Source organism: Patella vulgata, chromosome 6, assembly GCF_932274485.2.
Source record: "Patella vulgata chromosome 6, xgPatVulg1.2, whole genome shotgun sequence".
NCBI lineage: Eukaryota > Metazoa > Mollusca > Gastropoda > Patellidae > Patella > Patella vulgata.
Window position 1 is genome coordinate 56,770,228 of NC_065884.2, and position 72,089 is coordinate 56,842,316.

The 72,089-nt window shown below is 36.2% G+C and overlaps 1 protein-coding gene, 1 long non-coding RNA gene and 6 other non-coding genes across 9 annotated transcripts; 3 read left to right on the forward strand and 5 right to left on the reverse strand.

Annotated features, from left to right (window-relative positions):
* The first annotated feature begins 5,994 nt into the window (after nt 1-5,994).
* On the forward strand, nt 5,995-13,129 carry LOC126823814 (uncharacterized). Its single transcript, XR_007681324.2, has 4 exons — nt 5,995-6,126; nt 7,932-8,053; nt 11,370-11,408; nt 11,859-13,129. It is a non-coding gene; the product is annotated as an uncharacterized LOC126823814 (long non-coding RNA).
* A 4,620-nt stretch (nt 13,130-17,749) lies between these two features.
* On the forward strand, nt 17,750-17,821 carry Trnaw-cca (transfer RNA tryptophan (anticodon CCA)). Its single transcript has one exon. It is a non-coding gene; the product is annotated as a tRNA-Trp (tRNA).
* Nucleotides 17,822-18,088: 267 nt separating this feature from the next.
* Nucleotides 18,089-18,161, reverse strand: Trnar-ucg (transfer RNA arginine (anticodon UCG)). Its single transcript has one exon. It is a non-coding gene; the product is annotated as a tRNA-Arg (tRNA).
* A 1,336-nt stretch (nt 18,162-19,497) lies between these two features.
* Nucleotides 19,498-19,570, forward strand: Trnak-uuu (transfer RNA lysine (anticodon UUU)). Its single transcript has one exon. It is a non-coding gene; the product is annotated as a tRNA-Lys (tRNA).
* Nucleotides 19,571-21,407: 1,837 nt separating this feature from the next.
* Trnae-cuc (transfer RNA glutamic acid (anticodon CUC)) lies at nt 21,408-21,479 on the reverse strand. Its single transcript has one exon. It is a non-coding gene; the product is annotated as a tRNA-Glu (tRNA).
* Nucleotides 21,480-21,676: 197 nt separating this feature from the next.
* Trnan-guu (transfer RNA asparagine (anticodon GUU)) lies at nt 21,677-21,750 on the reverse strand. The gene has a single exon. It is a non-coding gene; the product is annotated as a tRNA-Asn (tRNA).
* Nucleotides 21,751-22,152: 402 nt separating this feature from the next.
* On the reverse strand, nt 22,153-22,225 carry Trnak-uuu (transfer RNA lysine (anticodon UUU)). Its single transcript has one exon. It is a non-coding gene; the product is annotated as a tRNA-Lys (tRNA).
* A 688-nt stretch (nt 22,226-22,913) lies between these two features.
* Nucleotides 22,914-32,220, reverse strand: LOC126823797 (MYG1 exonuclease). Of its 2 annotated transcripts, none has more exons than XM_050552803.2 (8): nt 32,132-32,220; nt 27,774-27,974; nt 27,239-27,334; nt 26,576-26,806; nt 25,605-25,683; nt 25,054-25,176; nt 23,691-23,872; nt 22,914-23,252 (listed from the first exon to the last, which is right to left on the reverse strand). In XM_050552803.2, the coding sequence occupies exons 2-8, from the start codon at nt 27,932-27,934 to the stop codon at nt 23,072-23,074; spliced, it is 1,053 nt and encodes a 350-aa protein (XP_050408760.1). In that variant the 5' UTR covers nt 27,935-27,974; nt 32,132-32,220; the 3' UTR covers nt 22,914-23,071. The 2 variants fall into 2 exon arrangements, with proteins under 2 accessions (XP_050408760.1, XP_050408759.1); XM_050552802.2 differs by lacking the exon at nt 32,132-32,220 and adding an exon at nt 28,086-28,218.
* Nucleotides 32,221-72,089: the final 39,869 nt, after the last annotated feature.

Sequence of the window (72,089 nt, forward strand, 5' to 3'; positions counted from 1 at the left end):
GTGTACACCAATGTATACACGATACCTCGGTTTTCGGTTCTATACGAACGGCTAGAAAGCTGTCCTACAAATTTTTCATAGCTAACAATTTAATCTTTGTGAAACCTCTGTATAATTAGAAAAATCCTCTATTCAATCAGGCCAATAATACCGTACTACTGTATATACAGCCGGGTTGCAATAAAGAATATCAATATCTGAATTACGGGCTATTGGAGAAAATGTCAACCAGTATAGTCAACTTACCTGATGACAAGTGGAACACAACTTTGAGATTGGTCAAATCCATTTTATAAACTAGACAAATTAGTAATATCTCAGGTTTAAGGAACCTATGACAGTTGTGTATTGCATAATATTTATACGAAAAATCAATTCTACTATAGATTATCCCAGCAAGTTGATTACCCTATAGTAAACTATTTTATTGTATATCATGTAGATTGATTATTGTTACTTTCCTATTTCTATTAGCTATTTATTACAGTTATGGAATACTTTTTAAAGATTGGTATATATAATGTGATATGTATTTATTTAAGAAATGATCACTTGTTAACAAATCATACATGATTATGTGGTGTATCAGTTGGACTACACGATGTAATAGTTCTCGGATACATTACAGCCTAAGGAAGCCAAGGGGGCTCAGTGAGTAAGGCACTGTTGTCGCTAACCTGGACGTCCAGGGTTCGATTCCCGTACTGGCCACGAAGGTCCCTCGGAATTTTCCGGTGCGGTTCCCCCCTGTCAGTAAACAGGACAGATGGACTGGCAAATGTATGGCGTATACCCGTTTTCTTCATTAGTTCATTAGCCAAGTACAAGCAGAAAGTATGGCCTTAAACTTATTTCGTTCATTCATGAAATCCTAGAAATCATTAAACGCGGGTATTTTATTTTTGTTTGACTTAGTGCGAAGAACAATGTTAACCCATGCACCTCAAACCCTACATGACGTTGTACTTTAATAATAGTTTATGTCAATATACAGGACTATTCGAGACATATCTGCTCATATTTCCATATTATTATCATGACACACCTCGATGTCGCAATATTATGTTGCAATCACGGTCTAGGAAATAACTGACACTTCAAGGTTACTAGCACCTTTCTTTCCATTTCAACAGTTTAGGACGTATCACAGGAGAGGTTGGGTTCTTGAAACTTAAATCTATTACTAATTTGTCTAGTTTATAAAATGGATTTGATCAATCTCAAAGTTGTGTTCTACTTGTCATCAGGTAAGCTGACCAGTATTAAAGTTCCTGCACTGGTTGTCTATAGAGGCTAGATTTCAGTTGTCTATAGAATTCAGTATAAATTGGTTGTCTATAAAATTCAGTATAAATTGGATGGCTATAGAAGCTATAATTCAGTATAAAATTGTGTCATTAGTCTACCAATGTCAAAATAATCTTGCTCCACTATATTTATCTGAACTTTTGGAGAAAAGTAAACTAAGTATTCCGTACGACCATACAATATGAAATTTCTCTTGATATACCTGGAATGACACTTGATCGCTTTTGTGATAGAACTTTCTGTGTCTTCGCTCCTCGGCTCAGGAATCGACTACCGCCTAGAATCTGAGAATTGGAAAGTTTCACTATTTTCAAATCACAGCTAGATTTATATATTCAAACTATCTTATTAATAGTAGTAACTCTGTTGCGCGTTGAGCATGCATTTATGAATGGAGTTTAGCGCATTATATAATATACATATTAGTGGTGGAATGGACCATATACCATAATTGATGGACTGGGCCACAGACCATCAGTGGTGGAATGGGCCAAAAGCCACCAGTGATGGAATGTGTCACAGACCACCAGGAGTAGACTGAAACTTATGTGGTGAAATTTAAGTCTGCTCCTACTCTCCTCTCCTTTTCTTTGTTCCTTTCAAACGTGGCATCTCGACGTGTGGTTGAATGCTGATCAAAAGTCGCCGAAGAATGCTTACAACCTGCGTTGGGGTATTTTATAATTAGTTCGTAAAGAAAATGCCGTCTGGAAAAAAAAACCTAACCCATGACCCAGCAAGAGTGTCCCACAATTTTTATGAGTGGCCTAGTCTGACCCATGACCCACCTACCGTGCTCCACGAGTCTCATGCATGATCTATTTATATAAAATTATTCCCGCAAGCTTTAGAACTGATACCAAATTTCATTGTTGTTTATGTTACTATTTAAGTTATGACATTCACCATGTTAATATGTCAACATGTCATGTATTTCAGTGTTATTCATTGTATTACCATGTGATGGTTGCTACACCAATTACAACAATTGTATGCAACTGTATTATGCTGCACACAATGACTCCAGTACTACATTGCTAGATTTATATTCAATCTGTTCGTAAGTATTTCTATTTTGGCGAATAGCTGTAGATGTTAACATCAGGGCTCATGGGCGGAGTTAACTGGTTGGCTAATTATCGGGCCATACTATATACCGGAAAACACCGGAAAACAACCGGAAACACCGGAAAACACCGGAAAACAACCGGAAAACACCATTTTATACTGAATACCGGAAAACACCGGAAAAACACTAAATACCGGAAAACATCCTAAATACCGGAAAACACCCTAAATAGGTAACCCGGAGCCCGGTCCTCTGTGTGCGGTTTTGGACCAAGTGAGCGCCAATGAAGGAAGGTCAAGGTCATTACGATGTTCGTTTTACAAATGGCTTCCCCCCCCCCCCCCTAAGAAAAAAAATTTCCGATTTTTTTTCTCCAAAATTTTGTTGATGCCTATTATGTTTTGAATGTTTTAAAAGACGCAATCAGTCTACTCCATCATTGACCATATTTTATTTTGTATTTTAGTTTTAGTTTTCAGTAAATTTCAGTGTTTCAGTACTTCAGTATATGTAGACCTTTCCTACATCCATGAGAAAACTACATATTCTATCTTACTGCATTGACGGAAGTGGTAAGAAGTGGTAAGCTGGGCGTCTGTGAAAAGGGTTGATCGATAAATTTTCAAGGAAGCAATTGTTGCTTTTGCTTGTGAAATAGAGGACTCTAGCCGATGAGGCTACTTTCCTCCCGAGAACCTCAGGCAACCAATTTGTTTTATGTACTACTATCGTAATAAAACATTACTATGTTAACCACTTCCTGGTGGCTGAAGACTTACACTGAATGCGTATTCGGAAAAAAATGTCCCCTAGAAAATGTTTTTTCCGACAATCGATATTCGAGATGTCTTCTGTTGCACAAATTATGCTGCACTGTGTAAGAACTTGCATCCTTTGATCTGAAGATTGTAGATGGAAAAATATCATTTGCACTATTTCAAAGTAAACCTGCATTGTCGTATATCATCCTGTAATTTGTGATTAATGACAATGACTGTGGAAATAATATGGTTTGAGGAACGGAAGATTTATGTTCGTCACGTGACTGGACAATTAATCCCCGTCCCACCCTGACGATGATCCCTTCCGGAGCGGCGCGGCGCGGCGGGCTCTGTAAAAAAATCGCGGGCACAGTTTACTCTTCTAAGTTTTCCGGTAGCTATTTAGTAACCCGGAGTTTGGTCCTCGTGTGTGGTTTTGGACCAGGTGAGCGCTGATGAAATAAGTTCATTAACATACAAGCGAGCGATCGCCTACGGTCAAAGAAAAATTTCTTTTCAGATTTTTTTAAACAATTTCTTCTCCCAAATTTCTCTCAAAAAATTTTTTTTTTCCAGTATTTTTCTCTGTAAAGTTATTTTCTATCGAATGTTTTTTTGTAAAACCAATTTTTCGGAAAAATTCGATTTTTTTTTTTGTGACAGAAAATTTTTTTCGTCAAAAAAATTTTGGAGAAAAAAAAATCGGAAATTTTTTTTGTGGGGTGGGAGGGGCTATTTGTAAAATGAACATCGTAATGAGCTTGACCTTCCTTCATCGGCGCTCACTTGGTCCAAAACCGCACACAGAGGACCAGGCTCCGGGTTACCTATTTAGGGTGTTTCCGGTATTTAGGGTGTTTTCCGGTATTTAGGGTGTTTTCCGGTATTTAGGGTTTTTCCGGTGTTTTCCGGTATTCAGTATAAAATGGTGTTTTCCGATTGTTTTCCGGTGTTTTCCGGTTGTTTTCCGGTGTTTTCCGGTATATAGTATTGCCGCTAATTATCTAGTTAAAAAAATTAACTATTTAAAATTTTTGTAACTAGTTAAATTAAAGTCAAAATTATAATAGGGAAATCTACCTTTGTGAGTTCAGTACAATTTTTTACTTATGGACTCATCATAAAATATGAAATGAAATGGGGTTTAACGTCATACCTTTCTGCTCCGACTAGGCTAATGAAGACAGGCATGCGCCATACAGTGTGCTATGAGCCAAATTTTGCCCGCACAGTGGTGCTACGGCCCTCTCTTATATCGAATTCCACGGCCCTCTCTTCTATCGAATTCCAACTGCCAAGTGATCTTTTAAGTGCACGCCAATGTGTACACGGGACCTCGGTTTTTCGCCCCATCCGAGCGACTAGACAGCCATCCTTGTTAGACCCTCCGTCCTGGACCACTAACAAGGGGAAACCACGCCATAAATTCCTGATGAACTTTCCCGGCCAACACCGGGATCGAACCCACGACTTCAAGGCTAGGAGCCAGCGTCTGACTCACTTAGCCACCGTGATTCCGGCTCCTATATAAACAGATGAATGGCTTTATATGGAAATAGTAAAGATGCTTAAAAATATTGGACAATCCTGTAATGTTGGATAAACATGAATATCTTTCACTTGTAGACGTATTTGCCATGTGTTTTTGTTCTATTGTAATTTTGACTTTTTTAAAATTAGTTACCTCGTTAATTTTTAACTAGTTAAGCCAAAATGTTGACTCCGCCCAGCCCTGGTTAAAATATATTGAATTGTGCGTAGGGCAGATCCCTTTCAAAAAAAGATTGGGGACGGGGGGGGGGGGGGGGGCTAACTAAAGAGATTCTTCCGTAAAGCCCTCTTTAATTGCGGTATTTATCAAAATTCAACATTTATAATAATTTCGGAATGTGCGATTGAAGAAAACCAATTAACTATTAAGAGATTTCTTACAAATAACAGCGTTCTTCATTTTATGTTTATTAAATTTGTGTACAATATAATTATTTTTGTAGGCTATTAAACACAACCAAGATTTGTCTGGAAAATGACGCAGCTGATTGTGTTGAGGGCACTGCTGAGCCTCTTTCATATGCGATGAATAAAGTTTCTGTGGATAATTTATATAATTTGACTTGCTTTGAACATGGTGAAATACTTTTTGTTTACTTATTTCTTTACTTCGATATTTATGGTAAATTGTACATGCGGAAATTTTTCCCTCCAAACAATGAAGTCACTTGACAAACAAGGCTGCATAGAATAGATATTTACCGCTTAGTGTAGTTTTTCTTCCGATTAAAATGTTTTTGATTTGAAGCAACTGTTTGATAAATTAATTAGTGTGGATATATTTTTAGTCCAAACATGGCATCAAATCACACAGTTTCTATGTGGGGAGGCATCTTTAACGGTGACACTCGATGTACAATACTTTGATAAGCACAAGACCAGTAGACATGATATTATAGTAATAAAATGAGTTTTTATGGTAAAATTAAAGGGCTTCTAAAGAAATAAAAACAAACATGAGATTTCTTAGTGACGTTTTCTTAGATTTTTATTCTCACGTTTATTAGAATTTTTTGCATAATTTCCAGGAGGAGGCGAGACTACCAGTGATAATTCGGCTTTACCAGGTAATTCGCTACATATCAAGGTATATCAAGGTATTTTATTTAACGATGAACACCATAGAGATCTGATTTTTTTTGAAGGCATAAAGGATAAGCAAATAAGAAACCTCATCTCACCTGGAAGCTCTAAATTCTTTAATAGTCTGTCGAACAAACCAAAATCACCGAATGATGCCCTGTTTTCACCAATGACATTTTATTGCCGATAGTTCGTCAGACAATATTCATCCATATATTTTATTTTTACATTTTAAGGTTGTGCACAGAAAGTAATAGAATGCGGTGAGCTTGCACCTGGAATCGGGACAATTATTAGACCTCAAGATATTACGGATCTGTCAGCTTTACAAGGTCTATCTTCCACTATATGTCCGTAAGTTATTTCAGAAATTGAATATTGGACAAAATATTGAATTTGAAATTGAATAACAGGTTTTAAGACTAGACATAAAATATACAATAAAATCGATCCTAAAGACCCGTAAAATAGTCATCAATACAAATTAGTGTAATACTACGCGGCTTTTACTAAAGGGGCGCGTAAATAATGAATAATCTCTTGTTCAAATTAGGTGTGACGAATTGGAGTCAGCGTTCCTCGCCCTTCCGTTCTGGAGTTACACGCTTTTCTGTAAACTTTGTGAACGCATTGGAGTCTACAGTTTTTACACATTTATTTATCAAATTTCTTGTGAAACTCCGAGGTCAGGAGAGAATGAACCATATCGATATGCAGCGTTGTGCTTTATCCCCCTTTGGTGGAAAGCCGACAGTCTTTAACTGACTGTGCAAGCATTAACCCTATTGATGTCAAAATTTGGTTTGAAGTACTGGGATCTGAGAGGATAAAACCTACGGATTATCAGCATTCTATGACTCTTTGTTGTGGTGCTATATTAATTGTCCGGAAAAGCATATTAACATAATAGTCCGGGTTATAATTGAGGGAGGTGCCACCTGGAGAGGTAGAAATTCTCATGTGGATTTTCTAGGCCAGTTTTTTTTTATTCTGAACAAGAATATATGAAGTAAACAGGCCGTATCCTGAACCTCTTTCAACGAGGGCGCTTTTCAAAATGGCCGCCAAAATCTCATATATATAGTGACTATATGGGTTAAGTAAGTACCAATGATGCATGTTTGACCACTTTTTGCATTAGTTTTTATTAGGGTTATTCCCAAACAAGCTGCGATTGTATACCAGACTCTTGAAAGTGATAAAAAGTGAGGGCGCTCTTCACATGGCCGCCAAAAAACGTAGATAAACTGTATTTATTTTTAATAAGCATTTATTAGGCCACGCTATGGCCACGTTTTGCATTAATTGTTATTAGACTTATTTACAAAGCATCTTCCGTATTATGTACCACACATTTTCTGAAGATATAAAACGATGAGGGCGCTCTTCAAAATGGCTGCTAGCATCCCACGAGAAATGGATATGGGCCTGTGTAGGTTAAGAAAAGATTATTGCGGCGCATTTGACCTCTTTTTGCATTAGTTTTACATAAAGTTATTTGAAAAGAATCTACATGTGTGACAAATAATGTATATGGGGTGAAAACTGGGGGCGCTCTTCAAAATGACCGCTAAAATCCATTCTAAATTAATAGTAATGTCCATTTATATAGCGGTAAATCCACAAATCTTGCTCATAGCGTATACAACAACCATACAAAAGTCTTTTGGCTCTACCTTTTGTGTGTCATTAAGCTTTAAATAAGCATTACAAAGCGTAATATGTTTATATGTCCAGATAGTAAGTTAAAATTTGGTAAGCTGTTTCTATATGATCACTGAAAATATGTTTGACATCTCATTCTTGAGGGAGCTTAAAGGGTAAGGGCTTATACTGAATTGTACTTACAAGGTATCCTGGTATGACAAATCACTCACAATGTTATATCATTAATTTTCAAAGTCGCACACTAGATCACTGCAGGTGGGAGGGAGGGGGTGGATATAATATAAAATACAACACTCAAAGGTCTAAGTAGACCTAGAGATCATGAGTAAGAATACAAAATGTATGTAAAAAGAGGATAACATTGAATCCATACATATTCTACTAAACAACGAGTTAAGATAAAATGTCGGATTTTCTTTCAAATAAGTTAAAAGCTAATTATAATTAAGCAAATGTACGCAATTTTCAAGCTGTAATGTTTTATCTTTCAGTGTCGTACCTAAACTTCAGATATGCTACAGTGAATTGGATGTAATGTGCCCAAATTATATGGCTGAAAATGTCACAAACTTCTTAGATGTTGTCAAAACACAGATTTGTGGGAATGATTCAGGTATAGTTTGAAGACCGTTTATTTAAACATACATCAAGATCGAAATCTTCCTATTGCGGATATTTCTTTAGGCCTCAAGTGTTATATAAACTATTAATTAGACATTTATTAACATGACAAGACCATAATCAACTCTCAATGCCATCTTATGGGTCCGATTTTCGCTGGATTTGAATCAGATCTGCTGTTCAATCACAAAAGTGGATAATTGAGACTTTGTTCATTATCGTATCATCGGGAACAATGACAATCGGGCCTACAATGTTTTTAAAATGAGGTTTTCTCGGCCCACCCTGAAGTAATTTGACTGAAATTTTCACCCTATCCCCCTTACATTATCTTTTTAAAACTATATATTATAGCGAGAACTGTCAGCTCTTTATCTAATATTCCATAATGTACCTTTAACGATTAACACAATAGATTTCACACCAAGTTATTTATAGGGTAGTTTTTCCAGTGAAAGTGTAGTAATAATAAATTTTACACACTGGACCCTTTGTTCTGACTCGGGTGTTCAACTTACTGATCAACCTGTAATGTGTTGTTTTAGCACGTGCACAGGCACAGGTGATCATTTGAGGAAAAGTAGGTGTTCATATAAAGGAACACCCCAACATACTAACCAGGTGATTGTCAAAACAGAAATGAAATGAAATGAAATAGGGTTTAACGTCCTACTGTTCTGCTCCTAACCTGGGCTAATGAAGACGGGCATACGCCATACAGTGTGCTATGAGGGAAATTTTGCCCGGACAGCGGCACTACGGCCTACTCTTATATCGAATTCCAACTGCCAAGGGATCTTTTACGTGCACGCCAATGTGTACACGGGACCTCGGTTTTTCGTCCCATCCGAACGACTAGACAGCTTTCCTTGTCAGCCCCTCCGTCCTGCATCACTGACAAGGGAGAACCACGCCGGAAAATCTGGATGAACTTTCTCGGCCTTGTCAAAACAGACCATGCATTTTCGTGCGTGCACTGTATTATAAATAACAAGAAACACCGTGTTAGTTACAAAATATAAATACATGCAGTTAAAACAATAAATAAATATTTTTTCAATGTAGATTGTGAAATAGTATCATTAGCTAGAAAACGCACCCAATAGTATAAGGAACATATACACAAAACCTAGCGAACTGGGATAAATTTCTGTTTGGCCATGTTTTAGATAATTTGTAATCTTGTAAAATACCTTTCCTACATCATCGCACATGCTATTTTTTTCGCACATGGTTATTTTGTTCTGTGGCTGACAAATCGTGAATGTAAAACGTATTCCAGTCAATGCAGCATACCCCATTCACACCAAATAATTATTATTTTATTCATTGGCCTGTTGTGGATTTTAAAGATAGGTTGCCAGAAAACGAAACATACACCTACAGCAGCTAAGTCGTCCGGGCAGTCAATAAGGGTGTCGCATATTTTTTCTTTTGTGGGGAAGGAGAGAGAAATGGGGTTTAACGTCCACTCGACACAAAAGAGGTAATTTCGGGACTAACATGGTTCAATTTTATTTCAATAATTCGTTTGGGCGTAGGGGTCTTTAGCAGTGGGACCCCGAGAAAACCCACGAGGTTGGACAGGCTACCCTACACCTTGTCACGTACTGCCGGGGAATCGAAACCACGCCAGTTGACTCAATGACAGACGTTAAGATACAACGCGCACGCGCTAACCATTCGGCCATCGACCCCCCCACCCCTTGTCGGTAAGGAAAACATTTATAACACATTAAAATATAAGTACGAATAACAACCCATTAAGTAATTGTCATACTTGTTTGGCTTCTAATTCTGCCCTATACTGACGTTGAGTACTCAAGACATTAAATATCAAGAACCATAAATCTGGAAGTCATTATCGGAAATCATTGAAAATCAATAGGATTCTTCGTCTCATGACCATAATTGTTCAGCCTCCAGGGCGTGGACACCGGACGGGAGCGACATAAATATACGACATGTCGACTATAAAAAGTGCCGAAAACCTGAAATCAGCAAATAGGCTTAAAATACATTTATCCATATTCCAATCCAAATTCCTTAAAGTTTTATTTAAAAAACCTGACATTGGAATGATCTGATTCGTATGCATCGTAAATAAACAGGTATACGCTGGCTATATTCAGGTTATGCCCCCCCCCCCCTCAATCTGCTGAATAAACGACAATACGTGACAGTCAAAATAATATATTGATACCTGTTATAGACGAATTGGTAAAATTATTTTGTGTGATAAAGGGCCTCTGATTTTCGTCTCTCTCGTATCCGTCCATTTTCATTCACTCATTCATCTTCTTACAAAAACAAAGAATCCAGTGTGTAAGTGAGTTATCGACCTTCGACCCTCGGGGTCAAGTTAGATGAACACCCGAACTCGCGCAATTGAACCTTGGACGAGCTCGGGTGTTCATCTAACTTGAACCCCTCTGTCTCAGTCGATAACCCTTACTGGTATTATATGGATAGTCGAGACACCCGATCTTACTACAAAAACAGCAAAACAACCGAATTCCCCTTAAGAGGCCCATGAGATGCGCACAGGGGAAAAATGAACTGACAGAGTGTCCGTTTGTCGTCTGCTTGAATGACGTAAGAGACGCTTGATGTCTTTGATCGAACGGAGGGCGGTTGAGAGAAAACCCAATCTTACTACACAAAATCCTACTGGATTCCCTTTAAAACACCCATGGGGTGCGCACAGGGCATAAATGTAATTGGCAGTGTCCGTTTGTTGTCTGTTTGAATGATGTAAGGAGCACTTGATGTCTTTGATGAATAGCTGGCGGTTGTGAGAAAAGTGGGAGACTTAAACATACTGCGGACTTTGCGATTAAACAGCGGAAGAAGAAACTGGCAGACAATAATCCAAGAATTTACTTTGACTTCGATATTTATGGTAAATTGTACATGCGGAAATTTTTCCCTCCAAACAATGAAGTCACTTGACAAACAAGGCTGCATAGAATAGATATTTACCGCTTAGTGTAGTTTTTCTTCCGATTAAAATGTTTTTGATTTGAAGCAACTGTTTGATAAATTAATTAGTGTGGATATATTTTTAGTCCAAACATGGCATCAAATCACACAGTTTCTATGTGGGGAGGCATCTTTAACGGTGACACTCGATGTACAATACTTTGATAAGCACAAGACCAGTAGACAGGATATTATAGTAATAAAATGAGTTTTTATGGTAAAATTAAAGGGCTTCTAAAGAAATAAAAACAAACATGAGATTTCTTAGTGACGTTTTCTTAGATTTTTATTCTCACGTTTATTAGAATTTTTTGCATAATTTCCAGGAGGAGGCGAGACTACCAGTGATAATTCGGCTTTACCAGGTAATTCGCTACACTAATAGTTCACCATGCAGAATTCTATTGTTATGTAATTTTCATATTGTATGTGTTGTCCCTATAATGTATAGTTGTATGTGGGGGAATTCTACACTCCAGTGAGAGAAATCAGTTACCGTGTGGTTGTCAGAGTGAGAGGATATAGCATTTTGTAGTAATAGTATTGTTGACAGTTAACTGGAATAAACTCTGAGATATCTGATTCATCTGAGTTTGTCATCAAAAATAGCATATAAGCAGTGCCTTTTTCCATCGATGACATTTTGATGTTGATAGCGTGTGGGATATCATCCATGATACTATGCCGATTTTCCAATCCCGATTTGTCGTCGCGTTTCTTTAATATTAACCTTTATACTCTTCATACTTCTGATAACGTAGGTTCAATACTCGTAAACAATTCCATGAATTAAAACATTTTTTCCTATTTTTCAGTGATATTTAGTTCAGTGTTGATATTTGTATCATTAGCTACTATCCTCCTATAAAATAGCCACGTATACAAACAGAAAAGAGTATATTAAAGGTACAGAATAACGTCACAAACACCAATCAATATTACACAATAGAGACAGTAGATAACACACAGTATATTACAAGTGCATAACGTCACAAACACCACATAAATATCACACAATAGAGACAGTAGATCACAAATAAAACAGTATATTAAAAGTAAAAGTCCAGAATAATGTCACAAGCCCCATCGGAAATACCACACAATAGAAACAGTAGACTTGTGGTCGACGTTCCTAGAGAAGATCATGTTCCTGAAGCAACGACCGTGAGTTTTACAACATCTAGACGTTGCTACATTGTTTTGCAATTTCCGAACTTATATCTACGTTATCTCCCTTTACTGCAGACACGTGAACAGTATTATTCAATCAGAGGTTGTGACACACACACACACTCAAATCAAACATGGCGAGCTCCTTGGAAAACCTTAACATTGAACGAACCTTGAACTTTGCAACTCGATTATCACAGGTAGACATTTTAGCTGGAAAGCTTGAGACTTGGTATTTGCGATGATCGAGGAATCTGATAGGCTCTCAAGCTGGGTCAGTACCCAATCGAAATCAGTGCCGCAATATGCAGGGTATTACGTGCAGGGCCTGATTAGATGTACGGTGTTAAAGCCTTTATATAATTGAAGATGAGAGAAGATATTACCATGAGATTATCACTGACCAAACTGTAACGATTATTGTAGAGTTGTAGTACCTTAGTTCTTTGACGTCTGCTTCCACCATAGCGATATTACAGACAAGATCTAGGAGAGCCGAATTGGATTGTCGCACGTGCCTCCATATTAAGACTCCAAACTACCGACGGAACCATCAGTGTAATACCAAGAATTTGATAAACATTTGGCAGAGGAAAAATAGAAACAAGACTTTTATTGGCTAACTTAAGCTGTCAATCAAATCACCACCTGTTTAAACAGGCGTAAATCCAAATAAATTAAAGGGGTCATTTTAGTGTTAAATATGGGTTAATTTAATGCCCCAATTAAAGAAAACGTCTCTAGAATACAGTTTTTATGTCAGATCTGGTATAAAATATTAGAATAGTTCGATAACAAAAAGTAGCACACTTTAAAACTATTGAGGAAAGGGGGATTTTTTATATCATATTTTCTAAAATACTGTCTCTTTGAAATCTAGGCAAAATTGGAATTGGCTTTTTATTTATGCCATAGTTAAATCTCATGCAATACAATTTCTAATATAGATCGTTTAATTCTGTGTTTACTTATCTAAAAGATCAAGACATGTAAATGTTAAATCAAACTTACTCATGCAATTAAAAATAGATTTTTATCTTTGGAAATACATGTAAATGAAAATTTAAATGAATGATAAGAATTTAAAAATCTTTATATTAGAGTTTCTGATCACAGAATCCTCGATAATTTCACTCAACTCCAGATGATTAAAATTATTTAAAAGATGAGATGTATTTACCATTATTTATTTCCTGGAGACGTTCTGTGGGCCCTGGTTCGGCTGAACCATTTGTACCATGGTATATCCGGTACTGAAAACAACTTTGTAATGCAACCACTACCTCGCTTTTTTTTCAAAAAATAAAATGAAATGGGGGTTTAACGTCCTTTTGGTCTGCTCCGACTGGGCTAATGAAGACGGGCATACGCCGTAAGGAAACTTTTGCCCGGGACCTCGGTCTTACGTCCCATCTGAACGACTAGACAGCTGCCCTTGTCAGACCCTCCTTCCTGCACCAGTCACACGGGAAAACCACTTCGCAACATCCCGATGAACTTTCTCGGCCATTGCAGGGATCGAACCACTTTCTTTTCCTTAGTTTGCTTAATGTTTAATCTTTGGTGGAAGATTAGTGAAAAACGGGAAATTTTAAAATAATATACCTATCTGTTGTGCGAAATAGAAAAATTTAATGCTTGTTGTGTGTACAAAAGTTAGTTTTATAAAGAGAGGTAGAGTAGGGGCCTGAAGTCCTTGCTTTCCTTAGAAGGATTTCCATTCCCTCTATGATGTATTTCTAAAGGACTTAAGACGAAAATGGAGAATATATTTTAAGCAAATGAAATGAAATGGGGTTTAACATGCTACTGCTCTGCTCCCACTGGGCTAATGAAGACGAGCATACACCATACAGTGCGCTATGAGGGGAAATTGTGCACGGGTAGCGGCGCTATGGCCTACTTATATCGAATTTCAACTGTCAAAGTGCACGCCAATGTATCCAATGTATACAAGGGTCAACGGGTTTTCGTGGGGTCTTCCCATATCGCCGACTCACCGAGTTTTGGAAAGTCGACCGCGGCACCCTTTGATGGGATTAAAACGGATTAAAAGCGTTAATGAGGCAGGGGCCAGTCATTATTAATATAGTTCACTGAAATTGATTTTTATCAGAAGTCGACTCACTCACATTAATAAAATGAATATAGTTCACTTAAATTACATGAACTTGAATTTTGTCAATTCAACTCCCACATTAATTAATAAAATAGGCTGCAGTTCAACATGAAGCTGACAGGTGATCGAAATTCAGTTCATTGTGATTATTTCTCAATAAGTATAAATACGTAAATCATTCCTACTGCACAGTTACAATCTAAGTTTATTCCTACAGCAAAAGGTAGCAGGTACCTTTGTGTTGGCGGTTTTAAGTATAGACTGAATAAGAGAACGAATAACGAATATTTTTTTGAACTGGTGGCATTTTTGCAAGAAGAGCAAAAGACGATTGAAATTCAGTTACTGCAGTATGCAAGCGGCCAGCGACAACCACCGAAAAAGAAAAAATACACCGATATCAACAGGAAGATTGAAGATTCCAAGCATAGATATGAACAAGGAAGACTGAATTTATTAGAATTTTCGGACTATGTTGGACACTTTATGCGTGCAAAATTTTTAAATTGTGTTATGTTATGTGTTAAAGATTGTTATAAATTAAACAAAATAAAAAATAAATGCTCCCAAAATTATCTGCTTAATGAGATTTATCCTTCAGCTTGGGTCTAATGTTCTTGGCCACTCATTCCCATAACGTCGACCAAAATTTTCCCCTAAAACTCGGTGAGTCGGCGATATGGGAATGAACCGTTTTCGTCCATTCGAAGGACCAGACAGCTTTCCTTTTTAGGCCCTCCGTTCTGCACCACTGACAAGGAGAAACCACGCCGGAAAATCCCAATGAACTTTCTCGGCCAATGCAGGAATCGAACACGCGACCTCTAGACTAGCGTGCCAGCGTCTTTTTTTTTTTGTCTTTTTTTTTCTTGTAGATATATTTATTCAAAAAGTATACAAATACAAAATCCATTTTCATTCTAGAAGAACTGTACTTGAATATACACAACTACGTACACCAGTATATAAATTTAATAAATTAATTCCAAAGTTAAAGTGTTTTAAAATAGTAATATAATAGGAATGAGTTACTCTATCAAATGCCTTAAACATACATTATGCAAGAGCTAAATCTGCCTATTGCCGGTCTTTATTTAGGTCTGAAATGTTATCTAAATTATTAATTAGACATTAATTAAGTTATCCAGATCATAATCAACTCTCGATGTAATTGCTAGCCTGCGATATTTATTGGATTATGATCCGATTTGCTGCTCAACTTTCATTCAAGATTTAATAATGAAATGGATAATCGAGACTTTAGTAATGATGATCGAGGCTAGGTCGAAATTTCAATCGCTGAATTCTCGGTTCGTAGTGGATCAATTCGACTGAAATTTTAACTAGTGTCTAGTTATTATAACTATTATAGTACGTGAGAACTGTCAGCTCTTTATCTAATCTCCCATAATTTATCTTTAAGGGCATCTAATTTTAATAAATAACATGGTATGTTTTCAAAGTCTACAAAATCTAAAACATCTCTGATTGAGAAAATATTAGCAGTCATGTGTTCCAGGTCGTGATAAGTGTACTAATAACTTACCGTTATAGTCTTAGAGCTAAAATTCGTGAATTTATCTTGTAATCAACATTCAACAAGTTAATAAATAAAATGAAATGGGATTTAACGTCCTACTGCTCTGCTCCAACTGGGCTAATGTGCTAATGGAGACGGGCATACGCCATACAGTGTTCTATGGGGGAACTTTTGCTCGAGCAGCGGCACTATTGCCTACTTTTATATCGAATTCCAACTGCCAATTGATCTTTTACGTGCATGCCAATGTTTACACGGAACCTCGGTTGTTCGTACCATACGAACGACTAGACAGCTTTCCTTGGCAGTCCCTCCGTTCTGCGCCACTGACAAGGAAAAACCACGTCGGAAAATCCCGAACACCCGATCTCCAAGCTAGCGACCCAGCGCCGTACCCACTTTCACCGTGGCTCCCAAACAACAGAATTCTTCAGAATTCGCTTGTCGCCTTTCAGTTTATCAAATAAAGAAATAACCCCATATTTCATTGTGCAAGATAAAGATTAAACATTAATTTTATGTTTTAAAATATATGAATAGAGAGGCACAACCCACACGCGTAAATATCAAGTAACGGTTAATCCATCATTACCGGGGACTTGCCTCGTTTCATACCGTCAAGCGCTGTATAAACTTCGTGGGGTGTGATAGAACGGTCACATGATTGGCTATCGACATCATTCAGGCTGCTAGAAGAATGCTTACAAAGTGCCGTCTGCTCACCAGAATCGTCTGCTATATACAAATTTTCATAATATTTAGAACATGTATAAAATATATCACCAGGATCATATATCTTATTTGAAGACACGTGATTAAACACTTCTCTTGATTTTTCTTTTCAAGACTTAAAAAATAAAATAAGATATACATTTAATCATTTATCAGATACTAAAGCGTCTCCGGACTTTGATCTTATAACGGCCCCTCTACCTTTATTTTATTCATACTCTGCTATCTTATTTTCCAAATCTTGAATTAAAATCGAATCTACATAAATAATAAAATACCTTTGGCTATTTTCCCTTGCAAAGTTATCAGTTTATTATTAGTCTGCCAATATTCATTTTTACGCGTTTGCTTATTTTACGTGAAAATAAAGATTCTTTTCTAATGGTATATTTTCAATTATCCCACCAAATTATAGGTTCTGTTTCATAAAGTACAGATATGCACTCGGGATTATTTTAGACCCAGATCCCCGGACCACGTTCAATGTCAAAATTCATATTGCATAACAAAATTATGGTCGCTAAGTCTTGTCGTTCGAATAGACGCATGCACAATGATGAGAGATAATCTAACCTGCTCATTTTCAGTAAATTATTCTGAGTAGCAGTGCGTGTTAGCCAGCGTTTCACCGCCTTAGACACCTGAACAAGCACACATCTATAGTGTAACTAATAAGTGTTAAATAGGGGCCTAATTGTTTTTGGGTTTTTTGTTTTTGTGAAAGGGACAATGAAAGTCGAGGCACAGCAAGTCAAAATCACAGCTAATTTATACATGAATGATCCTTGCAAAAATGAGACATAATTAATTTTCACAATTTGGAGTCATTGACTCATTGTAACAATCATTCAGCATTTTATAGTTTTTCGGGCCTATCTTTTGTTACTTTAGTGCCGATGTAAACCGTTGGTTGCCAATGGTTGAGTTTGTATGAAATGTAAAGCGCCTAGGGCCTATATAGTCTTTGAAAAGGGCAGCACGTTCAATTTGCAAAATATTTTTTCAGGTTTGTTGATGTGAATAATGATGCGGTGGCTTGTTTTGGTTGAAACATAATAATATAGATGGTTAAAAGTATAGCATCTCGGGTCTGTATGACGTCACAACAATAAAATAATTCAAAGCTTTCTCCGTGATAATATGCAGACTCCGTGGCGCAACGGTAGCGCGTCTGACTCCAGATCAGAAGGTTGCGTGTTCAAATCACGTCGGGGTCAATTTTGTAGAAATAGCAATTTTTTTTCCTACAAGATTAAAAGATTTGTGTCACGGAATGTCTAGATTTATAACACAAATTAATATGCTTTGATCATATCAATAATATTAATGACCATATATACAAGTTACAATGACGGTGATTGAAGATGTCCTATATTTTGGTAGACGATTGATAAAAAAAAAATAAAAAAAAATGCTTAATTAATGCTATAAGAAATAATATATTATTTTGTATACAGCCTAAAAAAAAATAAAAAAAAAAAATTCGACCACGACGAGACTCGAACTCGCAATCTTCTGATTCGAAGTCAGACGCCTTATCCATTAGGCCACGCGGCCACTCCCTGTTAACAGCTTTCTCGTTATATGAAGTTAAGTGTAGCTCACTAGGCTATTTGTCCGCTGAAAATCATAGATATCAGATTACTTACTAGTTTTAGTATACTACATGTGTTTACTACTTTTCACCTTATATTTTATATTAGGACAGTTCTATCAGTCTGGAAATAATCTAAATATCGATCTGATAGCCAGAGATCGTACAAATCATATAAGCCGGTGAACACAACAATTACAACACTCAACCGTTCATCACTCAGGGCGGCGTTTCAGGTCACGTGACTTTAGCGTGAAATCGGACAGCCAGCAGCTGAAATATAGCCCACTTCAATCTACGATTCTGAATTACTATTTTATGTAAATGCATTACTAGCAATTGTATTGCAATAGTTTAATATCAATCTCAATATCTGCAAAGATTCAGGCTAAAAAATTATCGAAATGTAAGCGAAATTACCGTTTGTAATACCGCTCTGACGTCACGCGGCCTGAGATTTTCCATTGCTACGACTCACTTCATTGGTGAATCCGCAGCTTAGTTTCCGGGGGATTTTGATATAGAACCAATCAAACGATAGATAACATTTTTGTGGTTATAATGGTTGTTGATACCACGTGATCGGACAAGTAGACCCGTAGAAAATGGGATTTATCTGTTTTGATGACTGAAAATTGTCAAATTTCGACTAAATATAAAAAAACTTTCTTGAGGTATCATCCAGATTATAAATATTTGACATAATCATTCAAATTATTACGATTTTAATAAATTTTAGCTGACAATAACGTGCGGATTTCAGTTTTAAAATTGGTACTAGCGATTCTGAAGGGAAAATACCGCTTATGACGTCACTCAAATATGACTGAAAAGCACTTATTTTGGTGCCAAGCCACGCGTTGACTGGTATAGAGCATTTTGATTACATTATTGACGTCGATCTCGGATTTTAAAATTCCATAACTTTGGATCTAATTAGAATATTTTGATGAAATAAAAAAATTGGGTAGCATTTTATGTATATTTTCACAAAATATTTTTAAAAAATTTTTTTCTGTCATTTGAAACTTTGACCTGAAAGTGAAACCCGTATCAACAGTCACAGAGCTCTTGCTAGAATGTGAACAGTCCATATATTATGATATATATGCTGATTTCACGATTTTGCCTTATTACACTATTTTGCCTCTACCGTTTTTTTAGGACTTCGAATTTTGTCTAATGGTTTGGATTGTTCGTACTTGGTTTTATTTTATTTATTATTTAGCAATTAACGGGACGCGGATGATACCCAATTGTCCATTCATCAGCAAAATTACACACATTATTTCCCAACGGGCCCGGTTAGCTCAGTCGGTAGAGCATCAGACTTTTAATCTGAGGGTCAGGGGTTCGAGTCCCCTATCGGGCTTCGATTTTTTAAAAACAATAAATTGATCCAGCATTAATTCAAACAAAAAACTAGAGCGCGGTGTGCTGTTAACAGTTATGTTTCTAATCTGTTGACTATAATTATAACAATATCATTGTGTTTCCTGTACAGTGTTACGCAAGGGCAAGGATTTACACCGGTACCGGTGTGGCAGTTTCAGATGGTTCCTGGTGTGTGATTACCGTTCGGCGCATGGGCAGTTGTAGGAGTCAACTCACACCGTTACAGGCGCGGTGTGCATTGACTCCTCGTGATAGGATTTCCCCCAAGATTTTCTTACGGTCAAATCAGACTATTATGTACCGATATTTACAGTATTAACACCACGAGAGGATGCAAATTGACGATCTTTATTATTATTATTTAGTATATATACCCGTCCACAATGCGAACATTCTCTCTTGTATTTGGGCTGTCAACATAGGCGTAGGAGCTCAAAGTAATTCAGGGGGGCATAAGAGAAAATTGCCCGAAATCAATACCGTTTTTTCGGGCATACATATCATAAGAGAGCTTCGGGCATATTTTCGGGCATGCAGTGGACAAGAAAAAGACGAGAAAATACTTTTCGGGCAGTGTGGATCTCATAGAAATAAGTTAGTTATACTTTTTCTCTAAACGTTAATAAAAAAGGTCGTCGAATTTTTCATTGCCCGAAAATAAATTTTTGGGGGCCCCGCCCTGCCCCCCCCCCCCGGCTCCTACGCCTATGGCTGTCTACATGCATGTTTGAATGTATGGGATGGTATAATAAATCTATATTTATGTTAAAGAAATCGCAATAAGAAATTCCATACTTTTATATTTGTGATAAATGAAGCCACGAAATATCAAAGGCCTTAATCTTCCCTTGGAGGTGAATTAATTGATAATTTCAAGCCAATCATCAATTTGTATGGTTTCCACTGATCGTACGTGTGTAGAACGACTAATCACTAAAAAAAAACAACGGCAACAAATCACGAACGATAGAAGTATCAATTTCAAGCCAATCAACTTAGATCCGTTGATCGTGTAACTACTCATCACTAAAACAACAGCTAATCACGATAACAAGTATGTTTATTAATGACAAAACTCTAATCAAGTACATGATCTACTTTTTCCTGGACTGTCTGACCAGGAACCAACTCGTACCGCAGGAAGTAGATATAGTTTCGTTATTAAGGCAAACATCAGTTTCGGACATGCGCAAGTGCCCAGGAGAAAACACACACCAGGAGTCAACTCAAACTATCACACCGGAATACATTACAAAATACAATAAATGTTTAGTTTTAAGTGTGTGATATTATTCCAAGCTGTTTCCTTGTCTACAATTGGTTGCTGTCGTCCCCCGGGGTTGCTCAATTTGCCGATATAATATAATGAATAAATGATACTGATGATAGTAAAACTAAGTAAAGTATTGCTTGAACTATCCAATACCTATTCCATTGGTTTTAACATTAACCGTGCAGTCTTCGTATTATTTGTTTGCATAACCAAATTATTATATAGAAAAGACAGATCTAAAAAAAATGAAATTTGTCGTACGTAACGATTTGGATACATTATTTACTTCACGGTACGTAGGATTGAAATTGAAATGCAATGCACTTTTCTGAACCATCCATTATACTATCAATCATCATCATATAGAATAGATTACTAGTTAGTACTATTACTATTATTATTATTAGTACGGGGAAACTGTCAAAATTTAACTACAAATCTTAGGGAAATCTCAACTACAACTTCAATGAGAAACTAGCTGTACGTGCAAAATTATCACTTTCCCTGCATTGCCACAAATTTGTAATAACGAAAAGGTAACTTCCCAAACGGGGAATCGAACCCCGGCCGTCGCGGTGAGAGCGCGAAATCCTAACCACTAGACCACTTGGGAGCACACGTTCATATAAAATTATAACACCACAAAGCCAGTGTGATGCCTATTACGATCTTTAATGTTTACTAAGCGAAAAGCTGTCGCGTGAATAGGCCTAAATAAAAAAAACAATTGCAACAAATTTACTCATACAAATAAATACCGTTTCAAAGATTTAACATTACATCCTTATGTAATAAGGAACCAAAACCAATCGTCCCTGGGTGGGCTCGAACCACCAACCTTTCGGTTAACAGCCGAACGCGCTAACCGATTGCGCCACAGAGACACATGTTAACACACGATTTGTTTCAAAAATAAAACCTTGAGTACGCCTACAATTCCCGCCAACTATTTCTTATGTTCATCAGTAAATCATATTCCTTAGCTCTAATCAAACGGAACACTGCGAGGAGTATGTCAGTAAATAGGTATGTTCGAATTGGTACTCACTCGGAGGTAAATCGTGAATTCCTTCACTTTACTTCAAAATAACATTACTCCTGACCTACATAAAAACAGCACAGAGTCAACAACCTTGTCGGTGAGTGCTCGGCTCGCAAAATGATATTGTTATAATTATATTCAACTCTTTGTCAACAGATTAGAAACATAACTGTTAACAGCACAGAGCGCTCTAGGTTTTTGTTTGAATTAATGCTGGATCAATTTATTGTTTTTAAAAAATCGAAGCCCGATAGGGGACTCGAACCCCTGACCCTCAGATTAAAAGTCTGATGCTCTACCGACTGAGCTAACCGGGCCCGTTACGACATTGGAATTCATTGACTTCATAAACCGATCTTGCATCAAACCGATCTTTTCTAATCAAAACTTTTTCAATCATGAATTAACTTTTCAGACTCGAGTAACTTTAGAACCGATTACTTCATTTAATTAAAGGACATATTATCACAGCACTTTTTATAACCTTGTACAGTTTCATATATACCGGTATCTAATATTGTTTATTTAACAAATCTTCAGGGCCAGTGGACTAGCGTTGAGGTCAATTTCTGAAATCTAATTTAATTAGCTTCAATTTCTGAAATGTAAGTAGTGAAGTACAATGATCAATGATTAGAGACAGGTGTGATGCACGAACCAGGATATGTTTCTCTTTCTCCTCCCATGTAAACAAACTAATTATTATCACTTTCATAAACTGTCACAGATTCACAGTACTTTTTTTGTATATACAGGGATAGGCCTACTTGTTAAATTCTTAAAGAAACATATGAATTCCCATGCTTAGTACTCAATTTTACTGCAAAATAATTTCCCCCAAGTCTAGGAGATGTAATTTCAGGGACTCTAGTTACAAAAATTTCTCCAGGGGACAACCTGAATTTCTCGGCTCATGGCTGCATCACTCGTATTAGGGGCTTGTGCAGCGGTCTGTCTCATTTTTGCTAATTTTCAAAATTACATAAAAACAAAAATTCCACATAATAAAATTTTTAGGTGATATAATTGTTATTTTTTAATGTTTTGTATGAATGAATGACCATAAATTCATAAATGCAGAAATATGTAAATGCACAGGACTACAAAACTTAATTGGGGTTTGTCTCAAAATAACAATGAGTAATTGTAATGTTCATTATAAATCAACTAATTGTTTTCTGTTTGTGTAACTGTAGACTTTTCCTTGCCATTTCTAGAACCCCTTCATATGAGTTTGCCCCTCCAATAAAACCATTGGCATGTACAAAGACACAGCCTGGAATACTAGTCTTTTCACTGAGTTCTTCTCCTCGTAGACCCAACCATTCTTCAGGTAACGTTAATCTAAAATAGACAATAAAATATACTATAATTTTTACTAAAAAGTTTGGATAACAGTAACACCTCCAAGGTACCAAACATAATTACAAGCCGAGTTTATTTTTTTAACCAAAAAATGTTAAAATCTGATAATAAATAATTAAAATTTGTACGCATTCAAGGTATGGCATATCTTTATTATTAATATCATTTTTAAAATGTACTATTTCAAGTTACTGGCTTATCTGTTATGGCAATAGACAAAAAGCAAATTTGGAACCACAATTACTTTATCACAATACTTTTGGTTCTGGCAGTGTCTAATAGTAAGAGCAGGAGGACCGCACGTCCGCACTACATGCAAAAAAAAATCTACAGGATAAACCTGCAGACAAGACAGAAAATAGACATTGCACCAAATAAAAAAAAAAGAACTTCTTATATTTAAATATTTTTAATTACCTGTTGTCAAAAGTACCCAAACGTAGTGGAACACACTGTATACGCCATTGTCCACTCAGGTCGGCAAATAGAACATACTTGATAAGAGGATCAATATTAAGTTCCTCCTCTATAGAGAACAGATGATCCTTCCAGGGAGCACCACCATTCTCAAAACACATTATTTCTCCACTTTCATCAATCTACAGACAATTAGAAATTGGTACACTTTTGCTGGCCTAAACTCTAGAAAGATCTGACTAGTTTGCATGGAAAATTAAGTCATGGGTCACATAGCTGAACCTTGACTGAAGATATTAATTTAACCTATGCCCTCATTGCCCTTTCTCTCATAGTTCAGTGCAGACTGAAGACTTCACTTACTGTTGGAATAAACAGACCTTTTTATTGGCTAATATCTTAGAGAACGCATCCAAATAGGGCTGACAGAAAATATTGTCAATAAAGCTTTTTGAAGATAGATAATCGATACATATTTAAATATCCATAATCGCACAATTATAGGTAGTCACTTGTCAGAAGAAATCCATTAAAGATAATCCTTTTCACAGTGTTCTTTGCAACCCATGCTTAGGCCTAGCTCAGTAAATGTAATTTAACAGAAAAGTCATCGCCAAAGACTAGAAAAAAATGCCAGCACTAAGAATTGTCTGACGCTTATGATGAGAGCGAATAGTTCCTCATAATGTAACATATTGTGGAATATTGAAATTATATAGATCTCATAGTGACCAAGAGTTAAAAACATGAATTAAGCCGTTAAACAAGGCGTTCTCTGTGCATCAGAAATCACTACGAAAAATATACTATTACTGAATCTGTTTCATCAAAGGGAAATAACTACATTTTACACATCATTATTGTTCTGGTGATAACATAAATATGTCGAGCGGTGACAGTTCTGTTTTCCAAACAAAGTTGATTGAGATGACACCTTGGTTTTGGTACGGAATTGTCAAATCAATAAAATATAATTATTCTACATTCAACTTGTATTCATAATGATACTACAGCATAAACTCATATATAATTCGTTTATTTTCGTTATTCATATATATATTCTGAATGTTTTCAAAACAAATTATAAGTAAATATAATATGCTGATATTATTGATCCTTGAAAGCAGTATCGATTGTCAGTCATACTTCCAAATCTGACTCTCATGAAAAATAAAATTTGAATTCTAAAAATCTGAACAAAATGGAATCCCTGTTTTAATTATACTGAATACCCCAGTGTTAATAAACCATTTCATTTCACACCTAATAAGGACACCTTAATTCACGGCATAAAATCTTTCAGCCAGTATCAAAAGAATGTTGTCATTTTGGGCAAGCGCAAAATTTAGGGCCGCCATCTTACCTTATGTCTGTTATTGACTGCTGTTAGAACCACGTCGCGTGCTGGTAGCCAGGAATTTTTATAATGATTAACACGGTCCATAAATTCTAAACCTGTCAATGCTACAGCCTTTTCAAAACATTTCTAAAAATAAAAACACAACATTTTTAAATAATGAAAAGAAATTATATGCAATGGGGTTCATTTTCCTACATCAACTGGGCTAATGCTAGGTTTCCACTATAAGGATTTCTGCTAGACACTGTTCCTTGCAAGGTACTCCATCCTGCACCACTGACATGAGATACAAGACTGGGAGCCTTGTGTACATCACCTGTCAATAACTATAACTAAATGGTACTGGAACTAAATGCTTAAGAAAAGCTACCAAATACTTCTTGTTTTCAAATTATATTTTTTCTGAAGGAATAGGAAGCAATGTTTTAAAAGTAAAAATTTCCTGGAGATCAAAACTGAAAATTGGGGTGGCCTAACTTTCAAACATCATTTCATTATTTTATATGTGCCTTGCACTATGTGCCCTACTTATGGTACTGAAGATAAAATCTTACATCTCTATCGTCTTGTTTTTCATTCCATGCCGGATTCAACCCACCAACTCGTGAACTTAAACCAGTTGTCTGTCGATATCTGTATAATACAAAAGTAAAGTTAAACTGTTAGCTAATTTCTATACCAAATTGTTAGCTTCAAAACTATTGGCTACTTTCTATACAAAACCATAAGGTACATTCTATACAAAACTGTTAGCTACTTTCCATAGAAAATTTCTATACCAAATTGTTAGCTCCAAAACTATTGGCTACTTTCCATACAAAACCATAAGGTACATTCTATACAAAACTGTTAGCTACTTTCTATAGAAAATTTTCTAGGAGAGCCATTATAATCACTGAATGGATGGAAGACATGGAAATAATGATATCTGATGTACTTGTGACCACAGATATAAATTAATGCCAGAAAAAGATTATTGGTACTCAAAGAATACTACCTAGAGAAAACTGAATATACATGCCAAAACAAAAGAATAATTTTAGCCATGTGTGCTGTTGATTCATTATTTTTTTTTTAATTAACCCATGTTGATTTTATTATGAAAAACAAAAATGTTTGTTCAGAAATGCAGGGATCACGGTGGCTAAGTGGGTAAGATGCTGGCTCGCTAGCCTGGAGATCGGGTGTTCGATCCCTGCATTGGCCGAGAAAGTGCATCAAAATTTTCCAGCGTGGTTCCCCCTTGTCAGTGATGCAGGACGGAGACCCTGACAAGGACAGCTGTCTAATCGTTCTGATGGTACGAAAAACCGAGGTCCAGTGTACACATTGGCGTGCACGTAAAAGATCCCATGACAGTTGGAATTCGATAGAAGAGTAGGCCGTAGTGTCGCTGTCCAGGCAAAATTTCCCTCATTGTTCGGAAATGCATTCTTTTTTTTAAAAGGAGTTGATTTCCGTGGAGCTTCTGAAGAAGGCAGCATACTTCTATTATGGACAAATATTCAGACTATGTTTGACCTACCTGGGAGTTTCGTCTGTTGGGTTGATACCATTATCAACAGCGTCAATCTCTTCTACAAAATTCTCATAAACTTTATCATAGATTAATTCTGTTATTGGGTCTTCTTTAGGTTTATTAAGAATATCTGATATTATTTGACGACCAAAATGAAAGTAGACCAACCCAGCACTGCTCAGTTTTGTCACCCACTTTTTGGTTGAATCAAGACTGTTAAAATTTTCTTTAAATGTTCTGGAAAACAAAAATATTTAGACTGTAAAAGATATGGTTATCTTCAAATAAATTCACAGACGGACAAAAAATATCTGACCTTTCGAGTCAAGGAAATTTGACACAAAACATATTCAATAGTGACTTTCGTAATTACCATTTTTTTTTTTTTAAAAAAGTCCCTATTACTATTTCTAAAAAAAATAATTCTACTTTTAAATAGAAATAATTTCATTTTTTTTTTTTTAAATTCTACTATTTTAAAAAAAATCTAATTTTTATTTTTCTAAAAGACAGAAATTTCTATTTTAATAAAAAAAAAATTATTTTAAAAAAATTCCAATTTTCATAAAAAAAAAATTCCAATTTTCATATAACCCAAATTCTTTTCTCTTTTCAAATCTAGATCATTTATGTTAGAATAAACCCAACATGGTAGTTGGTGGGTTTTACCTTTGATGATGATCAAATCGATTTTTTTCTGGATCATAAACACTGCCAACATCTACCACAATATCACACGTATCTAATATCTTCGGTTCTCTAGTTCTAAAATACAACAGTTTAATTAATTTTACATATCTTGGCAATTAAAGACTTCACGTGAAACATGAAATTATGTATGAAATTAACAGATACAAATAATAGAAGACAAAGTGTTAAATATAAATATATTTTATACAGACCGGATGGTAACTTGTCATTTCTATGTGGGCGTATAAAAAGGATCGTAACTGTTTCGGGTTTCACAGTTCTTGAGGAAATAAAATAATAAATACAATAATCGCATTGTAGCGAACACTTAAAAAATCAGGTTTGTGGATAAAGTGGGATTGAATGTTTTGGTAGATTGCAGGGGATGACAAACTATTTCTTTAATGCCATATGTATCATGAATGAATTCACTGATACATGGATCTCAATCTAACTTGTGTTTTTGCAAAGAAATTAATAGATACATGTACATGTATAATTTCCCTAGACTAACCGTATAATTTCAGCACTTTTGTATTCTGGTAACTGTTTTAACAGAAAACATGCCAAAGCTTCATCACAGTGAAAATTACCACCATGAGTTCCAATCTTCTTCTCCATTTCTATTTTCGATTTCTTGCAGGGAGGTTCATCATCTTTACCATTATCAGACATTTTAAGGTTCAATTTCTGTAAAATGCTTGAAAGGAAGGAACTGAAAAATAAACATGATCAAATCTAATAATAATAATACAAATATCTTATAAATATACCATTCTCCCAGTTTGTAGTTTGTTCTATATATAAATACTATCTCTCTTCTCACCTTACAGTATTAGAAGCCATCTTAATATGAAGCCTATGGGGAAAGTAGATATAAATAGATATATTAATACAACAGAAAACAGTCAAACTTATGAAACAAAATTCACTTGATCATATGATGAACTACAAACTACAGCTACTACTAGCTTATTAATGATTCTGTGTATAGTTAAAGCTGATCTTTGTATGTGTAATTTAAGCTTATGTTACATCATGCTAATGGGTATTATTCTAGTGTAACCTCCCACTCTTTTGTCTACAGTAAGCTTATTAACAAACCAAATACTATTATTGTCTGTATATACAACATTCAAACCAAATACTCAATCCAACCTATCAATATAAGATAGTTGATAGACCTAATCAGATGTGTCCATTAAATTGTTAAAACAACTATTTCTTCAGAACCTATTAACTACATTGTTTTGGGGTTTTTTTTAAATCAGACAGCAGCTTATACCTTTATGAAGATGTATTCTTGAGGTGATTCACATAAAGGGGATTAAAGAAGTTAACCCGTTAAGCGTGACATTTTTAAAACGTTAACTACCCCCTACTGTGTAATTAATTTGACGAAGTGACAAAGAACTATGTACTCTATGTTCTAAGAATAGGTTGGGAAAAATACCCCCAAGGCGTTATATTATGCCCTACACACAGTGAGTGGCAGTTGTCCAGGACATAATATAATGTCCTACACATGCTGCGATCGTGGGGGAATTCCCAAGGGATTCCCCCCAAGTAACGAACTATGTTCTAAGAATAGGTTGGGGAAAATACCTCCAAGGCGTTATATTACGCCCTACACACAGTGAGTGGCAGTTGTCTAGGACGTTATATAACGACCTACGCACTTAACGGGTTAATGAAAAGTCCCATAGATACCGTATCTCAAAAGACATGACTGTATAATCTATGAAAGGGGGGGGGGGGGCGACAAATTTCTTTATTTTACTTCATCATCCCTTATTCTGGAAGAACCTCTCAAACACGACTATTAAACCTCCTAAGAAACAGCTGTCTGTGATATCAGCCTACGCCAGAAGTTGGCTTTTAGGTGAATCCTAGTATCGTTCAAAATTGGTTCTCTGACATATCATTCTGATCCCATTCTCAGACTTAAGTTAAGAATTTACTCAACTTTCAATCACTGTTTATGAGAAATGTCTTTGATCCAAAAACACAAAACTTTACAAATAGTTTCTTATTGGTGTATTTGATACATTCAAACAACAAAAGTTTTATAAAGGGCTATATTTTAGTTAAAATAAGGCGAACAATTTTTAGTAAATTCTTAACTTAAGTCTGAGAATGCTTTGTGAACTCGGGGCCTGATGCTTAGAGATGCAGCCTTACTATTGAATTCACCTAACCAAAGAGTACCAATCAAGGCCTTTGTTTAGATTTTAAAAGCTAATAAGTATACATCTTGGTATGCATCAAATCTGTCCCTTTTATCTGTGCATCATATGGTTCATTTCCTTTCCTGAAATGGGTCAAGTTTTTTCTTTATTTTGTGTGTATTAAACTTTAAAGGGTGTACATGGCTCTATTTCTCAATGAAATAGATGAAAATGAGTCTAAAAGCACATATTAAAGCAATATAAAGGTATGTAAAGTGAAATAGGGTTTAACATCCACCCGACATAAACTAGGTCATTTTCAGACTAACATATTGTTCAATTTTATTTCAATAATTCGCTTGCGTGTAGGGGTCTTTAGCAGTGGGAGGAAACCGGAGGACCCGGAGAAAACCCATGAGGATGGACAGGTGACCCTACTTCTTGTCCTGTACAACCGGGGAATCGAAACCACGTAAGTTGTCTCAGTGACATACCTTATGATGCAACTGACACGGCATGCACTAACCATTTGGCCATCTAACCCCCCTTGTACCGCACTGATTATTTTCATGGCAAGATAACAACATCAATATTGATTGAAATGGACCAATATTGAATTTGAAATATTAAGTTAGAGATTTAGCTCCTTTAAGGATCTAGATTTAAAATGTATCAACCATATACATGTAAGCTTATATAAATTTTTGGCGACATTAAACGATAAGGCTTATTTAGTCTTTCACAGGTAGTTTTGCATTGTACAACAACCATTAATCCATCCATTGTGCACATGGCTATTGTTTAAACTGCACTGGGTGCACAACAGCAAGCACCTGATTACCTAAGTGCCATATTGTACCTGATTTTAAATACATTTTGGTCAATTGAACTGGATTGTAGATATAGACTGATCTTAACATAATTTCAATATGTCCATTCAACAATTTGATCAGTGACTAAACATACTGTATGCCAAGGCCCAAATGAACTTGATAATGAACTCTCATGAGTATGCCTATGCCTATCAAAAGAGCCATCGTAGATTGTGTGTATTATTGTGTCTTGTGTGTTAATTATTCAGACTGTGGAAAAAAACTTGTGAAAGTTTCGTGCTAAATTTAACCATTTTTACTGCATCTGTGTAGTATACAATAACTCATGGTACCTTTACGGTAAAAGAATTCAAAGTGTTGATTGGCTGAGGCATGATCGCGATCTACGAAATGCCATCAGAAAATTCCATTCTCCATGGATTTCAAAATGGAGTTATACTTGTGATTAATATATAGTTAATAACTTCATGAGAGTACAATCGTATGGATACATTGCCCTGTGAATTTCAAAATGAAGCTGGGATTTTTGGAAATTAATTGTGTTACCAAGGCACACGATTATAAAATTCTGAACAGTTTTTGCACAACGGAAATAATATTCGAAGAGAAACAGAAAGACATGGAACTATCTGCCGATAATTAAACCGATGTGCGGTATGATTTGTTGATAATAATGTTTGGTATTTATACCTAAATGTAAAATACATCGGCAATTACGGATTTACCTCGGCTACAGCAGATTGAGAGGACTGCTTAACTTCATCAGGAAATATTAAAGATATTCAAAGCTGAGATTCAACGCCGTAAAACGAATGTCATTCTTTTTGTAATGCACCTGTGTTCAAAAGAAATAATCCCACCCAACTCTCTAACCAAATAATTAATACAAGACAGAAACAAAATAACGGACTACGGGCGTATTTATGTTTGTAAACGCCCAAACTCATTACTGGGTCCGAGAGCAATAGCTTATTCATACACAAAATTTGAAATGTCATAAAAGGGCCAAACACCATTACGATAGACAAGCCGAATTGCTGCGACCCCTTATACGAAATGATCTATCCCGCTAAGTGACGTAATTACTGCTTCCATTTTGCATTTCTCGGTGTCAATGTTTGTGATTAGTTCAGTTTTACAAGATAGAACTTTTTTTACAAGATAGTAGTTTTTTCATAATCGAAGAAATCCATTTAATTTTAAAATTTACCACGGTTCAGACAGGAGTAGCCTAACTAGTATCAGTCGTGTCAGCGACGCAAATCATGCATGAGTACCCATATTCACTGAATATCAGTAGGCCTATAGTATGTATCAGTGGGCTGGTTAAAATCTTCATAACATATCATCTTTAATGATATCCTTGCATGTTTATAATGAATTCTATACTTTCCAGCAAGGCTGCAAGGTGTTCTAAACCTAGCATCATACCTACACCGAAAAGGTTTAGTGCTAAACTCACTGGTTGCGAAACTGAAAGTAGAGCCCCAAAACAAAGAAGAAAGCACAGGAATCTGACCTTCTATCCGTATATATATATATAAAGCACAGGAATCTGACCTTCTATCCGTATATATACGGATAGAAGGTCAGATTCCTGTGCTTTCTTCTTTGTTTTGGGGCTCTACTTTCATATATGCATACACCATGTCGTACCAGACAATATATATATAATTATTATACATGTACATTGTCTGGTACGACATGGTGTATGCATCAGCAAATATATACGGATAGAAGGTCAGATTCCTGTGAAGAAAGGGACATATTCTGACACAGATAATAATCATATGACGCTAAATAACAAGTATGAATTTTAAACTGTTAATCAGTATTGAAAAATAAAACTTAAGAATCATAAAAACAGATACCCGTATCGAAAACTGTGACAAATAACTTTCCTTGCAGTTAATAACCCACGACTGAAATCCGTTTTGGAAATTTCCCACCTTTCGGTGAATGAGAGTTATCTCCTCAATTTAAAGGGACAATAACACTCTTGCTGGCTTGACAGCTCCAGTAAATAAATATTAGCCTTATTCTAAGTATTAGATGTTTAAGTGTCCTACCTGTTGTGTAAATTATCCATTACATCCGATTTTACTTGTCCAGGGGGTTCGAAAATATTTTTAAATCCAAGTCACATTTGAAAAGGTTTACGTTAGGCTTTTCAATCATTTATTTAGTTGAATTTTTCCAAATTTTTAAAATTAAGTGTGTTAAGATGAAATTTGTATCATCAATTAATTGGAATACTGTAAAATAGTACAATTTGTTGACCAGAATAAAAATTGGGACATATTATTCTGTTACATTAACAGATATGGCGATATGGCCAACACTTACTTCGAATTCCAACTGTACATAAGACCTCGCGATTTGTCTTCTCAAATCCGTACTACTAGACACTGCCCTAATGTGTCCTTGCCAGGTCCTTGTACTTATACGCAGAATTAACCTGTTCACTACAAAATATCTGACTTCCTCTTTAACTATTACATCTTGAAACCGTACCATCTATTTTACATCTGAAAACTGACATCGAGGGGTTTTTTTTTATTATTATTATTTCAAACTTTTTCTGAACTTCATACAAACATCATACTTCAGTAGAATTTGTGAAGAGGCTCATAGCTAGACGCCTTCAAAGCGTGGATGGAAGATGTTCATTCAAGGGAAAAATCGGTTTCAAAAATAAAGAATACATTTCGGCGATGACAATTTTGGCTTGCTTCACCAGATGACTGATAAGTACCCTATCTGCTATAATAAAATAAAGCTCTATAAAAAAAAAAAGAAATTACACATAATTATTGACAATTATAAACGTCTAATTGTCGGGTACTCGTTAAAGATATAAGGCACCGAGTAAATTGTCTGTTTAACGAAGTAAAGAAATTCTCACCAATCTTGCCTATACATAATGTCTACAACTTCGTTAAATATTCACGAGTGAATAGCCTCAAATAGTGTTCAGTGTGCTGCAGAGAAATGTTTAAGGTGGTAACTCAACAATCCATCAATTCAAAAATAAAATCAATAAGAATTCACATTATGGCATCGATGTAAAAGTTTATTTTTTTATTGTGAACAAATCGGGTTTCAAATCTTTATTATCCATCAAGCGTGGTCCCCCTTAAATTGTCAGTTATAACAGGACGGAGGGCCTGACAAGGACAGCTGTGTCTAATCGTTCGGATGGGACGAACAACTGAGGTCCCGTGTATACATTGGCGTGCACGTAAAAGATCTCCTGACAGTTTGAATTCGATATAAGAGTAGGCCGTAGTGCCGCTGTCCGGGCAAAATTTCCCTCATAGCACACTGTATGGCGTATGCCCGTCTTCATTAGCCCAGTAGGAGCAAAGCAGTTGGACGTTAAACCCCATTTCATTTCATTTCATTTTTATTATCCATCAAATATATCACCGGGCTGTGATTATGAAAATATGATGAAAATATGACAAGGGGGAAACTCGCCTGGAAATCTCGCGCCCAACTCCGGAAGCGAATCCGATACCTTCTGGTGAGCCACCACAGAACTAAGAGAGAGAGAAATGTTGTTTAACGTCCACTCGACACAAACTAGGTCATTTCGGGACTAACACACGGTTCAATTTTATTTCCATAATTCGCTTGCGCGAAGGGGTCTTTAGAAGTGGGAATAAACCGGAGGACCCGGACGGAGATCCGGAGAAAACCAACGAGGTTGGACAGACGACCCTACTCCTTTGCCACGTACAACCGCGCAATCGAAACCACGCCATTTGAATCAATGACAGACTTTATGATACAGCGCGCACGTGCTAACCTCCCAGCACTTAGCTAAATTACTTTCAAGAACATTCTTATAAGTAAAATGTATTTCACCCTTAATGTTAATTGAAGCCATGCATAAAAGCTTTACCAGGCTGCCTGTTACGGGAAGTTTGTGTGCTTATTTTATCGATTTCCAACTCTCAGGCGATCTTTGAGGTGCTGCCAATGGTATATTATGTATATGGGAAGCCGGTGTTTCGTCCCATCTGAACGACCGCAACCCCAAAATATCGCTGATAAGGGGACACTTGCTAGAAATCACGAGGTACTTCTCGACCAACATCGGGATCGGACCCGGGACGTCCTGGTTACTCATTGACCCACCTGAGCTCATCGATATCTAAACACAGATAAAAGTAACATTGTCTGCAATATTATCTCGGTGGAAGCGGACGTTAAATAAAGCTATTTCATACACACTACATTGCCGTAACAAAGTTTAAGTAAAAACGTGGGTCGGGGACTCAGGAACGAAAAGTCGCGGAGGGCTGACAATCGATAGTGTTCATCCCTCATGACCCCAATACTTCACAGTAAATTTGAAAAAAGTATATTCCTGAAGCAATAGCCCGAGAAATCCCTCTCTGGACATTGCTGGATTGGCTTCTGATACTTGAGCTTTTGAGGGAGTTTGTCTATTCTTCCCGTTCAATCAAATCTATCCCAAGTAAAGCAACATGACAACCTTTCTTTTAATCTGGTCTTCACTAAAACTTTGGACAGTGATTTAAGGTATTAAAAACGGTGAAAGTATGTTCGTCTCCAAGCGGTGTTGTTTACATTGTTTTCGATTTGATAGCCTCGTTTGTCACGCAATTAGTTTTTCTGCAATGTTCTGCTATGCACTGGTTAATTGGACGTAATAAAATCGTGAGTCGAGACGTAACGTTATGTAAACATATTTGGTCCAATTTGGAGCTCTGTTTTAAGCGTAATGCTTTTGTTGTTAATCGGACCATTGACCAGTCATAATTTAGAACAGAAATTTGCCTTTGTTAAAGCAGTGTTTAGTGGGATTAGGTATAATCAAACGAAACACTGCGAGGAGTATGGAAAAATGTAGGGTGTAGACAACGCTTTAACATGGTTTTCGGAAGAAGCCTGGTAATTCCACATTTGACTGACCACACTCAGATGCGCTATCTTCTATATAGATCTCAAGTGTTATGGTAATGAAGTTGGGGAGGATACCACCCTTTCGAGGCGTAAACTTGATATCGGCTTCATTTTTGATGATGCTTCATTGAATTTTCGATAAACTCATAAGTCAAAAAATCTTTCTTGATATCGGTAACTTGTACAATAAATGCTTATTACACGAGTTGGTAGTTGTAGAGAAGGGGACGTGGTCTGAAGTAGTGACACCGGGAATAGAGGCGCACAAATCGATTTCACCCTGAGCCACACAAATGAAACCCATCGGTACCTGACTGTTGACATGACCGACTAATTAGGTCTGTTACATGACATGTGTACAAATATCAATAATGAAGATGTAATTGATGCTCTATTAAATGAAATGGGGTTTCATGTCCTATTGTTCTGCCCCTTACTGGGCTAATGAAGACGGGCATACGCCATACAGTGTGTTATGAGGGAAATTTTGCCCGGGCAGCGGCACTATCGCCTACTCTTATATCGAATTCCAACTTCCTGGGGATCTTTTACGTGCATTCCAATATATACACGGGACCTCGGTTTTTCGTCCCATCCGAACGACTAGACAGCTGTCCTTGCCAGGCTCTCCGTCCTGCATCACTGACAAGGGGGAACCACGCCGGAAAATCTGGATGAACTTTCTCGGCCAATGCAGGGATCGATAGACGAACAACCGACCTTCAGGCTAGCGAGCCAGCGTCTTACCCACTTAGCCACGTGATCCCCTCATGATCTGTTAAAATAAGTAAATATTAGAAATACAATAAGAATTAAATGTATTTTATTTTAATCAAATTGAATTACATATAATTATAATCTGAATAGGCACAAGGGTGATAATTGTATTATAATTCATTTAGTTATACAGTACGCAATTAAGGTAATAATATAATAAATTATAATTTAGTTAAAGATACATTATGTAAGATTTAGATAAAGATCTGACCGTTCTTGCTATAATAGTTCAAAAATAGATATTAAAAAGTGAATATACTGACAATTTCATTCAACTTACTTTATTCTGAACCAAGTTATTCCGGTTTGCAGTTTTTACAGGATGTGTGTATTGATTGTTTATTATCGTATCCACCGTACTGGCATATTCGAGATTTAGCTTATAGCTTCTCCATTTTAAAATTAAACCATTAAATGGCTGAACCGTTTTAATCTACTTTAAAATCGGAGCCATCCGATGGCATCGAGAGTTGATTTTCAAGTTAATAAATGTCTAATTAATAATTAATATAACATATAAATAAAGACCTGCAATAGGAAGAGTTCGCTCTGGAATAATGTATCATTAATACAAGTTTATCTATATTAGACCTCCGATGGTGCTGTTGCAATTAAAATGTGTTAACCCCCTCTCTCTCTCTCTCTCTCTCTCTCGCAACTTGGTGTGTCATATATGAGCATGACCCAACTGTATTGACCGACCTTTACTTATCAGTAGTAGCTACCGGCTAACATGCGTATATATGTCAACACTCGATGACGTGTATTTAAAATGAGCAAACTAGGAATAAATTTACATAACATTAAGTCAAAAATATTAATAAACATTAAATCAAAAATAAATTTAAAAAAACATTAAATGAAAAGGAAATTATAACGCCCTTGAGAATAATTCAAAAGGCGGTCATTTGTCATTATCAGAATTAAAAAAGTTGTGTATAATATCAAATTAAACAAGTGAATTAATATAAATATGAATATATTATATCAAACATTTTCTCGCACCATATCGAACAGAGAAACATAAAGATAAAACGTTCCCGAGTTCTTTTAAAAATCAAAAGCTAACTTTTATCTCTTTTTCTTTTATGCCATAATCTATATAAATAAAAGTAAGGATATCTCTATGTGTGTGTTCGCCCATCACTCTCTCTTCGTCACCGCGACCCACATGCACATAATTATGTCGTATCAAATTTACCAGCATGACCCCGTGAATACTTTAGGCCAGACGAATGGGATCTAGGCCCCTGGGCGAATCACGCTTCGTCGCCGTGCTCCACCCTCATATTTGTGGTATCAAATTCACTCGCATGACCACGTGAATGTTTCAGGCCATAGAATTGGGGCCCCGGACTAATTTGGGCCGCTGGCGAATTTGGAAAACGCGCGAATTTGGGTATCCTGCTAGTCAGTAAATAAGACAAACATGTAATGTGATAATCAGTATTATAAGAAACATGTAATGTGATAACCAGTATATAAAACAAAACATGTAATGTGATAATCAGAGAACAAACATGTAATGTGATAATCAGTGTATAAAACAAACATGTAATGTGATAATCAGTGTATAAAACAAACATGTAATGTTATAATCAGTGTATAAAACAAACCATCCTCGGTATCCCCAGTGGTTTCATTCCGTTCTACTCCACTAACCCCTGGGTTAATCTATGGTGGTGGGGGGACACGTTTTCAAGTTATCCGCCCTTGATGATTGTGCTATTTTTATCGACCAATCCCATAAATCGTTAACTGAAAAGGAAGTTGGCAAAGGGAAGTAACTCTCATCGGACAAGGTTAGGAGTTGGCCTAAATAACATTACAAAAATGAAGATAGGACGTTTCAAGAGTTTTAGTGAGAATCGTTCGTTCGTTCGTTCGAGGAGTTTTACGTCCACGTGATATAGTAGACAAGTTCTTGCCAAGTATAAGATCAATAATAATAAACATAACAGAATGAAACATTTCAGACAAAGAACGAATAGTAATAATAATAACAAAAGTCAAACATACTGATGTTATACATATTGAAATCAGCGAAACATACCACACATTTTGATAATACAATTAAATATCAATCAAGTAGAAATATATACATTATTTACATAAATGGACATGAATATGGTTATCTACCGTTATAAAAACGGAGGCAAAACGACAGGTTTGTAAACCGTTTCTCGATTGGTTCGTAGACTATAGCTACAATCAAGGCCAGGGCAGATAATTTGAAATCGTGGAAACCCTATGGATTAACCCAGGGTATAGTGGAGTAGAACGGACAAACATGTAATGAAAACATAATTATATCCAAATAATTATATGCTTGCCACAGACGCGATTGACATATGTCACATGCGACGATGCCCTGGATTCACAATATTTAAAGCCTATCTTTGCCTTTTTTTGTGAAATGGTTGGCTTGTTTTTATAGTTACCCTTCCAATTCATTGGTTCAGTACTAACTAGCGAATCCCCTATCGTTAAAGATACCTCCCCGCGTACAAACAGTGTTATTCAAACTAATTAATCTATCAAAAATTTGCTTCAAACCCCTCTCAAAACTTTGTATTCGCGAGGAGATACAACAAGCTATCAACCATCTATTTTTAGAAACCATGTTTGTCACCTAACTTGACTGAGGGGGTGCCAATTTTTGAGAATGTAATTACTTACTTGGTATTTACCATACATATTGCGGCCTACGTAAATTCTTGAATTTTTAAAAAAAAAACAGGCAATAAGTTGGGCGGGTGAAAAACGTAAATCAATCTTTTAAATCTATACTCTTTGACAATTTTTATCCGATTTTCAATAACTTTATATTTTTGGAAACCTTTCACAATTGGTAATCGATCACAGTTACTATTTTGATCTATATAATTTGTAAAGTGATGTCATAAAATTGAAATTGCATATCTTTGAAATCATGCCAAATGTTGTTGTCAAACGATTAAGTAGGTCGGTCAAATGGTGCTTATTTTGAAAGTTTTATCAAACTTGGTTTGTAAACTAACGTTCTGTGGAACTTTGGTTTTATTTATTTTTTTCTTTTAAAAAAAAGAAACTTTTCCCGGTTGAAACGTTTTTCGTTATAACATTGCGACCTTTTTGGTCGATTTTTAAAATTCTTTTTCTATCAGATTCTTGACAAAACTGTAATATTTAACGGGAGATTTTGCCGGTGGGAATGTTTCTTTTATGAACCGTATACGAAATCTACTTGTTCTAGACAGAGAGCATAATAAATGAGGTAAATAACTCCAAACCAAGAAGTCAATTCGATGAAATCAATTTCAAGAATTGTCGTCTTAGATTAATCTATTTGCATTATCAGTTTAACATCCAACACTTCTAAGGTTTGTTATTGTAAAATTTCTGTATTTTAGAGTCATACCTGAAAGGATACAACTCTTTCCTGACTTTTGCCCATGCGTGCTCGGTAGATTGGTTATTTATGGAGTTGAATGCCATTGAGGATGCATGGCTCTATATATTGTATTGTACTTTCGAAACAGGATCTTGGTGCAATGTCTATTTTCTGTCTTGTCCGCAGGTTTATCTTGTAGATTTTTATTTTACGTGTAGTGCGGTCCTCATGCACTTACTATATAAGTATCATCAAAAAGTAGGTAGGCCAACAGGACATGGTAGCAATAATCAATACCGGGAGCCAATCCGAGATCTCCTTGTTAGCGAGCCTACGTCTTAATCATTGGTGCCACCACAACACTGAGCTAAATTAGAGGACAATCTTACAAGTATAACGCATTTCAGCATTCAAGTACGCTTACCGTTAATGTAAATTTAACCCATACACAAATAATTCGTGTTTCTCAGAGGAATTCGGGTAGAATTTAAAGAATTATGACATGTACTACTGCTTACAGCGGGGAATGTGTCTCACTAACAAGAGGGAACCTAGCCGGAAAAACCAGGGGAACATTCTGGCCCAATACCTTGAGCGAATCAGAGATCTACTTGTTAGCGAGCCAGCGTCTTACACAGCACTGAGCTAAATTACTTTCAGGGACATTTTCACGTGTAATGCATTTTTGAATTCAAGTACGCTTACCCTTAAAGGGGAAGACCAACGATTTTCAAAACGATTTCCATAAATAATAAATCTATATTTAGAAATATGAAAACCTTGTTGAAAATCGTTGGTTTTCCCCTTTAATGCAAATTTAAGCCATACACAGATAATTCGTGTTTCTCAGGAGAATTCATAGTATTATGACATGCATTCATGCCTGCAAGAGAGATGTGTCACGTGATGCTATATGCCACATGAAATATAAATTTAAGAACATTAAAGGAAAAATACATGTACAAGTAACCATATCTGTGAATTGTAGTAAAAAGGAAAGTGCAACTAAATGGCCTAAGTTATGTAGTAGTGAGACACATTATAAGCGCTCAAAAGAATTAAGGTGTATTAGTTACAAAGGTGCCGCCAAAGGTAAATATGGGAAATCGGTCTTTCGTCCCACCTGGAGGGCTGGACGCCCCCCCCCCCCAACTCGCACTCACACCTACAGCATTGCTGATAAGGGATCATTTGCTAGAAATCACGAGGTACATCTCGACCAACATCGGGATCAGACCCGATACCTCCTGGTTACTCACCGACATACCTTGGCTCCTCGATATCGAAACACAGATAACTGAAACATATAAACCTATTGTTACGAGACTGAAGTATCGCAACTTGGTGGGGGGGGGGGGCGTGGATGGCCGAATGGTTAGTACGTACGCGCTGTATCAAAAAGTATGTCATTGAGTCAGCTGGCGTGGTTTTGATTCCCCAGTTGTAGGTGACAAGGTGTAGGGTCGCCTTCCAACTTGGTGGGTTTCTCCGGGCCCTCCGGTTTCCTCCCACTACTAAAGACCCCTACGCGCAAGCGAATCATTGACATAAAATTGAAACATGTGTTAGTCCCGAAATTAGATAGTTTGTGTCGAGTGAACGTTAAAACCGATTTCTCTCCCTCTCTTTCTCTCTCTCTCTAGAAATAAATTTAATGAACATTAAATCAAAAATAAATTTAAAAAACATTAAATTAAAATGAAATTATAAAGCCCTTTAGAAAATTTTTCATTATCAGAATTAATTAAGTTATAAAACCAGTTTGTAGAATATCAAATGTTTGTGAATTAATATAAATATGAATATGTCAAACATTTTCGCGCAGTATATCAAGCAGAGAAACCTTTCCCTTTTTATTCTTTCATACGATAATCAGTAAATAAAACAAAGATGTAATGTGATAATCGGTATATAAAACAAACATGTAATGTGATAACCAGTAAGTAAAAAAAAAAGATAATATATAATGATAATCAGTATGCATGTATAGAACCAACATGTAATGTGATAATTAGTGTATAAAACAAACATGTAATGTGATAATCAGTATTTATCACCCAATAATACATTCTACAGTAGATATCGCTTGTGTGATATATATCATAATCTACTGCGAATTTGTTTGGTTACATGAATTTGTTTGGTCAGTTCTTATTAAAAGTAACTTTTTTTTTATTAAAAATGAACTATTGTTATTCAATTGACCTTGATGGAAACACTGGGTCAATTTAAAGGACTTTGCAATGGTTGAATTGCTGTCAAAAAATGATGTATCACTACGCCGTAATGTTCAGTAAAAGTGAAATCTACAGCAAAGAATTATATCTATCTATTTGTGCATGTAAGGAGGGATTGGGTGATAATCAACATGTAAAGTACAATATATACACGTACAGTATAGAAAGACAAGTGCATATTTTGCTTGTTGGAGCAACGAGATATTGTTGGGCAACCAGCGATAATGCCTTCCAAATCAAGGTGGCGTGTGTGGTCGAAGAGCAGTGGTAGGGTGGATGGCATAATTTTGTGTAATCCTGACAACTTTCTAGCCTTCTATATGAATTGATCAATCAATTCATCGACACATAATCAGTACAACTCAAATGATACTTCAGGTTTAGTTCCATGTGTGCCTTTAAGTCCATGCATACTATTTTATTGATATCGTCTAATTGACGTGTCTTGAAACGTAATTAGTAGCATGTGTTGTGCGCGAGACAGGCTGTGCTTACTCTTTCTAGAGCAACGGATGCAGCGGATATTTGCATTGTTTTCTGTAAAATCTAATATATAGAATCTAAAAGGAAAGAAATCGAAAAAAAGGATGGATAATAATAATGTAGTGTTGCCCTTTCTACACGACGTTTCCCGTTACTTCTACTTCACAAAGGGTCAGGTAGGCTGTTGGTTTAGTGACTCGAACCCATCGACCAATAGTAATCTGGTCACACTCGAACGTTCTGATGGTGCACCCGAATGCTCCTGGTATAAACTTGCATAAAGTGTAGGGAGCTGACTGCGACGGCTGAGTCTGGTAGACACGGATGCTTACATCTGATAAACGGTGATAGACCACTGCAATTTCAAAAAGAAAAAGTCAAATTAATATGATTATTCAGACCACCATTTCAATGCCTTAACATATTAAGAAAACAACCAAAAGAAGAAAAACGATTTTTTTTTAACTTCTGTCACCCATTAAAAATTAACTTTTTTTATTCATGGAGTATAACTCGCGGAGTTGTTCCCAGTATAAATTCAACAGATCTGATTTTTTTTTTATAAATTTTGAAAAATGCGATATTAAAAATGCTGACTGTAGTTTGTGGAAGGGCAGTGGTGGAACCACGACTTCCTGGATTAAAGTGAAACATCTACAAAGTTTGCGGATGTGTTTTTGATTCCCCGGTTGTACCTGAAAATTTGGGGTGAAGCACTGTGACCATGAGGTGACGAAACCTATCAATATTCAGCCTCATAAGCGTAGGGGCCAATTTCAGTTTCGGGGGGCTGAAGGTATTTGCCCGAAAATTTTCATTGTCACCCGAATTTTCAGAATGAACCAAGCATAAACTAAAACAAGTTTTCCACAAAGCTCCACGTAAGTATTATAATATTCAAAACGTAAACCGCGAGCGCTTTCATTTTACAATTATACAATTCAATTTCTATGACATAAGGTATCATTCTCTGACCTTTGTGCCCGTAAACCGGAAATACTCTGCCCAAAAATGCCCCCCCCCCCCTTCCTACCCCCAAGTTTAGCCTTCTGTTACCTTCCGTTCCGGGGTCATCTCCTTGTTGTTAATTGATATATTTCAATGTTCTCCGTCCATCTCTTGCAAAATGTGGGCATATACCTCTTGCATGACAACAGCGTGTAGCCGTTGCGGGACTGGGAAATGTAGTGTTTTCGTACTGCTAGTCTATATCATGTTTTTTTAAGGAAATGACCTATTCATTATATTCAAAGTGGAAGAAAAAGAATTATAATTTTATTTCAAAATTTTGTTTCTGTCCTTATACTAAAATAGCATTTTCTTATTTCGAAATATGTGTTATTTCTTTAGTTTGTTTGTCTGGGTTTTTTTCTTTGATAGGGTGGATGTAGACTAAACAGAATATCCTTAGAAATGTGATAATTAGCTTTACTCGATTTTGTATATTATCCGCAATTGAAAATACGTACAATCTTTTCCATCGACTCTGTTGGATATTGTAAAACTTGTTATGTTAAAGTTGCCCTGTAGATCGACCTGCCACCATGGGTTGGGTGGATCACTCGTACTTTGACAGGACAAAGCAAAATAGTTGCCATCTTTATTGCCATCGTTGGCCCATGGTGTTTGTGTTACGCCAAACGTGGACGAGGCTTGAGCGGGCTTATTTAAAGCGATGTTGGGTCCCTCTAAAAAACAAAATACCTTTATTTAAAACAATTATTTGCAGATAGCTAAAGTTAGCTATGTAATACAGATTTTAAAAGAAACAATTTGCGACCGACTTTAACTGCGCTTCTTCATTCTTCATTATGCCGATTAGTGCAGAAAATCAGAACCTTAAACCCCATTTCGTTTCACATATGATATGACAAACAATAGGTCATCATTACCTGGCAATCTGCTACATGCGTAGGTCTGGCCCTCAGTTGTGTTCACGCCTTCAGTTACTGAAATTGGGAAAATTTAAATTGTTCACTTCTAAAACACTTTAAACGAAATGTTAACTTTACAAACACTTATATAAACATTTCTCTTGAAGTGCTTCGAAAAAAAAATCCACTGAACTGTTCACTTTATCAACACTTCCAAAGACACTACCCTGGAAGTGCTTAGACAAACTCCACCTAATCAGCTAATTAGATATCGAATATCTCCAAATACACATAACTAAACGTGCTTTCAACAGATATAAAAGGTCACCTACACTTTCGGAAAATGTACCGTACGGCTTTGTTTTGTAGAAAATGGTGGCCCATTTTTGAAGATTGTATTTTGAAAATATAATTTATCTTAGGAACTTTATTTCCAAATGTGGTTGGCATCATTTATAATAATACGAATTCTAATCATTTCCAGTAGAATATCTACTACAACTACAATGTCATCTGCCCGTAAATAATTGAAACTGAGTGCGTCCCTTTTTTTCACGTCTCCATCGGCCGTCGACTGAGAGGATGGGGCTAGATGTAGTTGGTGGAAAATAAGAGAAGAACCCACTGTTTCGCCATCGAGCGGCACTCTCGACCTGTGCGAGCTTTGCCGCCACGGCAATGCGTTCGAGAAGCCACCTAGAGACTTGTTGCGAGGAAGAGATGGCTCGGGATGGCTGTTCTCGAGCTTTTTCACCTGGCACTCTACTCCTCCGGCCGAAGTTGGAATCGATTAGATGTATTTGGATTTGCAAAAGTCCCATCTGAAGCAGAAAAAATAAATCGAAACCTACTATTGCACAATGGTATATATCAAACACTGTTAGGGAATATAGGTGAGGGAGAAAATATCTTATACTGTGCATATCTCTCAAACAGGTTCGTTGTCTCTTACATGGAGGATGAAGCTCAGTCGGTCTTCGGCATGGCAGTGAACGATGGCGGTGAGTCTACCCGATGGGTTAGGTGAGACAAACAAGTCGCGGTGGAAGGTTGTCGGTACCTTCTTCCTCGGGGCTACACGATGGTTGAGTGTAGACTATTGTTTCATGCAGCTCCCGGCTACCCCTCTGGCCACCAATGTCGAGTCCCTTGCTCGAGGTGAAAGTATCTTAGCTCTGTTCTCTCATGGTGCACCCTTTCTTCTATCTTCTTCGCCGTTTCGCTCGAAGTGGTCGGGAAGGGAGGGGGAGTGGTAACCAGTCACATTTCTGACTTCCCGGAAGACCCGAAACGTTCTGATGTACGCGGTTCAGAGTGACTCGGCAGATTGCTAAATCAACGAATCTAGGCTACCTGCCAGTAATCATATGCTTTTCGCATGCAAATCTAAGTCAAGGTTCGGACTCCTTGGTGAAAAGCGGATCCGTTTAATTGAGAACTGTGGTAATTACCCAGTGGATTTTCTGTCTACATTGAAAAGGCCTAGAACAGTTCACAAAGCTTGGGTACAAGTCTGTATCTGGTAGTAATAAATTTCTAGGTCTACCGAAATTTTGTTAACATAATTTTCTTGAAACGTTGAATACAAAACGGAATCGAATATTCACCAAAACTAAACAGAAAATGGAAATTCAAACACGCTTGTTCGATTCTTGACCAAAATAAAATCAACAAAGAAATGCCATGCAAAATGGGGGGAAGGGAGAAAGAGAGTTATATATAGATGCATCACAAATCCTGGGTATCGAGATAAGTAATGACTAGTCCTAGTAACAACACCGGAAATAATCGTAAAATTACCCCCCCCCCCACACACACACACACACACCTCTTGTTTTTACATGTATGACTTAAACAACTACTGGCGTAGTACTGTGATCCAGTGAAGCCATGTCAATAAGAACAAAATGATTAGTAGCTCAACGGGGACTAGTGTCTGGTCCATAAATTGCAACTACAGTTAACATTTCGCGGAAACAGTATATAACTGATCCTTTCACCGACACTTATAAAAGATTATCTCTATATAACAGTTATTCAATGTCACTTTTGAAATATCCACACACATTAAATCAATACATTTCCCAAAATACTGGACTCTAGGCGACTCTCAACTACAATGTCCCGGGTTCGTATCCTGGCCATGGACGAGAAGAAATTTCGGGACTGCAACATATATTTTAGAAATATAATCCCACGTTTGTAAAATAACCCACCCGTATAAATAATCATGGCGAAGCAGGACCCCGTTGTGGGGTTTCACATAGCATAAAACTGTAAGAACATATGGATTCAATGATGAACGGAACTGGACCAATTTTTGACTGACATTTCCGTTAGTTTGCAAGTGCTGAAAGAAATCTTTACATATTATAATAATACCCCCCCCCCCCTACAAAAAAAAACCCAACAAAAAAACCCCAAGAATCATACTTACATAAACGTCCAAATACCTTAACTTCACACAGTGTAAGATAATCTGATTTTTCTATAGATATTTTCACAAACTGTCCTATTACTCCGGGATTGCATCGGATAATATTTTCTCCCAGATTATATCTAACGACAAAAGCGCAGCAATTAGGAACAGCTGTGTTGTCGATCTGTGGGTTCGTTTGAAAGACTTCGTAACTTACATCGTGTAGCCGTTCAGCTGGAATGAAGAGTAATAAGATAGCAACGATGACAACACGATCAGTATGCCGAAATCTACGGCGTCCCTTAAGTGCACGATTCCACGCTTATATAACTTTTTCGTGCACAATTCCACTCTAACATAATGATTTCGTTTAAACGAAATATTAATTCGTTTAAAAGAAATACTAGTTCTATTAAACGAAATACTAGTTTGTTTAAACAAAATACTAATTCGTTATTAATTCGTTATAACTGTTATAGTACATATTTTGATATACATGTATTTACTTATCTTAATTGATTAATTGCTTTAAAGTGGATAAGTTAACCCTGATCGTTCTAATCTGGACGCACTGTCTTATCTATTTACCTTTTCTACACAACAATCTTAAAATAATTTAATATTACTTAACATGCATCCTAGTCATTGATTTAGTATGTACCTATATTTGAGTTACGTCTCAGTAATGTAAATATGTTAATTTATATCACATTTTGTATTATATGGTTAACCCTTATCATGTATATGTTCAAATAATTCTAGTGTAATTATTATTAAGATATTAAGTTGGCGATAGCGACTGGGTATAAATATAAGAGACGAAATACGAACAATTATGTTCATTCGTTAATAAACCCAGATCGACGTCAAATAATTAGTACTTATGTTTCTTATAGGTGAGTTAGTTTATAATTGTGTCGCCTAATAATTCATTTAGTATATATGTTTATGTTATTCCTAATATTATAATGTGTAATAGTTTACTATACTTATTCACATAATATGATAATACTTTATATTTGCTATTGATAAATGTATGTTTCTTTTATGCATAATATGATAATGTGAAATAGCTTACAATTGCACTTGATCACATAATATATGCTTACTTTATATATTCAACTATTCATTACTAGATAATTTGTAAATGATGTTTTAATTATGATTTCATATATCTTTATTTGTGTTATTGATGTTCATTCGTTAATAAACCCAGATCGACGTCAAATAATTAGTACTTATGTTTCTTATAGATTAAAGCTTCTTGAATAACAATTATTGTGAGAGCGCTGTGTGCTTCGACGTATTAGAGCTACGCACCCCCAAACATAAGAAATCTTAAAATACCTCAAGCTAACACAAAAGAAGCACGCTCGCATAACTAAATATTAATTCGTTATAACTAAATATTAATTCCATATAACGAAATAATTATTTCGATTAATCAAATTAATTTATTTACGATTTAGCACGTCGACTAATGACACCAATGCTTCAAACTCGGTCTTTATCGAAATGCGGTTATAGCGAATTAGTATTTCGTTATAGCGAATTAGTATTTCATTTAAACGATTTAATATTTCCTTTAAACGAAATAATTATTCCCTTTAAACGAAATAATTATTCCCTTTAAACGAAATAATTATTCCCTTTAAACGAAATAATTATTCCCTTTAAACGAATTAATATTCCCTTTAAACGAAATAATTATTCCCTTTAAACGAATTAATATTTCGTTTAAACGAATTGATATTTCGTTTAAACGAATTGATATTTCGTTTAAACGAATTGATATTTCGTTTAAACGAATTGATATTTCGTTTAAACGAATTGATATTTCGTTTAAACGAATTAATATTTCGTAATAAGGAATTATTTATAACAAATTAATTATTTCGTTTAAATAAAATAACTAATTAATTCATATCTTATTATAACAAATTAGTATTTTGTTTAAACGAATTACTGTTTCGTTTAAACAAAATAATCATAAAAATCATAAGAGTGGTATCATGCACGAACAAATCATATAAGAGTGGAATCGTGCAGTTAAGGGGCTCCATTGAAATCAATTGGCATTACAGGAAATTTTCCGATATTAACCAACGCTATGCTCTATTCTCCATGGCTTTTAGGTAGTACAGAGCTATGTCGGTCTGTCTGTACTAGATACAACAGTCATACATTTGATCAAATATTCATTTTCGCATTAAAACATTTCCCGGTAACATTTATTTACATAGTTATTTTCCCAATATAACTATGTTTCCCGATATATAATATATCATTTTGGAACGTTGTACAGAGATCGAAGTATTATAATACATGTAGTTCTGCCTTTGGCTGATTTGAAAATTCTCAGCTGACTACATTTGGATTTATGAAACTTTATTGGTTTGATCCCGGGATTAGCCGATAAGGTTTCTCGGCATTTATTAGCCGTGTGTGAGAACGGGAAAGGAAAGGCATCAAGTTGTTTGGATTCGACACAAAAAGAAGGTTCCGTGTATATCATTAGTAGCAGGTTGGAAATAACCTAATTTTAGCATTCATGTAGTATGTCTGCCCTTATCAGCCAATTTTGTGCAGAGAGGATAGACTTTGAACCGCTTTTCATTTTATTTCAGTTCCGGTAGAGATGGGACTATTATTTTACCCATAATTTATTTTTAAGAAAAACATTATCATGCGATTTAAAGATACATTATGTAAGAGCTAAATCTGCCTATTGCAGGCCTATCTTTTGGCTTCAAATTTTATATAAATCATTATTTAGACATTTATTCACATGACAAGCCTATAATCAACTCTCTAGATCATAGGATGATGGAGATTGCAATGCAATCGCCATTTAATGATTTACCGTTGTAACGATAATAAATAATATATACCACATCTTGTCAAAATTTCAAACAGTGATAATTTCGTTCAGAATCAAGCAATTTGAATGAAAATTTCAATATATTCATTTTGCATTATCTTCATTTGCATTATTACAGCAAGAACGACCAGCTCTTTATCTTAATCTTATTAAAGTTAAATTTTACTCACGATATCCGTCAGCGTTGTAAACTACAATAATTTCGACTAAATACATAGCTTCTAAATCTACAAAGAACCATGGGTAATAATCTTCGTGAGCAGTTTGAAAACATGGATATGCGTCGCCTGGGGAATTGTAGTGCTGTGCCCTCGTGTCTCCATCCACTGCTTGTGAGCTCGAACGTCCACTTTTAACAGAGCTTTCATAAGTTGGTTTCAAAGCCGCTACATTGTCCATGTCTAAATAAATAAATATGTACAATTTATCTTTAAATAACGGCGTTAAAGAAATTGGTGTTGCTTTTGAAATGTATATATTATTGTCAAATAACTTCAGATTTAAGAGAACTTCAAAATACTTAGAAATTTTTAGAATTAATAAATAAACAAATAACAATTCTAAACTTTCTGCGTTGTTTCCGAGGGTGAAGTTGCAAACCATCTTTATTCTCAGTATAAAACGACACAATAACAGATATAGAATACCCCTGTGATCCGTGCCTGTGGTGCTGATAAAGAGAATATGCCTACTTGTTCGGGTGGTATGGACAATACCCGTATACACGTTGGCTTGCACGTAAAAAAAACAATAACAGCTGTAAATTGAAGATGAGTAAACAGAAAGGCCGCTGCAAGGTCACCCCCACCCCACCCCGACCACGTTCCCCATCCATACGTAACTATGGGAATATAATTTATCAAACGTTTGTCTCGAAATAGCCGATGTGTTGTGTTTAAAAGAGACTGAAACCCCGTTCCATTCTAAAATGCATACCTATATTGATGACAAAGGCGTCAATGCCTATTTCACTCTCCCATAACGTTGATCTATTAATATTATAAGAATATAAGTTACATTCTTTAATTATCCTATGATAAGCGAAGGCCACACATCTTGAGTCATTGCGACAAGAAACTGCACACATTAATCGGTTCGTCACAGTCAGGTTTTTCTCGGATGGTCGAATGATTTCATTCTGTCTTATTAGTTTGTAATCGAATTTGCTTTTAAATAACGGTTTTGAACAAACTGACGTCGTTTCTCGAATAATCGTCAAAAATATTAGTAACGATAACATCCACAACAAACGCGACAATAATCCATTAAATCGCATTATTAATCGTTATCAACTATATCAGAAATTACGTTAACCTTCACATTTTTTAAAAATTATAAATAACATAATTCTATATGAAATTAATTCACACAATGTTATTCAATTTGCAAAGCAGCCCGAGATTCAACACCATGTACAAAACAACCCAACAGCTTTGGTGGCTTCACAACACTTAAAGTCTATCCTTGCTTTTCCTTGTGAAATGATTGGCTTGTTTTTATAGTTACCATTACACTTCAGTGGTTCAGTATTAACTAGGGAATCTTTAATTAATTCTCCTTCCATACATATAGGCCATTGATTCATATGAATAAATGACCGTGTTTATTTTACAGTTCTACAGCTCTACTCTGTGTGTGTGTGCGTGTGTGTGTGTGTGTTATTGTAAAGTTATAATATATGGATGTGATAGATTATAGTAACCCAATGGGTTTAAACTCTAAATCTATACGTATATACACAGACTTATATAATCAACATTGAATTTATGTTCATTTGTCATGACCAAGAATATAATCAACATTGAATTTATGTTCATTTTACATGACCATGAATGGTATTGAAATTTGTGTAGCCAATTCAACTACCTCTTGCCAGTTTTGATAATTTTATGTCGGATTAGAACTATTTTAAGTTTATTTATGAAAAAACGTGTGTATGTCGTCGGCGGGTTCGGCATATGGGCGAAATTGTGTTCCATCCGAAAAGCTAGGGAATACGTTTATTCGTACAGGTTCGACCCCGCTGAAAAGTAAAAAGACGATCTGAAATATCCCAACGGTTCTTCACCAATGTGAAGGGTCAAACAGCAACGTGGAAGTAAGATCTGTTAAGTAAAGGCATCTAGTTGAAGAGGATATAAAACCCGGGTAGCTTGAATACCATTTGAAGAAGGGGGGTTGGATGGCTGAATGGTTAGCGTGCGCGCGCTGTATCATAAAGTCTGTCATTGAGTCGACTGGCGTGGTTTCGAATCCTCGGTTCTATGTTGAATTTATTTACCCAATTCATGCTTTGGTGATTTTAAAATAATATATTTCCTGATTGTTTAAAACCTTGTTTCCCCGAGTTTTTATACATTATTCAGAACCCATGGGTGCATCATGATCGAACATATGAAAAGGAATGACACGGTGTCAATACGCGCTAGGCTATTAAATTAAATGAACTTGATCCAGCGGAGCATAGCTATACAAAGTCATGTAGTAATTTTAAAATAATCCCCCCCAGGTTGTTTTACAATTTGTTTACCAGAGTTTCTTCATTTATTATTTAAAATAGTTTTGTTTAGGCAAACCCCATGAGTGCATTATAAACGTCATTGATCGAACAAATGATGAAATGATGAAAGGAATACATTGGTCATTTAACGAGTGGCAAACGGTTATTTGCTCTATGGTCACGTGTGCAACGGCAGTGGGGAGAATTTGGCCCTGTCGGAGAATTCCAAATGTCAAGTGTCTTTTGCGTTCACATGTATACAAGTTTCCTCTATTGTCTTTACTGCATTCACAAACTTTTCGGAAAGTGGGAGTGGGTGTCTCTGGAACGGAGGGTTACTGAATATTGATTGGGGTTGTCCACCCATGACCCCAATGCTTTACACCAAATTTAAAAAGGATAGCCACGTTCTACGAACACAATATGTCTAGGCAAAAGGTAATCCGAAAACTTGGGTGTTGAGCAAATTTGATAAGAATGCCTTAAAGATACATTATGTAAGATTTAGATAAAGAACTAGCCATTCTTGCTATAGTAGTTCGAAAGTAGATGATGTAAAATGAATAATTTGAAAATTTCATTCAAATTATTCTATTGCAAGCGAAGATATTAGCCTTTGAAGGTTTGACAGACGTGTGCAATAATTTCAACCACCGTATTGGTTGATCGAAGCTAAGTCTTGGTCCTCCATATTTGATTAAATCAAAGTATCGCAGACCCATTCTAATCTATTTAATATCGAAGAAATCTGATGCCATCGAGAGTTGATTAAGGCCTGGATCAGTTAATTAATGTCTAATTTATACTTTTGAAAACATTTCAGGCCTAAAGAAAGACATGGAATAGGCAGATTTAGCTCTTGCATAATGCATGTTTAAAGAAACAACAAGCTTAAAAAAAATCTGTTAAAAACTGTAGCCTCTATCCCATTCGCCAGGTTTTCTGCACACCAAATTTAAAAAGTAGCGCTTATCACATGTTTGAGGTTTTCGGGAAAAGGGGGTGGAAGGGGATAACTCCAGAACGGAAAATTTGCAAACACTCAATAGGAATAGGGTTCGTCCTTTCATGACCCCAATACTTCGTACCGAGTTTGAAAAGAAATCTGCTAACTATAGCCTCTATCGCCACCACACAGATTTTGGCAAAAGGGGGAGGGAGAGATAACTTTCGAACGAAAAATATCTCGGAGCACTGAAAATGGATAGTGTCCGTGCTCACATGACCCTAGTGCCCTTCACTAAATTTGAAAAAAAAGCATCGTTCAATAAACTGTAGCTTCTGTGGAATTCACAAGCCGATTCTTGATGGACGGTGGAACTGACAGGTTGATGATATAATACGTTTAGAATATATGCCATAGTTCTTCCTTATACACTAATAATCAAAACCTCCTGCAAATTTACGTCATGGACTTTGTCCTTTATTGCGCTAACAAGATTTCATAGATTTTAACATAAACAAGGAGATAACCGGACGATTTGCGATGGAAAAAATTGCAATGTTCTTCCGAATGAGAGAGAGAGAGAGAGAGAGAGAGAGAGAGAGAGATGGGGTTTTACGTCCACTCGACACAAACTAGGTCATTTCGGGAGCAACACACGGTTCAATTTTATTTCAATAATTCGCTTGCACGTAGGGGTCTTTAGCAGTGGGGGGAAACCGGAGGACCCGGAGAAAACCCACGAGGTTGGACCGGCGACTCTACTCCTTGTCACGTACAACCCTTCTTCCGAATGGTCATATGAACAAATGAAATGAAATGGGGTTTAACGTCCAACTGTTCTGCTCCTAATGGGCTAATGAAGACGGACATACGTCATTCAGTGTGTTATGAGAGAAATTTTGCCCGGACAGCGGCACTACGGCCTACTCTTAATTCCAATTCCAACTGCCAAGGGTACTTTTACGTGCACGTCAATGTGTACACGGGACCCCAGTTTTTCATTTCATCCGAACGACTTTACGCTGTAAACGCCAATATCAACACGTGACCCCCTGTATAGCGAGATAACGTCATACTTACTGAGCCACCGTGGCCCCCACACAATGGTCAAACCCTAAAAATATAAAATACACCCAGGCAAAAACTATGGATATAGAGTCATTATCACAAACTGTGGGAGTATAATAGGGTACATTTCATTTTTTTATTGACAGAACAATATCCCCCTACACTTTGAGCCATCGTCTTTCTCCCAGGTCTTAAGGCGCTAGAAATAATTCAATTTTACGGGAAGAGGATTATTGAGTACCCAAATAGTGAAGTAATATAAATCAACGTTGTGTATTTTTCTAATCAGAGCAAACCAGTCTATTATACCGGTCTGTAAATAGCAGTTTTCACTAGATATGTAAACAACTTACACAAATCTATAGACAATTTCGAAGTTTATAATTTGATACTAATGTTGTGTAAAGAAGATACGAGTTTGTATTATAATGGTCTTATTAAGAGCTGTCCATTTATTTTTGGAATGTTGACATGTTGAAACAGGCCCGTAATCAGTCTGCTGCTGCGGAAGGGCAGTGGACTTTTAGGGGGCGGTGGGTCTCTCACCCCGGACGAAGGGGGATTCCAAGGCTCTCCACAGTGACGGATCATGATGTCGCCGAGCCCTGGGGAAGCGTAGTTTCCGGGCCCCAGTGACAAGATGATACCATAAGAGGTTGAGGTCGAGGGAGGGGCTCTTTCCTGTCGGGGTTTAGGGGTTCCGGGGGACCTGCCCCGAGAAATTGTTTGAAATTTCGACCTGAAATGGTGATCTGTGGAGTATATCCCGGACGTCGTCATATACTTAGTTCTAAGCAGAAAAAAAACTCTCGCAGAGAGGGGGGGCAGTGTGCCATTCCGGGCCCGATGACATCGGTTGGTGATTCTTGTTGTCAAGTGAGCATGTTGAGTGAGAAACGGGGGCTCGACGGAAATATTGGGCAATTAACAAGATTGATACCTGTCGACTGGAAATAATATTTTGGGGTTCGGGTTCTGGAACATTTCTGATACCACCTTGCCCTCTGCTGGCTACGAGGATGTGTTTAAATGTAACCTTAAAGTAACGATGTGCCATTTGCATTTTTCACTAAAATATCAAATCTATCTGATTAAAGGTCACCGGAAAAGCTTCATAATTTATTTAAATAATTCGAGTAATTAGTTCAAAATTTCGTTTTACTACTCTAGGATCTGGATGAGTTTTTATGTAACCGCGTTCTGGTGGATGTGAGGGATTAGCCAATGAAACGGTCAGAAACATGTATATCAGAGTATATAAGTTCGCTGACATGGGCAATACCACCATAAAGAGATGTATAATTCCCAGTTGAAATATGTTGTGTCTCTAAAGCCAATGCCAGCAGGTTTTGCCCCCCAAAAATATATATTTCGAGGATGTCGTTTGCACCATTTAATGGTTACACCTACGCTACCTTTGTAGAGCTCAGCCATAAAGTACATTCGGTGTTACGCAATTTGATGCAAGGAACGTAATTATTATGAAACAGGATATGACAATGGCAGTAATGCACATCAACAACATAGACATGATATGGTATGTAATATCCTACCTTTCTGCACCGATATCACATTGGGGGGTGCTAACATGAACAATTACCTAAAAGGAAAAAAAATTGCCCGCTAAATACCGATAAATGGCTTACGGAGATGGGACAGAACTGACAAATTAACAAATTTTAAATATCCAAATAATAAAAAAAACCAATAACTCCGGTCAAATACATTAATTTTTCTGTCATCATTTTAATATAATAATACTGACCTCACTGACTTATAAAAGCTAATGATAAAGAAACTTGGTAGATAATACAGTTATAGGGGTATTAACTGTAGTAATCTATAATGTGAGATTTTGTTATCCGACCCGAGTAAAAACGCCATTTATCTAAAAACCAAGTTAATATCATTATTGTTGTTTATAAGACATGTTAGTAGCCTAAAAGATGAAGAAAGAGAGTGTAGTAAGACGTGTGTGTAACACATCTTTCAAGACAATGAAAATACCCCACATATCAACAGGACTGTGTTTGGCGAAGTTTAAAAACTATGCTCACTAAGCTATTGGGGTTTGATTGACAGCATAATGTGAAAAGGCATTAAATTTTGATTCACAATATATGTATACTGCCAAAGCATTTGGGTATTGATTGATACCATGCTGCTTAAACATTCGTGGAATACATCTATCTGAATTATCGCATATATGATTCATGTGCCCCCACACCCCCAACCTACACACACGCATATCCAACTCACAGAAATTTGCAAGTACATATACTCAAATATATTAAATCAATACTCTAATAAATTCGAATTTATATGGATTTACATAACACGGCAAATACACATGCTGAACATACTTGGTGGTCAACTGTCACCACAACTGTTAGGTGTTCTATTAATACATTATGGCAAATAATTTCTTCTTTGGCACTAGATTTTAAACTGGATGGACAAAGTCGTAGGTAAATGAATAATTATAGTTTGATAAAAACAAACACAAAGAGGTTAGATAGTTAGCATGCTTTGTGGTAAGTGATCACTGGTGCCTCCTTTCTGGTAACTGGTGCCTTTTGAATGTGGCTTCTCGGCCACCAGCCTCGGTAATTTTCATGTGTACCCCCATTCCCCTACAGTCAATATGTATCACATTAATGTTGACCTTCTAGTTTACTTACTCCAGTCACCATTTTCATGGAAGGACCTCTAGTTTAATTATAAGCAAACTACCTCATTTAACCTCAACCCACGTACCTCTGGTTTGAGGTCTACTGCCCAACAGAAGCACAGCTCACAGAACACCGTCATTATCAATGAGTACAGTACAAAGAGGGAACAGTATCGATTGAAATGTTATCTTGAAAGTGATTAATAATTCATTGAACCATCAATATACCAATTCTTCGTACATGTGCGAAATACTGCTTACAAAACATCGTCATTATAAATACAATGAGTACAGTGCAGATAGGGGAATAACATCGGTTGAAGTTATCTTGAAAGAAATTAATTAATTATTGAGCAATTAATGGTAATTCCAGGTATAATTTTAGAGCCCTGTGTTGCAACTTACGAGACATAACGGAACAGGGGTGTGATATTTTTTAAACTGATAATATAAGCCGTTCTGGCACGTACTGTTGTACACATCCATCATCACCCGTTGGCTGTGCTCATTTGGTGTTTAAAACACACTTTTAAAGACTCAATACCACTCTTGTTGTAACTGAATAATATGTCCCAATCTTTATTCTGGTCAACAAATTGTACTATTGTAGACTATTTCAATTAATTGATGATACAAATTTTATCTTAACACACCTTATTTAAAAATTTTGAAAAATTCAACATAATGGTTTGAAACGTCTAACGTAAACCTTTTCAAATGAAACTTCGATTTAAAAATATTTTCGAACCCTCTGGACAAGTAAAATAGGATGTAATGGATAATTTACACAACAGGTAGGGCACTTAAACATCTAGTACTTAGATAGAGATATTATTTATTTTCTGCAGCTTTCAAGCCAGCAAGAGTGTTATTGTCCCTTTAATAGCATAGAATACGGCACTGAATCGAGATAAGGTATGTGTTGTTTCGGTTGTGTTAAATTTTGTTCTAATTATACTACTTATGCCCGAGCTTTCGGCAATATGACAGTAAATTGGGCTTTCAAAAATGCATTTTGTGTTTACACCTTAAAATATTATGATCGGAACGCAGGTAGACAATAAACCATTGTGGTCGAAAATATATATTTATTTCAGGACAGAGTGAATTCATAGAGAACCATTAAAAAGAATGTTATTAATTAATGATGAGCTGAATTGTTTCTGAGCATGTTTATATCCCCGTCATACTTCAGTAAATCTTATATATCAAAAATAGTATTGACATCAAAGAACGATGTTTTATTAATGTACTAACACTATCCACCAACGATTTAAATATTCTGTGTATTGGTCAATAGGGAGGTATTCAAGAAAATAAAAATATCAGATGATAGTGTAACACTATCCTCGTTATCCCCAGTGGTATCATTCCGTTCTACTCCACGAACCCCAAGGTCAATGCATGGGGTTTTCACGAATTCAAATTAACTGCCCTTGATGATTTCATTGGCCACGTAGGTTGATTCTACGAACCAATCAGAAAGATAGTTTATATATCAGTCTTAGCGTTATTGTTTACGTTCAGCACATTACAGAAGCTTGTTCGCTCGATTGTGAGACAGTTTGAAAGAAATTTAATATCAAAGAAACGACATGCACACAAAACGATGTCATTAAATATCTTGACAAAGTTTGTAACACCAATTCGGTGATCTTTGTGGCAATAAAATGCGAGTTACTTCCCGTCACCCACTCCCTTTCTGTTTATGGAATTTTTTGATTGGTCGATAAAAGTAGCACAACATGCCAATGAATATTTAAAAAGCAACGATTGAACTTTAATGAGAAGCTTAAATAATCACACTGTGTACGTGTAGATGTTTAAAGAGCAACTTTGTTTCAGAAATTCAACTTTTAGCTTAAACTAAACTTCTAAAATGAAATACTTCTTTGATTTAATAAAGCAACACTTGACACTACTTTAACCCTTCTGTAATAGAACAGGATAAGGCTAAATATATAACAACCGTTAAAGGGCACAATGACATGCAATGAAATCGGGTTTAACGTCTTACTGTTCTGCTCCGATTGGGTTAATGAAGACGGGCATACGCCATGCAGTGTGCATTGAGGGAAATTTTGCCCGGGCAGCGGACTACTCTTATATCGATTTCCAACTGTCAAGGGACACCGTTAACGTGCACGTCAATGCAAACATGCGGCCTCGGTTTTTTGTCCCACCTTTGGACCTGAAATGTTATATAAACTATTAATTAGACATTTTATTTACATGAAAAGACGTTAATCAACTCTTGGTGCCATCTTATATGTCGGATTTTCATTGGAATATTAGATTTGCTGCTCAATGCTCATTGATGATTTAATCCAAAATTGGATAATCGAGACTAAGTTTTTTTTTATCGTATCGACTTTAGTAATGATGACCGAGGCTAGGGGTAAAATTCAAACGTTAATATATCGGTTCAGATCGGAGCAATTTGACTGAAATTTTCAGCATATTCCCTTTACATTATCTAGTTTTAAACTGTTATGGCGATAACTACCAGCTCTTTATCTAATCTGCCATAATTCCACTTTAATAAGGACGTGTTTACTTAGAAAGGGTTATCCCCCGTTGACGCGCTAGCTCGTCTAAACAAGTCCCTTGCTTATGGCTTCATCCTATTAAAGGTTTGGTTTATAGATATGACTTTACGAAGGGAGAGGTTTGGCCCTTCTAACTAGGCTTCCCAGTTACATGTGCAAGGACCGGCTCTCATCTCATGTAAACATAGTTGAAGAATTAAACACGGGTTGGCGCGTACGCAGTGTTCATTTAATTCATTGTCCTCATTTGAACTGTTAAACGGGTCAATCCGTTTTTCTAAGAAGAGCTAGCCATTTCACATTAAAAAAAAAAGGGATAGCTTTAGCCGTACAGTTTTAGGGGTGATGAGGTAAAAATAGCTCGCCTTATTATAGTTCACTGAACAGGCTCGGAAATCATACAATAAAAGTTTATTTAATACCTAGTTTTGTTATAAAACAAACATATTAAACATACATTATGCAAGAGGTAAACATGTCTATTGCAGGTCTTTCTTTTGGCCTGAAATGTTATCTAAATTATTAATTAGACATTAATCAACCTATCCAGACCATAATCAACTCTAGATGGCATCGCTAGCCTGCGATCTCTAGTGAATTATGAGCCGATTTACTGCATAACGTTCCTTCACGATTTAACGATTAAATGGATAATCGAGACTATGCTGTTTATCGTACTAACTTTAGTAATGATGACCAGGGCTAGCCGGAAATTTCAACCGCTTAGTTCTCGGTTCATAGTGGATCAATTTGAATGAAATTTTCAGCAAATTGACTTCAGCAAATTATCTAGTTTTTAACTATTATAGTGAGAACTGCTAACTCGTTATCGAATCTCCCATAATATATCTTTAATAATAGCAGGTGAGTTGGGTGACAATGACCAGGCTCTGTTTTACAAAAACTTAGGGTAAAATCACTAAAATAGATTTTAACTAAAATCAAAATGAAATTTAATGCGTTTCACGAAGATCGATTGTTTCTTGTAACTTAAGAGATTTTAGTTAAAATTGTTTGCTCCCGCGCGGGAACTTACGGTGTAATCAAATACGCTTTGAAACTGAAAACTGTTGACAGGTTGAACTGACTGGAACAACATCAATAGGGAGAGTTTCATACGTTGTAACAATGTTTGCACATGGTCAGACAGTCGTAGCGAAGTGCAATAAATGAGTTTATTGCATATTATTCGTTTCGAAATGTATCGGTGGGTTGGCCTTGAACTTGGCATTTGATTGGTGACCTTGCCATTTGATTTACTCGAAGGCTTCAATGTAAATAATGTGTATCGATAACATTAAATCGCTTGAATTTCGTAGTTTTATGGTATTTTGGTTAACAGAAACTATTGAGAATTGTCACAAACATATGATATTTGTGACTCAAACGACTAATCTAGGCTGTAAATTGTTGTCTAATTTTAAAAGTATTTAACAACTTTGAAACTAATCCACCAAAATAGCCAATGTTCCGATGCCTAGATTTGAAATGTCATCCTATACTTTTTTTAAAAAATACTTTGAAATTACCAAGGTGCCACACTCCTTATTGGATAATGTCTATCTATTTACTCATGTAAAATGATTTTTTCCCAAAATGAAATATCTTTGGCACGAAGATATTTTTTTATAGTGCTCTTCTTTCCACTATACATTAGATATGGAGTGAGTTCAGATTTGTTTTAGGTTGTTTTTTGTTGGGGTTTTTTTTGGTGTTTTTTGGGGGTTTTTTTTTTTGTTTTTTTTGGTGAAAAATAATTGAATGAGAATTATTTTTGTGAATAATAGTATGTTAAAATTATGTGACCCGGGCCATTGGCAATATTATCATTATTCCAAATATATCCATACTTATGTCGCAATAGATAACAACGTAGCGCTAATCAATGTTTGTTAATGTCGTGATTTTAAGTTGGGAGAGGGTGACGGCTGTCCTAAGTTAAAATTGATTTTAGTTAAAACTGTCCCTAAAATAGTTTTGTGAACTATTTTAAGTTAAGATAAAATTTTAACTTAAAATATTATATTAGTGGATTTTATTTAAAACGCTTATCATCGTTTTGTGAAACGCATCTATCTTAGAGTGAAATTTTAGTTTAAGATGATTTTAAGGAGATTTAAGTTTTTGTGAAACAGGGCCCAGGCGAATACTTGTTAAATCATCAGACAAATGACATTTCATGGGAAGTGCAATGTGACCCAAAATCACAGTAATACAATTTATATTACATTTTCAGTTTCAGAACCAGACAATATATAGTTTATGTCGCCGAGATGTAAATAAGGTTAGGGCGCGTGATTGTTGGCGAAATTTAGGTTAGGATAGCGCAAGATCCAGGGTTAGGGTTAGGGTTGGGATTAGCGCTAGACCTGTTTACATCTCGTGACCTTTGACCAAACTTGAAGTTGGCTTTATAAAATAGATCTAACCACCTTAATCCTGCTCCACTGACATGGGAAAACCACGCTGGGGAATCCCGGTGTTGGCTGGGAAATTTTCATGGGATTTTCTAACGTGGTTTGCCGTTGTCAGTGGTGCAGGATTCGAGGCCGCGCAAGGTATAGCTTCCCGTACCGCGTTGGCTGTAAATAATACAAACAATTAATTACAGATGTGGACATTAAATTTTGTTTTTGCGTTGGCGAATGTTCTGTTACCTGCCAATCTATTGTCGTTACCAATTAATTTTCAGACATACTTTGCATTAGATGAATGTAGTTAAATAAATAAAGAGTATGTGTCGAGACGCATATAGACCAAAGAATAATGAGGATACATATTCGTCATCTGTTAACTACAAGATATAACATTTCTAATTGATGACCTTAGCTGATATAATAACGTTAAATGTTGAGGAAAGAGACAAAATTCTAGCCAGAGCTAGCAACATAATAATATTTTTCTTTCCTCAACGGTGGCTTAGTGAGTAAGATGTTGGCCCCGTGTTCGACCCTTTTGTTGTCTGAGAAGGTACATTGTACACATTGGTGTGTACGTAAAAGATCTCTTGACCATTTGGATTCGATATAAGAGTAGGCCGTAGTGTCGCTGTCTGGGCAAACCATCCCCCAGCATTCTGTTTGGCGTATGTCGGTCTTCAATAGCCCAGTCGGTGCAGAACAGCAGGAATTTAATCATTTTAATACAGAATGGAAACCGGAAGTTCTGTGATGTGAGCGTGCGCGTCACTCAAGTATGTAGCAATTCCAATGATTGTATCTAAATCTCCATTCCTGTACCCACTGGTAGATAGACAACCGTTCCATTGTTATCCCATGTCTTTAGATACCTGCTCTGGGATGTAATACACCCGAACATGAGTATTTCGCCTTGGTACCATTTACCCAGGGTTTTAGAATATAAGATTGTAGGAACTGGATAATCCATAAAATGTCGGAGAATCGGAGAAACTTTCAACAACAAAAAGGAATTAGTTGTGACACTATCGTCTAGGACAATTATTTCAATCATCAATTAACTGACTCTGGAACACCGTTTATGTTGTTACTAAGTTTATATAACAAATACACCAAACTACAAAGGTTAAATACAGAAAAACTACACCATCTATTAAATATATAGACCCTTTAGGAGTTTTCAAAATATCCGCGATCTGAGTTTAACATCCTTTATAACTCTGACCTAACGGCTGAAACGTGACAAGAGTCACACACTTAATGATAGTTTTACATGATCTTCTCGTCCGGCTCGTACGCTTGGGCGGCTGAGGGTATATCCCTCTAGGAAGCCCCCGTCTTGTCTTCCATGGATCTCCAAGTGATGCCTTCACCCTAGCCTCTAAGCCGAGGAGGCTATGATGTTCCCTTCTCGGACCGCTATATGATGTCCGAAAGGAAATTTAACCACGCTCGTTCTTATATAGAAATCATAGATGTGTCAGCTATTAGGGCTGGACAATTACCATTTTTGGGTAAGTGTTTCGTATGGGCACCGTTTTACATCAACCTTATTCAACTTAATTGTACTAATCTGTGCATCAGATGCCTGGAAGATAGTAACCCCCTTCTAGAAATGGATACCCATAACTGTCGGTGAGTTAGTCTAACAAAGTAGTAGAATACTGCAAGCTACATCATTACCCTAGATTTCGTCACACATGTAGGTAAGAAATTTCTATATTAACCAGAACACCTTTCTTAGAACTAAAATAATCTCAAAAGTATCACAAGAGAACATAACTAGTGTCATTGCTAGAAATCCGTGTGTTTTGGTGGTTCTGGACATTCAGTAAAGTAAGTCAGTTGTTAATGTTTACACTCAGCCAAGTATGCTTAATATAAATTCATTAAATACATATTTATCTCTCATTAATATTATTGTTATGGCACAGACATGGAAGCTACTTGGTATGTTATATTAACTGACAAGCTGTTCTTTCCAAATTTGTCATTAAAAAGTGTGAAGGCAACTACGCTGCTGCTATGCTTTCGGTAGCCTTGTGCACTTTCTCCCAATGCGCACAACATACGTAGCTCAGTACTTATCACGTGCGTGCTACTATGTTTGAACAATCTCGCAACGCTCGGCCGATTTTTGGTATATGTATATTTATATGGTGGGGGCCTATACTGAGCCTCGCCCATCAATTTCAGCCTAGCCGCCACAGGGGACCATAACAAAGGTTGATTGGTCGGAGTGGGGCGTAATAAAGCATTGCAAGAGCTTGAATAGAGCGTGTTAAGTACCATACGCGAGTGGTAAGTCAGTGGCTTTCTTTTCCACCATTATTTAGTTACGCGGATATGGTGCCTGTTCTGTGCCCACGTAGAAAGAGCGTGGCTTATCACGCTCACAGTTTCCTACCATGACCACATTGCGCTCTTTCTACGCCCACAACGACCTCGTGGCGAGATCGTGGTCTATGTTAGGGTGCCCCAAAATTAATAAATATCTCCAAATATCTTGACAATTACACCACAATATTTATATATATACCAAGCCTCCAATCAGTTCCAAACATTTATAGTCACTAAATAAACGGTCATGTTATACTTAATAAGCTATGACCCATAAATAATAGACTGAAACATGGTTACGAGTGTTGTCCATAACATCCGGGCACTTTTGAGTAAAAAAAGGGTTAGGTGCTCTTGTTTTGAAATTAGTCTCGCTTAACCAATCTACCGACCATTCGCCATCTGATTGATAGGCCGAGATAGACAAGACTACTTTTTTACGAAACATAACAGAAAGCTGGAAGAAGAAATTGATTTTAGAAACACGCACGTAAGGCAACCCAACAACTGTTTTAAGAACCTTGTAAAAGTAAAATGAAACTACTGCTAGTATCATGTTCTTTCCTAATCCGAGTGATTCCGAGATATTATTTGTACTTAACCAAAAGATGCAGCTCCTAACGGTATAAGTTAATGGAGAAGCAATTTAAAAAATAAAACGAACGTAATTTCTAAAGCTGCTGTAATAACCAAAAAGTGAAATATTACTGCTATTCAGAATCATCAATAATAGATTTTTTACGGCTGTAATAGTTGATGGGTGTGTAGAGAATTTCACGTGCGATGGCTATTTATAGACTCATACGAGTGTTATCGTACTGCGTGACTTGCCAGAAATCACTTCGAGACAAGCCATTCGTTTTGTTTTTAAGTTGGTCATATCACTAGAGACAGTCCAACATAAAAATCAAGCTGAATAAGTTATTAATTTTTTTTAATGATTTTTGTTTAACAAAGAAGATATTATCATCTCGGATCTTGTATAAATGATTACAATGTGGAATTGTGTTTTTAAAATGTTTCCAGAAACATATTCTATTACAATGACATTTCGAAATATGGTGATTGCGTCATGTCTTAAAGCCCCAGCGCACAAGGAGAAATGGAATAAAATGAGGATTTATCCTCCTACTTTTCTGCGTGCGCACCAGATGGAAAATAACTGGAGAAACATACGGGCTAAAAGTCTTCCTTAAACCTAGCTCGCAACCCGCCGTACGTGCAACTACGGGCAATTTATGGGGAAAAATTTAGTAAAACAGGGCGTGAGATTTACGCGTCACCGTAAAAGATGGCAGATCGGTCGTACACACTTTTGATCCTACAGATACAAAATATTCACCGTTTTCTTGCGGCTGATCTACGAGCTACCAAGCCCTACGACCAGTGCCTGTCAAAACGGCGTACGGCGGATTGTGAGCTAGGCTTAAAGATAGTTATTAAGATGATTAAAGATGGGTTCCCAGAAAAGTATTTACCAGGTGGTTATTTCCAATAAAAGTATGGCAATTTTGGTATATGTGGAAAGTAGAGATATCCAATCTTACTAGAAAAATACTGGATTCCCCGAAAAACACTCATGGAGGGTATACAGGACAAAAATGTAAGGGTTCCCCTAATCAACAGCCCGACGATTAGGAACTTCTGCACCCGTCATGTCAAAGGTCACAAGCGAACATTGAGCGCTTGATGTACAAGTTGATAAACTTTATGAAGAGTTAGACGTACAATACTTTCTGAGATAAAAATGACGGGAAAAGACGCGGGTAGTGGATCATCCGAGAATTTAATTAGGATTCGATATTTGTAATAAATAGTAAGCGATTAAAGACAACATCGTCTTATATATGCAATGAATTCTCCTCTGACTCCCAAGACGTGACGTAAACATGACCTGGTTTGATCGAATTTTAATAGCAGGGCATTCCTTCGCAATTACAATGTTTGAGAAGGATTCGATGACAAATTAATAAGTTTGAATATGTTTTTGGTCCATATATACCATTAAATCACCCAGTTTGTACGCGGGAACCCATCTTTAAAACAAAAAATATATATATCAGATACCATTGTGAGCTGGATGTGGATAGATATACTACAGTCGTGTCTAAGGCGACGTCAAATTGATTGTTTAAGAGTTAATGAAAAAAAACACACAACATATCATCGGTACATTATCTGCAGGCTTGTATTCAGTCGGATGAAAACGGGGCAAACAAGGGATTTTACAAAATACTTTCAGTTTGCTTTGCTCGAGAATGCTGCTGAATATTGCGAAAAGTACTGAGGGGGTTGATTTAAGAAATTCGATTTTCACAATATAGTAAGATGTAATCGATATTTAATTTAAATCTTCCAATCCATCGAAATTTGCCAAACACGAGAATGTCAGGCTTGTCCAAACTGAATATATGATACTATCAATCAATCATCATAGATGAAACTTTTGATTATTTCACAGTTCTGCCCACATCACATCTGTTTTCGAGACTGACAGCGGTAACAAAACAGTAGGACGTTAAACCCCATTTCATCATTTTATTTCATTTCGGGACTGACAGAACTGTGTTAGAACTGAATTCCGCGGAACTCGATTACAATGTCTTCCCGGACTGACTATCGTTGTTTGCTGGTAACAAATTCTCCATCAACTTTTAAAGATATATTAGAGATCTCAAATGCATAACCATCGGTGGGAAAACTTATTGTGTACGAAGTCTTATTTTTGTTAAGTCGCCATTGCTTACTACTCGCGCAAAGCTGCGAATAAATGGGCGGATGACAACTAATTTTAGCTGACCCATCTGCGACTGGCGAGGGTGATCAATCGGAACAACAGTATTTGGTCGTCCACAGCTAGTCGAAGATCGGTATTTTAATATGAAAGGGACGGTAACTCTGCTGATATTTGCATTTAAAACGCGACCTTTGCATAACAACAGCGAAACAGAATACTTTATTCAGTGTTACAAGGTCACACATATATATGTCTATAGTAAATAGTATTATTAGTTTATTAAGTAATATACAAGTATATATCAATAAATAATACAAGAAGTGCCGATGGTAGTAAACATAAAAAGGTATAAATTTTCAATTCCTGCATCACATAAAGGAAATGAAATAAAAAGAAATGGGGTTTAACGTCATACTGTTCTTCTCCGTCTGGGCTAATGAAGACGGGCATACGCCATACCGTGTGAGGGAAATTTTGCCCGGACAGCCGGGCTACGGCCTACCGTTATATCGAATTCCAACTGCCATTTTCGTGCCATTCGAACGACTAGACAGCTGGCCACTGACAAAGGGAAACGATGCAGGAAAATCCCGATGAACTTTCTCGGCCAACACCGGAAATTCACATAAAGGACATCTTGCCATGGTTTCTTAAGATTAAATTCGCCGAGAGTGGTAATACGTTTAAGCGTAATCGTGTAATAATACGCCTCAGCTTTATTCCTACATTACAAGATAAATAATACTCTTTTCTAAACTCAAGTTTAAAATTACTATATTCAGTAAGACTATCGATGTGTATGGGAACACTAACAGTCTCGATTATCCATTTCATGATTAAATCATGAAAGAAAGTTGAGCAGCAAATGGGATCATAATCCAGTAAATATCGCGGGCTAGCGATGACTTGGAGAGTTGATTATGGTCTGGATAAATTAATTAATGCCTAATTAATAATTTAGATAACATTTCAGGCCTAAAGATAGACCTGCAATAGGCAGATTTACCTCTTGCATAATGTATGTTTAACTTTTAACGACTCGTTAACATGGAGTTAATGGATCGTTTTCTTTAACAGAGAGAAAGTCTGTTACTGGAAGCCTCGTTAACTTGCCGTCATATTTAACGGAGGAGTTGGAATCCGTTATCTGTTTAACTATGGCATCAGTCGGCTGTCAGTCGGAGTATACCCTTAGCAAAAGGGGGCTATTCCATTTTCTATAGGTTGAAATTCTATAGTATTCTACAGAATTTGGGGGGGATGTTGGTAATAATGGCCCCAACTATTATACAGTTTCTGTAGTGCAAATCCCATAATTTTGTCTACAGATGTATTCTAAATTTTCTAAAGGAAAGAATAAAGTATTTAATAGTTTTTCACGGTGTTTTCCATTGTAAATTCTACAGTTATCCTTTTGTCTTTAATCAAGTTTTGTGAACAGACTGCACAGTTGTCCTGCTGTCTTCAGTTTCGTGTTAATACTAATTCCTATGAAGTTGTTATACATGTAGATTGAATTTAAAAATTTATAATTCCGACAATGAACAAATAGTCTTCTCGTGGATTAACTTTAATCAGTCGGTTAGCTAACGGATTATAAAATTGATTTTCCAGCAACAGAAATTTACCGGATCCGTTGGTGTTTAATGGATCGTTAAAATAACTTAGTTTTGAGCACTCGACCCTGGTGATTTAATCAAATGGGTCCATCACATACTCAAACGAATTTCATACGACGGATGCCAGCGGCAATAGCTGTTTGGTCTCTCGTAGTCATTCACCACGGTCATACGAGAACCAGATTTTCGTTAACTGATTTTGTTTAAGCCCTATATTACCAACGACCTGTGAGTTATTCCATATAAAATGATCAGCTGAAACAAATCTTGTTTTCTTGTATTCCTTTTTTTCGGTGTTATTGATACATCATAAAGTTTGTTCGATCCTCATTGTAAATGTAAATAATAACGTCATGCTTCATATTATTGTTACACGACTTCCACTTGTATTATTGTCGTCATCCTAGTTTGTTTGTCTAGCGCATTAGATTCTATTGTTGGACCAGGAAGCCGGTCTAACCCGCTGTTAATCTTGTTGTTCTTGTGGGCGACGCTCTTTATGGAATATGGAATTTTGAATTTCGCGCGAGGATGGCCCCCAATTTTTGTCAAAAATTAATTAACAGCCGAACTAAGTGCGATGCCCACAGAACGTCGCACTATGTCCCCCGAACCACACACGAAGGTAATACGAACATATGAATTTTGTGTAGTAGTTTATACCCGCAGCACACACGAAGGCTACACGGACTGACCCAGGAAGATGCTTTTGCTCGCGTCACAATGTCTCGAAATTAACACCAGATGACCACACACGATAATGTAAATGATGAAATATGACGTCAAAATTCCAAGATGGCTATGATGCCTCCATACTCAGTTCCTGGCCATACGTATTAGTGAGACTAAAAAATCGTATTAAATTTCATAGAATTATATTAATTTCTTCTGGAATCTTGTAAATCCCTTTCATGCAAACGTTTTTATCCAAGTTGTTTTAACTTTAAATTTTGTTTAGATTTTGTTCAAAATATTACAAAATGGCCGTGAGTACGTCATGATCAGTTTCTTGACCATACGTATTAGTGAGACTAAAAAAAACATATTGAATTTCGTAGAATTCTGATAATTTCTTCTGGAATTTTGTAATCCCTTTCATGCAAACGTTTTTATCCAAGCTGTTTTAACTTTAAATTTTGTTTAGATTTTGTTCAAAATATTACAAAATGGCTGTGAGTACAACATAATAAGTTTCTTGACCATTCGTATTAGTAAGACTAAAAAAATCATATGCAATTTCGTAGAATTCTGATAATTTCTTCTGGAATCTTGTAATCCCTTTCGTGCAAACGTTTTTATCCAAGCGTTTTTTAACTTAAAATTTTGTTTAGATTGGTGAGACGAAGGGGATTGCTGAATTAAACGATTTCCGATAATCAATGCTACTAGAATTATAGCTTTAGGCTTGTGGCCTATTACAGCTGCAAAAGGTATAACCCGATCACCTTGAAATATATGTATAAATAGTTTAGATTTGTGATATAAAGTAATCAAAGCCGCCATACGGATATAATTCTCTCTAGAAGCGCGCACAAAGATATTCGAACTGTACCACGAACAAGGTGAAGCGCCAAAAAATCCCGAAGAACTTTCTTGGCCAGCTCCGCCATATGAAGAACGGACTGACTTGTACAAAAAGGAAAGCAGTATTAATATAACAGGCTATGTATCTATGAAACATAAAGATAAACATTATTTTAACTTATGTTAGGATTAAAACGATTTGGGTAATTTTTAGACCCATAGTATTACTTCCAGTAAGATTGATTTTGATTGTGCATGTCTTTTAACTCAATAATTATCATTTATTGTAGCACGTTTTCGACTGTAAATACAATTCAGATTAAGCTATTCGAGTTACAGCTTATCTATCTTTTATTTTAATTATATCAATATGTCAACCTTGAGGCAGGAATGGTGGGTAGGGTATCAATTACCTATTTTGGCTTTGATAATATAATCTGTCTCGGCTTAGATGTCACAAAGATGTTACTAATCACATTACACAAATCGATATTGACGAAGTGTTCACAATGATCAGTGGGTGTGTAAAACGAAAACGGTTGGCGAAGTGGTGTCTTGAAGAGACGAGCTGGAAAGTTGGACTGGACAGATCGTTGCCTTCATCCTACCATAAAACATTACTCTGTCTCTGAAACAGCATTCAGAGATTCGGTGGAACACAATTGCGATAGATCAACTTCTGCACTCCGTACCTGCCTAAAAGTTATCAGCCTTTAACGGTAAGCAAAACTTTTATTTAGTTCTGAAGATCGATTGTCACTGATTATTGAGATTTGACGTTTTGGCGATTATATCGACGATTCTAAACGTAGTTTACATACAGTATAATTTGACAGGAATGATGCATTATACCCATATTTAATTAAATAACTTTGACGCCGAAGTTTTTTTTCTCTAGATCCGACGCGCAATTAAAGTCACTGAACGTCGTTTTAGGGTTTGAGAAAGTTGAATCACTAAAAGTCATATTAGTCCAAAAATTGGTTCAATTCTGTTCCGTATTTATAAAGATTTGATATGAATTGCAAATTTATCAACATGGTATTGTTCTACGATTCTCTGTTTAATGTTTTATTTTTTGTCCGACTGAATTAATGTTGATTATAATCAAGTTATAAAGGCATCCCTGATTGTCTGGTTTCATGGGCTGGTCGAAAATCGACTGTTTAGTACATTGGGCACTCATTATCAAAATTAATCAGTCAGCTTTAAACTGGACACAAGTACAAATTAGGTGATTTTGGGTCAATTTAAATGATTTTTACGAATTTTTAAACAAAGATTTGATATTTTAATGTGAAAGAAATTAGATAATAACCCGGGTTACAGTCAATGTAGGTAGAAGGGTAAAATTCTTAATGTGTTCGATGTTCATACTAAACATGTAAAGCGTCAATAAGGAAGACATCTTTTCGTCTTAATAATAGAAATAAGATGAAATAGATTAGAATTAAAATTTACGGTGAACAAATGAAGAAATTGGTTTATACATTGTCTTAAATCAGAAATTACAATAAATTAGACGATGGCATGGCATTTACAAATTTATATTGTTGAATCTAATATACCGCTATACGAAACACCCATAGATTTGTATAAGTTTATTTACAGTAATTGTTAGTGACATTTTAAATAAAGATCAGGAATAATTCACCAACGCAAATCTCCGTGGTCTTGTTTGATCAGTGAAGTGGCATTTGTTTAAGTTAAGTAAATTTCCATAATCCAACAATCTTTATGAATATGAATTGGATTTAAAATACGATGAAAGACAAACGAATCGCAAAAATATCCAAACCTTATAACCAAATTTATATTAACATTGATGAATGAGGTTTAGTCTAATTTGACTTAAAGAATATTTTGTGGAATCAATGCTACTTAAGGAACATTACCGCTATTGTCAATTGATTCGTAGATGTAAAGGGTAATTTTAGATTTGATACTATTTGACGTCGTTTCCCGTGGTTTTAATTCATCGGGAGAAATGACATTGGCAGGTTTACTTTTAAAAAATTGATTCATATGGACATTGAAGAGATATTCAATTCAACGAATCAGCACTGCTTTTACAAGAAATGATATAAAACCAGTAAAATAAACAAGTTATTTGTGGCTAACCCCCGCGTATTTTGTAGAAATAATTTGAGGGAGCATTATGACTTCCACAAGGATAACTAATGTAATTAGACTGAGATACTATCATTTATAAAAATAACCGAGCATTATCTCGTTAGAATTCCCTGAAAACAACAAACCGATACAATCTATTTCTAGCACCCACGATGTATTTGTATCACCAATTATCAGAAAAACTATCAACTATCATTAGATATATATTTGTATATATCTGAAGACGCCCATAGAAGGCAGACAGCTAGCTTATATGATTTAATGCATGTCAGAATGAAGTAAAGTGGAAATTTTTTACCTGGATGTATTTTTTTATTTTTTTTTTATTTATTTATTTATCCATTTA

What these genes read in the sequence shown, in the direction of transcription:
- LOC126823797 (XM_050552802.2), bottom strand. Translation starts at nt 28,105, where the DNA reads ATGGCTTCTAATACTGTAAG. An exon ending in CGATTTGATCATCATCAAAG is followed by an intron (nt 26,807 to 27,238) that starts GTAAAACCCACC and finishes TTTGTTTTCCAG; the next exon opens with AACATTTAAAGAAAATTTTA. An exon ending in AAAAACAAGACGATAGAGAT is followed by an intron (nt 25,177 to 25,604) that starts GTAAGATTTTAT and finishes TTTTATTTTTAG; the next exon opens with AAATGTTTTGAAAAGGCTGT.